General features: G+C 34.5%; 4 protein-coding genes across 5 annotated transcripts; 2 read left to right on the top strand and 2 right to left on the bottom strand.

Annotated features, from left to right (window-relative positions):
• The first annotated feature begins 9,055 nt into the window (after positions 1 to 9,055).
• On the top strand, positions 9,056 to 16,757 carry LOC142644730 (phototropic-responsive NPH3 family protein NPY2-like). 2 transcript variants are annotated; one of them, XM_075819308.1, is made up of 5 exons: positions 9,056 to 9,563; positions 11,041 to 11,976; positions 13,789 to 13,858; positions 14,588 to 15,766; positions 15,983 to 16,757. In XM_075819308.1, the coding sequence occupies exons 2-5, from the start codon at positions 11,915 to 11,917 to the stop codon at positions 16,553 to 16,555; spliced, it is 1,884 nt and encodes a 627-aa protein (XP_075675423.1). In that variant the 5' UTR covers positions 9,056 to 9,563; positions 11,041 to 11,914; the 3' UTR covers positions 16,556 to 16,757. The 2 variants fall into 2 exon arrangements, with proteins under 2 accessions (XP_075675423.1, XP_075675424.1); XM_075819309.1 differs by lacking the exons at positions 9,056 to 9,563; positions 11,041 to 11,976 and adding an exon at positions 13,611 to 13,643.
• A 524-nt stretch (positions 16,758 to 17,281) lies between these two features.
• LOC142644597 (putative N-acetyltransferase HLS1) lies at positions 17,282 to 19,274 on the bottom strand. Its single transcript, XM_075819177.1, has 3 exons — positions 19,019 to 19,274; positions 18,679 to 18,878; positions 17,282 to 18,441 (listed from the first exon to the last, which is right to left on the bottom strand). The coding sequence occupies exons 1-3, from the start codon at positions 19,193 to 19,195 to the stop codon at positions 17,577 to 17,579; spliced, it is 1,242 nt and encodes a 413-aa protein (XP_075675292.1). The 5' UTR covers positions 19,196 to 19,274; the 3' UTR covers positions 17,282 to 17,576.
• Positions 19,275 to 34,832: 15,558 nt separating this feature from the next.
• Positions 34,833 to 35,898, top strand: LOC142643514 (LOB domain-containing protein 38-like). Its single transcript, XM_075818169.1, has 2 exons — positions 34,833 to 35,159; positions 35,299 to 35,898. The coding sequence occupies exons 1-2, from the start codon at positions 34,976 to 34,978 to the stop codon at positions 35,772 to 35,774; spliced, it is 660 nt and encodes a 219-aa protein (XP_075674284.1). The 5' UTR covers positions 34,833 to 34,975; the 3' UTR covers positions 35,775 to 35,898.
• Positions 35,899 to 41,018: 5,120 nt separating this feature from the next.
• LOC142643651 (QWRF motif-containing protein 2) lies at positions 41,019 to 59,118 on the bottom strand. Its single transcript, XM_075818349.1, has 6 exons — positions 57,139 to 59,118; positions 54,688 to 54,807; positions 45,494 to 45,610; positions 45,294 to 45,383; positions 41,653 to 41,760; positions 41,019 to 41,427 (listed from the first exon to the last, which is right to left on the bottom strand). The coding sequence occupies exons 1-6, from the start codon at positions 58,678 to 58,680 to the stop codon at positions 41,344 to 41,346; spliced, it is 2,061 nt and encodes a 686-aa protein (XP_075674464.1). The 5' UTR covers positions 58,681 to 59,118; the 3' UTR covers positions 41,019 to 41,343.
• Positions 59,119 to 72,089: the final 12,971 nt, after the last annotated feature.

Below are 72,089 nucleotides of genomic sequence, written 5' to 3'. Positions count from 1 at the left end.
ATAGAATTAGACTCTATTTAAAGTCTTGAACTTGTAGAGGCGCCTAATGACATTAAGCCTATTGTTCTTAAATAGGTCTACAAGAAAAGTGAGATTGATAGAATTGAAGGTGCAAACCTTCAAAGTCAAGACTAGTGGCGAAAAGATTTATTCAGAAAGAAATGGTTCGACTATAAAAAGATTTTTTCACCAATAGTCAAGTTTGACTCTATCTAGATTCTCTTATCCATTATATTTCATTTGGATGAAATATGGCAATGGATATCAAGAAAGCTTCTTTTAGTAGCAATCTTGTGAAAGACATCTATATGATGTAACTAGACTTGTACATAGCAAAGAAACAGTAGTGTTTAGTATGCAAGTTGCTTAAATTTCATTTATGGACTAAAGCAAGCATATGAATCATAAAATATCATCTTTGATCAAGAAATCAAATTGTTTGATTTTGATCAAGTATTAAAAGGCCTTATGTGTGTAAAGCTATATAGAATAATAAATTTCTTAATGTATGTTGATGAAATTCTAATCATTTAGAATGATGTGGAGTTATTGTCATCAATAGAGTTTTTGGTTGTCTAGTCTAGCTTGATATAAAGTACTTTGGAAACACTGGTCACATCTTAAGAATTAAACTTTGTTAAAATTCAAAATTTAGGATGTTTAGTCTATCTCAAACTGCTTAAATAGATTAGATTCTAACTCAAGTATAGCATGTAATACTTCAAGAAATGATTCTTTCCTTTTAAGTTTGAAGTTCCTTTATATAGGATTATGGTCCTAAGACATATAAAAGGAAAAGCATATTAAGACTGTTCCTTATAATAATCGATAGGAAGTCTTTATGATATGCTAAATACTAGGCTAAATATCTATTTTGTGGTGGGCATAGTAAGCAAATATCACTTGATTTAGTTGGAGTAAATCATATACTCAAATTTCTTAGGAGATTGAGGGATTATATGCTTGTCCACATATTTGAAGTTTTGATAGTTACTGTATGTACAAATATTGACTTGTAGTTTGATTGTGATTCATGAAGTTGGACTTCAAGATATGTGTTCATCCTAGGTGGTGAAGATACACATTATGAAATTAAAATTCAAGATATGTGTTCACTCTAGGTAGTGAAGATACACATTAAGTGTAAATAGTATCATCTCATTAGAGAGATATGAGTACATGAGAAATAGTAGTAGAAAAGATCATTTATGTAATAAATCTGACTGAAACTTGTTTCCAAACCTTTCCTTAGAGTGATTATGAATTACTCTAAAGGGAGATAAGTGTCGGATATATTATAAATTGTCTTTGAGGGCAAGTGGGAGATTGTTGAGGTTTATGCCCTAAAATCCAATTTAATTGCATGTCATAAATAATTAAATTGTTTAATTATATGAGACTATCGATAAATGAACTAATGGGACATTATCTTAGTCCATGTCACAGAAGATATAAATCACAAGTTCTTTGTAAACTCAAAATTTTAGTTCGTAGTCAGTGTTGAAATTGGGCATTTTATCTGCGAAGACTATAACATATCAACTAAGATGATTTGTCTTGGTCATGAAAATGGAGACTTCTAGTTGATATGTTTTAAGAGTTAAGACATATTGAATTGGACCGCTGTGAGGTTTATTATTCTCCTAATGACTGTCAAATAAATAACAAAATCTCACGACTTCTATTTACATCAACTCTAAATCTTGAGAGAATAATGCACCTGATCATGAGATGTAGGTTGCTTTGATATATCAGGAGTGAGATCTATTAGTTACGGTCAAAACCTCAGTATGTTGGGCAGCCGCATTTAGTGTTGATGGAACATATATTTTCAAGATGGAATTCATAATCTCTTAATGGAGATATAAAATATTCCTTTGAGATAAGTTTAATGAGTTTTATTATTCAAAGAGTTGGGCTCAACCACTTTAGTAAAGAGTTACTAAAGTATATATTTATGAAATTGGATTTCATAAATATATGATGAATAACATAAATGATTAAACCGGGTACTCAAGGATTAAGATGTAGTAATCTTCAAAGTGGCAATCTATATTCATGACTTTGTATTACTACGAATATTTTAATGAAAGTGTTGCATGTATAATAAAGTCTTGGGATATAATTTATAGATAAGGCCTAAAGTGCAACTATATTTATATAGTGGTATTAAATATAGTTAATGGTAACTTTGAACTTGTCAAGAGTTGACAGAAAAACCCAAGTTCCATTGGAGCTAGTGTCTTATTGGTTCCTTTTGGTCCCACTCCAAGCCACATGCTAGAGCCCAATTGGAATAGCCCTAAATATTATCCCAATTAGATAATCAGTTATATATAAAGAGAGAAACATACAGAATTTCATAAGTCCTTTTGATAAGACTTTTCATGAGGGTTTTCATGAAAAATCATACAAGAAATGAAATGGTTTGTATGTGAGTGTTGGACACTCTCTTATTCTCTCCTTAGAAACTGATTGAGAGACCACGCATCTTGGGCATCAAGTGGAATTGAAGTGAAGATTAAAAGTGTTCCCAAGTACTTATATTCAAATTGTTTTGAATTTCACCATACCATGGTACGCTTTCTTGTTCTCAAATTCTGAAACTTAAATAGCACATGTTATCAATTGCGAATGAAGTAGATCCGTTTATTTTCCGCTGCGTATGTTTAGTATGCAATACAAACATGTATTTTTTCAACACTAAATCACTAGGCAATTCAAGAAGTTCATGAAGAATGCCAATGGGAAAGGCTTCAACAAGGACCGTAGGCAATCTAGTTCTTCTCAATTCAAGGGTCAAGACAAAGGGAAGAAGGATGCTAGGGTGTCAAGGCTTCAGACACATGAAACAGGAGTGCCCAACATATCTCAAGACGATTGGGAAAAGCAAGGCACTTGCTGTTACGCTAAGCGATACCGAGCCTGAAGATGATTCCGACAATGAGGATAACGGAATCTTGAATGCCTTTATTGCCATAGTTAATCCTACTAACGGGATTGTTAAAGATATGGATAAAGAAAAGGAATTGGTAGAAACCAAGTTTGAGAAGATGGATGATCAAAATGACATTCACACAGTCTATGCTAAGTTATACAAGGTCTCAGAAAAGCATGAGAAGTTATATAGGTTGACTACCAAGAAGCTTAGTGATGTGGAGCTTGAACGTGAAGAGCTTTCCACAAAGTTTGATGAAGCAAATCAAACTATTGGAGCACAGAGGTTTGAAAATAACTTCTTGGCTGAGAAGACTAAGAAGCTTGAGGCAGAACTATTCCACGTCAGAGCTTAGCTGAAAAGGACTTCAAGCGCTAAGCTCGATGAGATGCTCAGTCTTCAGAAATTTGCTTCAGATCGAACAAGTTTAGGGTATGATTTCTCTTCCTTAAATATTACTTCTTCTAGTACTACTGTTTTTGTTCCTCCTAGCAATAATGTTGAAATTGAGATAACTAATGATAAAACTGAATTAGCTAGTGAGAACATAGATAAGGGTAAATCTATCTTAGGAGCACCCCCTAAGCAGGATAAGAAGGAAGTTAAAAGCCCTAGAGCTAAGAATGCTAACTCTCAAAGGCCTAAACAAAAGAAGTAGCATCTCTGTCATCATTGTGGAGCAGCTGGTCATACTCGACCAAATTGCTATAACTGGTTAGTCACTCAAAATAGCAAAAGCATATTGGCATCGGGAAACTAGAATCAGTTTCCGTGCTCGTTTGCTCCTCTCGGAGATCTTCTCAAAGCCCTCATGTTCCTTTCGAACTTGAACAATATCAATTCTTCCCCCTTACCGCCAGTTCAAGGGTTTGCGAAAAGGAAAGGTTCTTCCAAGGTGTGGAAGGAAAAGGGTTCCAAGTGAGCTAATCACTTTTTCTCTCTCTCTCCATCTGTTTTTGTTTTTGCATTACTTTTGTGTTTTGCATTTTTGTTTTGAGTCAGTCTAGTTTTATGCATTGCTTTGTTTTGTCTTGCATATTTTTGGTTATTAGTTTTTCAGTTTTAGTTATTTTGTTTTGTTTCAAAATTAATAAAAAATAAAAAAAATTCAAAAAAATACAAAAACAGTGTGTGTTTGTGTACATCGGTTCTTATGAACCTTAAAATGGCCATTGAAATAAAGTTTTCTAAACTTTGTATCTCTTGTAACTTAGATAAGCATTCTTATGCACAACTAAGCAAGTGAGCTTTGTGGCTCTTTGTTTGTGATGAGTAAGGTTAAGTGATCTCTTGTACTTAACACTCGTATCACTCTTTTTGATGAGAAAGACTAGAAAATCCTAAGAGAAAGTAATAAATAACCATCTCACCACTGTTACTCGCCAATCATGATATGACATCTATATGCTTCGGCATAGCAAAAGTGCAATGTCAATGACATCCGTATGATTCGGCATAGCAAAAGTACAATGTCAAAAAGCTTAACATAATTGGGTATTTCTTTTCTCTCTCTTGTATACCCATGCATGGTTTGCTTAATAAAAGAAAATATGCAAAGAAAATAAAAGCAAAAAGAACAAAATGCTTTACATATGATTGCAAGCGTGTTTTCTAGGAGATGTGGGAGTTATAAGATGTACCTCAAATGTGATAATCCCCATCAAACAATTATAATTGTGTGTGAGTTAAAGTGATTTTCTTATATCTCAAATTGTCATAACATTGAGACACTTATGTAATCTTGCAATGTTTTTCACACACAACACGCAATATTCTTTGCTACTCTTGATACATGTGCAAATACAATGTGATTTGGCCATCACAAGGTTAACATGTGTTGATGTATGCTCACTAAACTTTCTTAACTTGTTTTTGAAATATAAAATTGGTTAGACTTGTTTAGTATGTGTGTGTGTGTGTTTTTGGAGCTATATGCTTAAACTCTTGGTTGTTTGAGAGATGATTTTGAGAGGTTAAAATGTTGGTTGGATTTTTCGCTGTGTTGCATGTTTGATTGCTTTCATATCTGTATTTTTTTTCTTCTTGAAAAACTGTTTTTAAGCTATCTCGATACCTTCTCGACACCTCTCGATACCTGGCTTATCTGTCGAGCTCTTCAGTTGCATCTTATCGCAATCTTGACACCTCTCGATAGCTGGTGGATCAATCGAGAAACCTCTTGACCTCTTGATAGCTTCTGGATCGATCGAGAAACCTCCTGACCTCTCGATAGCTTCTCGACAGCTAGTGGATCGATCGAGCTTCTTTTGTGTGTCTGATGTTTTGTTCCTCAACACCTTCTCAAAGCTTCATCTATCGACACATATATTCTCGACACATATCTCAACACCTGTCTCGACACCTCTCGACACCTTTATCTGTCGAGATTTACTGAGGTTCTATAAATCATTTTTGTGCAATTCGGGCTTCATTTCTCTCGATCTCTCTCTCGATAGCTTTGTCTCCTCACCTCCCTTTTTCACTTTCTTTCACTCAGATACTCTCCTCAAGGTTTCTACAAGCTTTTTCAAGTTTTTCTTCCCTTGGTAAGCTTCCTATCTTTCATTCTACATGCATTTCATGTTTTGAAACCTAGGTTTTTGAGTTTTGGAAAATTTTTGGGGTTTTTCAAAAGAGTTGAGTTTTTGTGAAAATTTAGGATGGGTTTTTGCCTAAATGAGTTTCAAATCTCATACATTGCATCTCATTAGCATAATAACTGTATTATCATGCATTTAGATGTGTGCAATTTGACTGTGTGCTGGTAGGATTGGATTGGGCCGAGCCCATGATGTTTTTTTTTGTCATGTCACATATTCATGCTTTTTTCATGCATACGTTCTTTCCTTTCAATATACTTGCTATATTTGAACTGTGTTGAAACTTTTCTGAGTGTTTCTTTCTTCCTCCTCTCTCTCTAGTTTACGTTAGTGCGTCAATGGCACCATAACGTAAGTCTGCTCCGGTCTAGAACCCTCTGAGTTCTAAAGCCTCTTCATCTTCTGATCCTACTCCCTCCTCTGTTAGGTTCCGTGATGAGAAAGCCCAAAAGGACTTCTCGGAGAACGTCTTTAAATGAGTTGTTCATTCGAAACGCCAAGTTGTTTTGTCAGACTTCACCGACACTGACCTTCCCGATGTCATTCACAAACGGGAATGGGAGTCACTGTGTGACGTCTTGGTCACATGTCTTTTCGTGCTAATTTAGGAGTTCTACTCCAACATGCATGGAACTGATACTTCAATACCTCTCTTTCATACTCACGTTCGAGGTACGCGCATAGTAGTCACACCGGAGTTGGTATCCGATGTGCTTCATGTTCCGCGGGTTGCACATCCTGACTACCCCGATTGTGAGCGTCAACGGACTATGTCCAAAGACGAGATGATCTCTGCTTTTTGTGAGTGCCTAGTTGATTGGGGTGAGCATATTAGTCTACATCATGTCAACCTTTTGCTAAAGGTCCTAGATTCTTGAACATAGTGATGACGTTTGTGTTGTACCCTCTCTTTCACTACAACTCTATCACAGAGCCTCGTGCTCGGTTTTTGTTGTCCCTTCTTGAGGATCTTTCCATTGATTTTCCTTCACATTTTATCATTTCTATCATAGATGTTTATAGGGATACAGCTATCCGTGATAAGCTCATCTTTCCTTTTGCTATCACGTAGATCTTATGCCACTTCTCTGTTCCTTTTCCCTCTTTTGACCACTTCTCCTTTATGTGTGCCATTGACTACGCTACCGTTAAACGGAGCAAGGCGCAGTTTCGTTCGAGGTGGTCCGGTTCGACAGCTCCTCCCATTCCTTCGGCTTCTTCTACCTCCGCTCCCTCTTCTTCAGTAGGAGGTGTGACTTTGGATGCAATCATGGCACAGCTTCAGTGCATGGATGCTCGCCTTGATACACTTTCTTCTGAGTTGAATCAGGTGAACACTTGTGTTGGCCGTATTGCTAGACGGCAGGCTCGCCTTGGTGGCTTTGTGGAGTCTCTCTCTCCTCCTCCTCCCGAGGCATCCGAGACACCTGATGGTTCCGACAATGATGATGATGAGGATGGAGATGCTAGCTCTTCCAGTTATGACGAGATGTTTACTTGACACTCTTACTCTTTGTCACTCGTGACAAAAAGGGGAAGTAGTTTTGGATATAAGAGTAGTCATTCTTATGGGGAGAGTTAGGAGATTTTTGTTAGAGAGAGAGTTTGTTTTTGAGGGATGCAGTAAGGAGCATTAGCATAGCATGTATAAAGTCTTGCAAAATAGAAAAAGTTACTCATTTTACACATTTTGACCAAAAAAAACCCACATCAGTGGGTGTAAAATTGTGCATTTATGCACAATTGCTACAGTAACCATGCATATATGCGCAGTTACTGTAACTCTTCTATCTATTATTTTAATATTATCTTCATATACTATTAAAAAAAAATCTATTTCACTCTTTTTTTCCTCTCTCCTCTCACCTGAGCAACACCAACGCCTCTTAATACTCTCTCCTTGTTTCATTCCTGACCTTTTCCTCTCATTTTCTCTCTTCGTCTGCCTCTCGATAGCTCTTGCTCTTGCTCATTCTCATCACCATGGGAAATAATGTGATCGGTTTTGAGGGTTTTGCAACCCTGTGAGGAGGGTGGATCAACTTGGAGGTATCTCTACTGACAGACTTTAGGGCAAATTTCTCTAAAAAGGTATGGGTTTTTCTCATTGAGATTTTAGGGTTTTTTTTTTTGGTTTCGAGCAAAATTCTTGGGAGTTTCTCTAAACTAATTTTTTAGGGTTTAGCTGGTTGTTGAGGCTAAACTGATTTTTAAGCAATTAGTTGTGCTTGGTCAATGGTCTGCTTTGTTGCTTACTTAACCAGCCAGTTGTAGTTAATGGTTTCATTAATGAAATCTTTTCATTCATCCAAAAAACAATAAAAGTCAATTGTGATGTGGTGCACATTGTAATTGCTACTGTCATGAGCCTATATGCTGATGATGAGATGTGAAAAGGTTTATATCACCATAAATCAAATTTAAAGCTAGAGCTGAATGCTACATTTTTATTACTTGACCGTTGGGTTACTTGACACCAATCAGACGGCGGGCATTGAAGCCACTATTCTAGCGGTTCAGTCACCAATCCGGCAGCGCTCGTCAGAGCCACTATTTCAGCGGTTCGGCCATCGGACCTCCACCACAAGCGGCTCCATTGTTCGAGCCACTGGTGTTGGTAGTTTGCTTAAAATATAAGTTTAAATTAAAAAAAAGTATGACCATTAGAGAAAATAATGAAAAAAATTGATGAAGAATGAATATTTTATTGAAATATCTTGTAAAATAGATAAACTGATGTGAGTGTTTTGAAAAAATGATAGTGTAAAATACAAAAAGTAGGTTTTTGTGTAAAATAGACGGAATCTTTTAAAATAGCTGATGCGGTTGCTCTAACCCCACCTCTCATTATGTGTGTGTTGTTGACTTGTTTCAAATTCCATGGTGAGTTGGTGATTCAAATTTTTTGCTGAGGACTCATATCTTCAAATCAAAATGAGTGAGATTGAAGGTAGGAGAGAGAGAAGAAAGTTTTGTAGAAGGATTTCCTATGTGTGTGTGTTTGGATTACTTTACCTTTCTCTCAAAGAAAGTTCTCAAGAACATGAGGGAGAGGTAGTAGAGCTGCCACTGGTGTCCGGCGTGGTGCAAGATCGAGACAAGCTGGCAAAGTGTAAGGCGGCGTGGCGAGTCCAACAACACAATGATTTTGTAATTGCATTCTTAATTTGTACAAATTACAATGTTCACTTACCAATTATTTGTTTAATATAAACTTTTTTTACGAGACTAAATAAAAAAGGATGAGAGACATTGACTCAACTTTTTTGTGAGCCCCAATAAAACTTCCACATTTCCCATGAATATTTAAGAATAAATAAATAATAAAATCTAGAAGAGTGGAGGCAACTGGAACCTGAGAGCATTGGTGACCACTCATTTGAAATGTAATAGAACAAAATTAAAGTCCAAGAAAATGTTATGTGGTTCACAGTTAATCAAATGCTCGTGAAAATGTTATGTGGGTTTAAATAATAGTTTTCATTATTTAAACATATTTATCAAACAGTCCTTTAACGTCTATAGCTCACATTAGAACATTTAGCAAACCAGAGAGAGAAGAAAATAGTAAGAAACAATAGAATGTAGAAAGAACGCGAGAGAGAAGAGGAAGAAGAAGATTAAGAAGAAATAGTAGAAACAACGAAAAAGGGAGAGAGACAAAGAAGAAAAAGTGGTTGAAGTTTCTACTTAAGCCAGTTTTTGGAATTAAAAAACCTCTTTAGTGAACGGTTCACAGTTACCCTGGTTGGACCTTACAATCCCATAGTAATAACTTTGTAAAGCCCACATAGTTTTTTGACTTGTACTATTTGATCATCACCCTCTTTTAAGTTTTCTGGTGTCACTACCAATAAGTTGATGTAGCAGCAGAGAGAGAGAGAGAGAGAGAGAGAGAGAAAGATACTGGGTTGATTGGGAATCAAGAAAAGGGTCATTTAATGAAGGAGGCCGCGTTATTGGGGCAACAACAACAAGAAAGCTGGAGTGTCAGTTTAGCGTGCATGACTGAGCAAGTGTAAATGGTGAGTGCTAATGCTCTTAAAATTGAACGAGTACCATCTTACTTTCTAGGGAAAATTATTGAGGAAAGAAAGTAGGGTGAGTTTAAACAGGAAAAAATATATATTGTGCTCAAAAAGAAAGTGGTAGATAGTGTTGGCACTAACAAAAAAGAAAGAAAAGAGTAGTACTGATGAAACATTTCGTAACAGCTTGGCTTTTACTTTTAATCTGAGTCTGTAGTTTCTACTTGGGGTTTGTATGTGAAAACTGTGAGAACCAGCTCATTTTCTGATAGGCTCTTTTGGGTTTATTTGGTTTCTTTTGTTTTTGGTTTTACTTGTGTGGTGGGGGTTACTCCTCAAAAGGTCACTCCGGACTTTAAAGTAGTTTACTTCTCATGCATATAGGCCACAAAGGTTGTGTCACTGTTCCACTGAACTCTTTCTGATGCAAAAATGGCCCACAACTATTGTTTAGCAAAAAAATTAGGAATTTGTTTAGAAAATAGAGAGGAATCTACCACTTTTTAAAAACTCGAGTTTGAGAAACTCGAGTTTACTTTGAAACTTGATTTCTAAAAACTCAAGTTCTTTGAAAAAAATGTACTTTGATAAATTTTGAAAAATTTTTATGGTACGGTCAAAATTTTTTCATGGTACTCAAGATCTATAAACTCAAGTACCATTTTAAACTTGATTTCACCAAATTTGAGTATCCAAAAAATGATAGATCTCTACGTATTCTCGAGATAGTAGTAAATTGCAACATAATTTGCAAAAATATGTTATTTGGCTATTTTCGCCGATCCTTGACACAAAAAAATTGGAACTCTAGCCAGTGTTAGATTTGGGCAACCTTTCTTTACAACTCTCTCTCTCTCTCTCTCTCTCTCTCTCGGCCTTTCCCCCTCATTCTTTTAACTTTCTTTGATTGGTTTTTGCATATACCAACTAAAAAAAAAAAAAAAGAAGAAGAAGAAAGGAAAAGACTCAAACTTGGCATGAGTTAAGCTTGATTAGGCATTATTGCATGTAATTGGTTGCTAGTACTCTATACATACAGCTTTGTGGATTTGATATATGGGTCTTGGGTTTTGTTGGGGTTTACACGGAGAGTGGCTTTTGGGGATTTGTCTTTGTGTTTCCGTCTTGATATTAGGCATATTTTTCTTCATTGTGGGGTTTTAGAGTCTTACCATTATTGACACCATAAACATGATCTTCAGCTTCAATATTTTACTAGATTTTCTGTGATATATTCTGATGGATTCCGCAGATTTTTCAGTTAAATTTTGTAGGTGATTTTGTTGCTGGTAGTTAATGTTTAGTTGTTCATTACAATAATCAACTTTGTTTTTATTTTTAATTTTTTCTCTGATCTCTCACTCTCTCTCACACATATTTATTCCCATTCTGTGCAAAAATAAAGAGAGATGCTTGTTGTCTACCGTATTGGTGGTTTCTTTAACTGATACCGAGATGCTGTTTTCTGTTGCAGGTTTTTTGTTTTTCAAACTTCAACGGTTAAATAATTCATACACAAAAGTTGATTTGTATATTGTTGTGTTTGGAACTTGAAGCTTTAAAGGTCACAAAAGGGTCTAGTGGTATGAATCCTTTAAAAAATGGGAAAACAAATGTAACAAAGTGATCAGCAAGTGAAGGGAAAATTTTATATATATATATATATATATATATATATATATATATATATATATATATATATATATATCATATAAAAGAGAAAGAGTGAGGTGGAGTCAGATTTGTGCTTGTGGGTGTTACTGATTTGAGAAATATTATAGTCTTGATAGTCTGTTGGTTATGTCTCCTTGGCTAACTGGGTGCGCCCGGGCTCCATGGGCTTTGCCGCCGACCAAGGAAACAGCCTCTTATTTGGCTCTCTTGGCATTGAAGAGAACCTTTAGTTAAAAAATTGTACAAACCCCATCTTGTGTTTCCCTTTATCTCTTTCTCTCTCTTACTCAGACTCACTTCTTTCTTTTGCCTCGGTTGTTGTCAAAGATTCTTCACTCTCATAGTCATACTCATACCCCCCACAAGCATATATCCTCACCCCTCTTTGAGATCCTTCTTTGGAGACCAGGAAACTTACTTGGGTTGGGTTGCATTCACAAATCTGGTCCCCACACCCTGGGAGTATTCCTTTCTATTTCTGGGACTTTTTCTCGATTGGGGGGGGGGGGGGGGGGGTGTTACTTTTGTTCACTTATTAGGATGTGTGGTGGTGACTCTGAGGTATCTGATTTAGGCATTTAGTACTACAAGTTTAGTGTTGAAGAAGGTTAGTTTTAAAGGTATAAGGGGGCCGGGGGTGAAGCAAGCTGATCTTTTCTTTTTAGCTTTCAAAGATGAAGTTTATGAAGCTTGGATCAAAGCCAGATTCCTTTCAGACTGATGAGAACAATGTCAGGTGAGAGATCATTTGGAGCTTTATTTCTTTTCTTTTGAAAAACATGGTTGCTGATGCTGCTCTTTTTATGTTTGATGCATTTCAGTTTGTCTTGCAAAAGCCGGTTATGGATGATTTTGGCTCTTTCAATTGTCTCTCTCTTCAATAAGATTTCTCTTAATATTTTTTTTTTTTTTTTTTTTGAGAAGCTCTTTATATTATGTATTAGATTTACCATTATTCTTTAGTAGATTTGCAGCTGAGCACATACTCACCGTACTATAGCAGTTTAATGGAAAATTTTAAATTTTGAGTTATATTCACAGATGCATATTACTATTTAGATACACTCAGCCCAGGTAAATAGTTGTTTTGAGTTTTATATCCTGCTCCCAGTGGAGGGACTGCTAACATATTCATTGTCAAATTGAAATTAGGGCTCATTTAAAAATAAATGTTGTTGGGTTTGAAAGTTCCTGTTAGTTTATTTTTGTTCTTTTTAGCCCATTTTACGGCCCACATTTGTACTCATTTCCCGTACTTTTGATATTGACGTTGAATTTTGATGATTTATGGTTTGAAGAATGATGCTTTATTTTCTTATTTCTAACTTCTAACTACAGTAGGACATAAGAAAATTCACTGCTTTTTAAAATTTTAAATTTTTATAGTTGTGCTAAATTTTCTTCGGAAGATCTTGATTTCACATTTTGGATTGTTTGCTGCAGTTATTGTAGTATTAATTTTCCAGTACCTCCTCAGTTGGCATTATTGACAATTGATTGTGATGGGATTTTCTTAAAATATTGCTGTATTAATCCAGTGAATAAAAAGTTTTTGATTAATTCATCAAATAAAAACTTTCTCTAATCCAGTGAATAAAAACTTTCTTTAAATGAATTATTAACAAATGCCCTAAGGGCATTCGTTAGCATTTCCCTATATGTGTGTGTGTGTTTGGAACTTTGGGTTTATCAATCAAACAAAAAGTTGAGGAGTAAGGATCTGATCCTTGGTATAATTATTAGCAAATTGGTGTCACGTATACATATATTAGGAACAGCTATCCAACTTGAGTTAAGATAGTATGATTGAAGTCTTTCCCTTCTCAGGACTGCAAACCTCATATTCTTTTAATAGACCACAGATGGTAACTATCTTTTTTTTTTTGATAAGTAACCAAAGATGGTAACTATGAGGTTAAACTAGGTACTTTAATTTAACTTTCATACAGATAACTTGAGCTTGGTGCATTTGAAACCACATAAGTCTAGTAATATCACTTTTTGGAAAGTATTTGAAGTTTCACTCTGAATTCCTAATCACTTTATGATTATAGTCTTGCACTATCTCAGTATAGGGTCTGTTTTGGAATGTTTCCTCTGGTGAAGTGGATTCCTTGTATTAGTTTAATGCTTGTCCAGTTTGCTGGTCAAGTGAGAGGTACCCCCGTTTAGTATAATATCTTCAATTGAAATTGCAGGGTATTTGACTTTCATGCAAGATTTAAAATAGATGAATTTCTTCTAGTAGTTATCCATTCATTGCTGGACTAACATGTTTGATAATATAGTTGATGTTAAAGCAATGATATGGTTGGCAAGAACAAGACCTTGAGAGTTTTTACATGGAAATGCGAAAAAGTTTGAATAAGTTGTTATTCCTTGCTTATTAGTGAACTTTCCCATGTAGGTAACATATAAAGATAGTGTAGGAAGGTCTGTTGATGAGTTCAAATGTTCTTCATCCTTTAGAACAATACCTTTGTTCATGTTTAAAGTTTTTTTTTTTTTTAAGTTCTCAGTTCATTACAAGGAGCATAACTATGTGCAGGTATGTGGCAAGTGAGCTGGCAACGGACATCATTCTTATTGTAGGGGATGTAAAATTTTATCTTCACAAGGTACAATATTCTTTGGCTGAGTAATTTGATATGTAATGAAGATAATTTTTTTCAATTTTTTTTATTTAATTTCTTGCTCTTGCACCTGTATCACCTTCCTTGATTTGTAGAATTTTTTATGGTTAATAAAGGGACCCTAGCTACTTATGCAACATGAGTAATCTATTTACACTGGTTGATCCTTATACAAGAATCTGCTACAATTGTTTCTATTTTTAAATTTTTGATCCAGTTCCCTTTCCTTCTCTGAAAAAAGTACATGTTTGGTTGCTTAAATATAAAAGGCTCTAAACTAATTCCAGCATCAGAGTTCTCACATGCTTGTGGAGCAGGGCTTAAATTTTAAGTGTGATAAACTGGTTTGTTTAATGAAAATACTAGTATCTAATTTATTACTGGATAAAGATTGTTAAAATAGTACTAGAATCCACTTAGTTGATAACTTCCTGATCGTTTTATTATAGTAATCAAATTGTAGACATGGTTATCAAGGCACAGAATCAAAAAGTTTGTTAAGAGGCACTGGTGGAACTAGTGACTCTCTTTAACTTATAATTTTAGAACTTGGCCACTTTGGTCTCTAACTTACAGCTTCAATGATAAAACTGAGCAGATGAGCAAACATTACATGGCTCAACTCAGTTCAATTGCACTCATAATAATGCATGTGAATATGTTGTGCAAAATGTTTATTGTCTGATTCCAAATTACGAATTATCTGTTGTGTAGTTTCCTCTACTGTCAAAGAGTTCCCGATTGCAGAAGTTGGTTGCTACGACTAATGAAGAGAACACAGATGAAGTTCAAATTTCTGACATTCCTGGTGGTCCTGCAGCCTTAGAGATATGTGTGAAGTTTTGTTATGGCATGACTGTTACCCTCAATGCTTACAATGTTGTTGCAGCTCGATGTGCAGCTGAGTACCTAGAAATGCATGAGGCCATTGAGAAAGGGAACCTCATTTACAAGATTGATGTCTTTCTTACTTCTAGCATTTTCCGCAGCTGGAAAGATTCAATCATTGTTCTTCAGACTACAAAGTCTCTCTTACCATTATCTGAGGATTTGAAGGTGGTTAGCAATTGCGTTGATTCTATAGCTACCAAGGCCTGTGTTGATGTTTCCAAGGTTGACTGGTCCTATACCTATAACCGAAAGAAGCTCCCAGAGGAAAATGGGAATGATCCAAACTGGAATGGCGTTAGAAACCGTCTAGTGCCTAAGGACTGGTGGGTTGCGGATTTGTGTGAACTTGAAATTGATCTTTATAAACACGTTCTAATGATTATTAAAGCAAAAAGGATAGTTTCTAATGATGTGATTGGAGCAGCCTTAAAAGCGTATGCTTGCAGAAGGTTGCCAGGTTTCAGCAAGGGTATGATTAAGTCTGGAGATATGATAAAGCATGAGTCAATAGTGGATACAATAGTGTGGCTATTGCCTGCAGAGAAAGGTTGTGTTTCTTGTAGCTTCCTCCTAAAGTTGTTGAAAGCCACCATTTTGATGGATTCAGGAGAGATGGCTAAGGATGAGCTGGTAAGGAGAATAGGACAGCAACTGGAAGAGGCTTCTGTAAATGATCTTTTGATACAAGCATCAGAAGAGGAAACAACAATGTATGACGTCAGTACAGTGCAGAAAATAGTTCAAGAGTTTCTAATGCAAGATCAGAATGCTGAGATTGAATCATTAGAAGATAGCAATGAACTTCAGGAAACAAGGAAGCCAGGGATTTTATCGGATGCTTCCAAGCTGATGGTGGCAAAACTGATTGATGGATACCTTGCTGAAATTTCTAAGGATGCCAACCTACCTTTGTCAAATTTTGTTGATCTTGCTGAGATGGTGTCTGATATCTCCCGGCCGGCTCATGACGGGCTTTACCGCGCCATTGACATGTATCTAAAGGTAAGCGTAAATTTCAACAGTGAACATACATTAAGTGGAAAATTTCATGTTGTAAAACATGCTGTGCATTTTAGTGTATTAATGTTTCACACTAGAAATTTGCTATATAGTAAAGCACTACTCAATTCTCACTGATGTTGAATTGATGCGTAACCCAGATGTTTTTGTTACAAAAATACTAAATAAAGTTGTATTCTTCACTGTGCTTTAATGCAGGAGCACCCTGGGATCAGCAAGAGTGAGAGGAAGAGGATATGCAAGCTGATGGACTGCAAGAAGCTCTCAGTTGATGCATGCATGCATGCTGTGCAAAACGAGAGACTCCCATTGCGTGTAGTTGTGCAAGTACTCTTTTTTGAGCAGGTTAGGGCGGCTGCATCATCAGGCAGCAGCACCCCTGACCTACCCAAAGGCATTAAGGAACTTAATAGTGGCTCTCACGGGAGCTCAAGGTCAGCTACAACTAACATAGAAGAAGACTGGGATGCAGTGGCCACAGCTGAGGAGCTCAAGGCCCTTAAAGGGGAGCTAGCTTCTTTAAGGTTGGCCAATGGAGTGGGAGGTAGTGAAAGAAATGGAATTGGAGATGGTAAAAGTAATGTGGACAAAGCTGCTATAAGTAAAATGAAAGGGCTACTCAAGTCAAAGAAGATCTTTACAAAGCTTTGGTCTAGCAAAGGGGGGCAGGGTGAGAATAGTGGCTCAGATTCATCAGACAGTCTTGGTTCTGCCAACCCTGAAGAAGTTAAATCAACCCCTTCCAGAAATAGGAGGCATTCTGTGTCTTAGTATCGAACTGCATAAATAGTGTTGGTGGGTTCTTTCGGCCTTTTTGCTTTCCTTAATGACATTAGAAACTTCACTAGTAGTGCTTATCGTTTTAATTTAGCAAAAATGAAGCGCATATAGTTTTTGGACTAAGAGTTTAGAGTTGTTTTGCTGAGAATCTTGTCACTTGATGGAATAAAAAGAGAAGGGTAATTGTATATAAGACAAATGCCCAAAGTGGCAGAGCTCTTGCCATTCATGGTCTGTCCATCAGTCTTAATAGGATACATGCTATTACATGAGAAAAAAATCCTCTTTTATAGCTTATGTTTTTTCAGTATTTTGAATATGGGTTGTTTGGAAGAGACCGTACCTAGAAAAAATTAACATTAAAAAAAATTTTATTTTGAAAAAGTGTAATTTGAAAAGGGGATACTAAATAGGTCTCTGTTTTTGCCATTTAAATTTTGTGAAGAAAAGAAAATGAAAATTTGTTAGATTGTGATTGGTGGAATATAGAATTGACCGCACACATTGCTCTAAAGATTTTATTATTTTTTTTTTTTTCTATGACACGTCAAGGGCACTGTCTCTTAAAGCTACATGAGCACTTTGGTGACATATACTATACATTCATGACATTCTAACTTTTGAACACTAAATGAGCTTTGAAGAGGGATTGCAAACCAATAAAAACATCACGTGGATCAAATGAAAAGATGCGGGTCCAATTTAAAATAACCCGTATACATAAAAAGGAAAAGGGAGAAGGATCCATCTACATTGAAAGGCAAAAACACTTTACCAAAAAAAAAAAAAAAGCCCATACAAGTTACAATTCAAGTAACTTTAGGAACATACCCAAATTCGCGATATGCTAAAGTATCACCTTGTACTTGATATATTTAAATATTTTTTTAGCAAGTACCCGTCATGTTCCAAAATCTAAGTATAAGCTGATATTCAAGCATTTTGTGAAATTGGGTTTAGGGTGAACTCAGCCACTTCGGATAGTGTGAGTTTTAGTTGGGTCACTCAAGTTTTAGAACTCTCTAGGGTCCACAAAAATGGAAAGGCCAGGTTGGGATTTGGTCCAATCACCAACAGGCCCATCAGTATAATGCCCCGCAAGTCTTTTGATGCACCATACATCTTCGTCGCAAGATAGCCTCTTCCAGTGTGGTATTGCTAACTTCAACGGGTCCCCACTTGCCACCTCAGTCACCAGCACCCCACAACAATTAGCTTTTGCCAAGTTATGCGCGTGGCCACACAATGCCTTCATCAAACTCCCCGCACGTGGACCTTCACCTCCTAACCCATACATAAAATGCAACCCAAATGGCCTAAACACATCAGGAACCGAAGGCACTTCCAACCATGGTAACGCCTTGTCCACCACGCGTGTAGCCTTGGCTGCCAAGCGCCGTGCATGCGACGCACCTTTTATTTCTAACGTAAAAACCTCCTTACAATTCCAGACGCTCATAATTGCCCATGACTCGGGCGGGTCACATAAGAACTCATTCCAACCCGGCCATGACTCAGCCGAGAACAACCCTCTTGGGATAGCTAGGTAAGTACCAAGATTGAGTTTATTATTGAGAATCCTATCAATGTCTCTGGGGAAGAACTCGATGGTGGAGAATCGGTGGCGATAAAGCCTCTCTGAGTCAGATGGGGTGAGTTTGATTATTGTAACTCGGCTAGGGAGCTTGACTCGGTGAGCAAACACAGGTTGGACCAAAATTGATGGGGTTCGAAACTTAGTGTAATCACATTTTTGCGTGAAAAGATTAAGGGAGGGTTTGTTGTCATTATCAGTGGCTATGTATGAGTACTCAACTCCATTTATTATGAACCACTGCTCCATTTCCTTAACCAGCTTCAACCCAATACCTTTTCTCCTATGACATGAACAAAGATATCGAAAAAATTAATAATATGATGCAAAGAATTATAAAATAAAAAATAAAAACCAAACCTAGATTGAAAAAAGTGGTAATAAACCCAATTTGTTACACTAATTTTTTTTGTTATTTTTTTTTCAAACATATGAAAGAAATATTTTAATTTCTTTCCTAGAAATCTATGCATAAAAGAGCGAAGGAAAGTGTGAGTGCAATTTGGTATTACGGAAGTACCTGTGAGAAGGAGAAACTCGGAGACCTAGAATGTAAGCGAGTTTGGTGCAAATGGGGCTGAGTTTTGGAGTGTCTAAATTGTTGTTTTTATACTTATTGCCATTTCTGGTGAGCTTTTTGGAACAAGTGACGGTTTTGATGCAACCCCTAATCATTCCAACAATCTCTTTCTCCGAATTATCACCCACCATCTCAGCTACCTGATGATCATATAGTTATTTGAAGATAGATATAGAAGAAAAAGAGGAAAAAAAAAAATGGAAAGTATAGGTAATGGGAGAGACAGAAGAAATGGAGAGAAAATCAAGGGGTATAACACAAAATATATATATATATATACCAGCATGAGGAAAGAAGGTGAGTGGCGGATTCTGGAAATAGGGTCACCTAAAAGATTGGTGAAGAGAGACATTTGGCCTGTTGGACCAACCTCACACCTTCTCTCTATGTCTTCAACACTTGGAATGTCCTTCTTTGCGTTGAACTCTCTCACTTCTATTACTTTATTCTCCTCCATTCACTATTCAAAGACAAAAATCACTCACAAGAAACAAAAGCTATTGAAGTGCTAGAATTATAGAAACAAATTTTTTTTAGTTTGTTTAGTACTGAATACTAGGTGAACAAATAGGATCGGTTTTATAGCTAGTGTGCGAGTACTCATGGACTCCCAAAGACATTGAACCGTTGCGGCTACTAAATTAATGCTGATCGATTCCACTTCTTCTCTGTTATAATTTCTGGGTACGGATGTTAATGATTGGTGAGAGACAAAGAAAGGGTTTTATTAATTGTGCCTACCTCTTTTTTTGTTTTTTTTTTTTTATAAAATAGAATTCTACTCTAATCTAATCTAAATGTATATGTGCGAAACTCCCTGAACTCGGACCCTTACCCCTTACACTTCACAAGTACTTATACTTGTAGAATGACTATTGCACCAAAGATGTACGGTGATATTGCGCCTAGTTTTAATATACATATTTCTAGCTCATAACCTTTAACACACATATTTGATTATTCCAAAACAAACACACGCACACATAATATGAACCAATTTATTTACTCAAAACGATATGGTCGTGGTATAAAAAAGCATATTCCTAACTAATGAAATACAAAGCTATCCTTTATTACTAGTTGAGCATTATTGTGTAAAATAGACTAAGGGTAATCTCTCTCAACCTTAAGATAGTTTAATAGTGGAACCAAGCATGCCACTTTTGGGCATAATAATCTTGTCCAGGAGAATTATCAGTTAAGAAGCTAATAATTTAGAGACAAGTGTCGAGAGAGAGAGTGTGAGTGGCGATGGCGGCTGTGGCTGCGTAAACCTTTCCCATTTTAATTAATTTCTTGAGGAAGATGCGTAGCAATCATTCTCTCCCACACCCACACTAGGGAATCAATATTAAGCTTTTATGACTTTCTTTCCTTCTTCTTGATTTGTGTAACGTGTAACTCTCCCTCCCCTTCAAATACTTATTGCTATTTCTCTCTCATCATACTTATTCTCCTGCGTAAGGTCCTAGTTTTTCTCTTCCTTTATTTTGGGTTTGATTTTATTTTTCTCATACATCAATGGCGCCTTTCCAGATTCTAGCTGCTACTGCTCATTCTCGCACTACTTATTTTATCCATTTATCAAACATTTGCATCTATATTTTAAACTCATTCGTACCATTTTTTAAGCTATAAATTTTTTTTGAAGTATTTCAATTATTAAATAAAATTTTAAACTTAGGATTTCATTAAGATCTCAGATTTAGAACCTGGGATCTTGTAGACTAGCTCCCAATCATTTTAGAGTCCTGTTAATGGGTGTTTTTAGGATAATTGTTAATAAATTAGTTTAAGAAAATTTTGACACAACTTTCATAGGAAATAAAAAAAATTTGTCAAAAAAATTAATTTTTTTTTTCTTTTCCAAAAAAAGATTTCTAAAAATATTTTTTAAACCAATGCCCTTAGGGCAAATGTTAACTTCCCTCATCTTTTTATCATCGATCTTTAAAATTATTAGATTTTTAATATTTTATTTTATTTATTTAGGTACACACGTATAAAATGTTTTTTTTTCTATAATTCAATATAATTAGGAGAACAGAGATTAGAACCATGAATGTAATATTCAAGAAGTGACAACCAATTGAGTTACAAGACTCTCTTAACCACATGTGTAAAGAAATTCAAAGTATGAATACTACTTAAATCCTCTAAATTTATTTTAAGCATAAATCAAGGACCCCAACCTTCTTGGGAAAGGTGTTTCTATGTTTTCTTTCAAGACACCCATCATTTTAAGTATTTTAAGAATATTAGTCTTAAATTAAGGAAATAATAATAATAATAATAATAATAATAATAATCTATAGGTAGACTTAGATTCCTACATTACTATTAATTATATTTAGTAGTTTTGTAATGTTACGATCTTCGATTTGATGATTCGATGTTACAATAAGAGCATTCACATTAGCTCGTGTAAGAATATTTTTTTTGTTTATTTTAACATAAGAACTTACGTTTCTATTTTGCATAACTACTTTTCAAAAATTCTTACATTAGACTGTCTATTTTAATGAGTTCTAGTTAGTTCAATTGGTAAAATCTCTGATAGTTGAATAAAAGATTTAGGGTTTAATCATTGCCTACACTAAAAACTGATTGGTGTCTTGGTCTGATAATAAAAAGCTATCATCAAGAGCAGATGTCATAAGTTGAAACTCTCTAAAATAAAAATAAATAAAATACAATCTATTTTACATTACATTTCATTAAAATGTTATTTCTTTATCAAAATTTATTACTCTCAAATCATCTATCTCTCTCTTTGTATATATCAAATTTTTCATTGGAAAGTACATATGTAGCTTCAAAATAGACACAATTTTTATCCAATTTAGACTTGGAATGAGTGAATGCCTAGTTGAAGTTGACACAAAAATGTTGAATATGAGAAGTGCGAAATTTCGATTATTTTTCGATCTACTCTTAATTGATTGAGAATTGGACAAACGAGATTATGTGTTTTAATTGAATTAAGTTGCTTTGTTTCAAAGTCATATTCGAAGTCTAATACATAAAGGCTTATTTTCTCATGACTTTCTAGAGGGGCTAGAGAAGAAGACACAGAGAGCAAAACAAAGAGAAAATCACATCCTCCATCCTATAGTGAACCTGCAAGTTCAAAAAGAGATATTCCTTCGATCGGATCGTATCAGCTGGTGTGATCAAATTTGAAACTAGAGAGCCAAAAAACCTACTGTTAATGCAGTATTCAAATCTTCAATTAAGGGTCCATGAATAGGGTAAAGAATCTAGTCGTGATCAAGAAAGAAGATTCATGAAAGGGGTTCATGTACAAGGTGTTCTGAAGTTCTAGAGCTGGTGTGTGGTCAAGTATTTCTTCCTATAGTGAATTGTTTTATCGGGTAGAGGTACCTCGTAGTGGTTTTTCTTTTGGAGTCGTTATTCATCGATTTTTCATTTCATTACTCTATCACGGTGTCTCATGTTTTTATTACTTTTATAATTTTGCTTTATATTTTGTAACTCATTGTTTTGTGGCTGTTGATATTTTATATTTGGGAAAAGTTAACAAACGCTCTAATGACATTGGTTTAAAAAATATTTTTAGATGTATCAAAAAATATATATATTTTTAGAAACTTTTTATGGGAAGAGAAAAAAATAATTAATTTTTTATATTTTTCATAAAAGTGAAATAAAAACTTTTTAAAAATAGTCCATTAACAAATACCTAAAAGTACCTGTTAACAAGACTCTTGATACTTTTGATCACATAATTGACTAATTGAACTTTTTTTTTATTTAAGGAATCGGCTTTTTGAACTTAATTATTAAATCTACTGCATAATTATCTTTCGGCTCTAAACAAGATTCTTTTCACAAGTCTTTTGGCAATCCACTTATTAAGACAAGGATTGAGCATATGTTGACCTTTGCTAAACACGTATGTAATGAGGGATACATAATTGCAATTAATATAATCAAATGACAATAGGATGTATCCACTTATTTACCAAACCCAATAAGCTATAACCTCTAAAGCTAAACCTTAAACTCTTAACACTAAACCCTAATCCCTAAACCCTCAAACCTCTAAATTTCTAACCCCAAGACCCTAAACCCCCTTTAAAAGCCCAAATCTCTAAAAGTTCAAACGGAAAAGATAATGGAAGATCTAAGAAAATTAGTTTAGGAAAAATCTATAGAAACTTTTTATGGAGAAAGAAAAAAGTAATTAATTTTTTCACAACTTTTTATATTTCTCATAAAATTTGTATCAAAATTTTTCTAAATTGGTCCATTAACCCGTTAACCGGACCCAAGTTCTAATATAAAAAATAAAATAAAAAATTACAAAATCCTAAAGTCTAAAATCTAAAACCCAAAAAACTTAAGCCCTTAACACAATTTTTTTTTCCACATTAAGATGTGGAATTTTTGTGTTCCTATTGGAGCTCAATAATCTGTGTAGACAATATTCCATGATTAATGAGATTTTGGCTAAGTTTGATAAATGATTACTGGAGCATGAAAAAGGTGCGGATAAAATTAGATATTGCAATTACCTATCCTGTGGTAGAGAATACATGCAAATTAGGTTTACGTGTTGTACTTGTCATAATTTCTTTCATTTGAGATAAACCGAATATAAATGGGAGTCACGGATACCTCAATGCGAAAGCTTTATTGCACATCATCTGATCATAACGTTCAAAGTTGATGTATTGGGATGTAATACTTAAAAGACATATGATGCGTTAAAATTTGAAATTTGAGGGTATTTACAGTGGGGCATACTAAAAAGGAGGAAAGTGATCTAATGTTGAGGTTGATCTGTTTAATAAACACCTAAACCAATTAGTGGTGTTTATTACACACAACCGTACACACAAGCACAATTTACACTAAAATTATGACTTCAAGTATACCGTTGTGTGCAAGAGTGTGTCCAACAACGATTACCCGAAACCAATATCTCAAACCTTGACAATTGACATTAACTATTCCTGTTAGTCACTTAAGTGAGCCACTTAGCTATATCTAAACCTTCTAAAACCACTGCTTCCAAATATTTCCTAATGCCACTGTGGGCTTTGGCCACGTGGTTAGCTTAGTCTTATCATTTATGTTGGGTTTGAAAGGCATTTGGGCCCTCATTAATTGGAGTAACACAAATGTTTGTTAGGTTGTCCTGCAATAACCACTCAGTAGTGAGGGGTGAACATCGTTGGGATCACACTTGTACTAAATACTTAAAAGAGCCAAAGTCAAGGAACACAAGTTATATATTTGTCTGGTTTTCTAATCTAATGGTCCCCAGTACCCACTCAGTGGTGGGAGTGAATGCTGCTAGTCTCACACTTGCCTCAGCTGCACTTTTAAACTTGAAGTAGCATTGGCTTTGGTATTAAGTGGGTTGCACCTAAGTTAGGGTTGACTGAGTTGGTATTACTGGCTCAAGGCTCCCTTCCAAAAAAAAAAAAATGGTGATAATTCAAAGCTTTCGGCCGCTACCTTCAATTCAACCACTAGAAAATGAATCATGTAAAGCCTTTAGGCCTGGCTTGAGGAATTGGAACATCTAACCATGGGTCATATGGTATGTTGGGGGCCAAAGCTTGGACCACTATAAATGATATTGAGTCATTGAGTGTTCGTAGCCATCCAGAAGTTGGAGTTGGGTCTTGTTTAATTAGCTGCAGCTCATAAACCAGCTCCACAGAGGAATACTTGCTATATATGCTTCGGAAAACAGACCTATATAAGTATATATAGTGTGGTCGAGGGTGACCATGTGACACACCAAGAATCAGCTTTGCTAGATTCAAGGTTTAAAACGTTTTGTTTCTTTCTCTTTCACCTACAAATTGTGGCCTATATATATGGCAATATTACTTTTGTGTGACTGTGTCTGTCTGACTGAGTACTTTAATGGATGCCACTTTCTAGGATGGAAGAAAATTCATGGTGTTCACTGATTCAATATTTATATAAAAACCTGTTGGGGTCACAACGCCAATCAGGACTGCAGGTCTATTTTCCCTACAATTTCACCGTCCAAGGGGGGAAGAAGAAAGTGAATTAATATGACAACTAGAGTTAAACTCACTTACGACAAAAGTTATTTTAATTTGGAATTTTTCTAATAGAATTTTCGGTTAAAAAGGCCACTGAGTGAGAGGAAATAAACTTATCTATTTCATTTTGCTTTGACAATAAAGTTTTTTGAAAAATAAGTTATTTTTCAATAAAAAAATTCTTTTAAAATATCTTTTTTTATATATATATATTTAGTGGCAACCTTGAAAATGAGCTTGAGATAAAGTTATTTTCCTAAAAAATTTAATAGAAAACCTCTCCTGAAAAATAAGTCATGAGTTTTTTATTGACCAAAAATAATTTTCATTTAACCCATCCGGTACCAACCACAAGAAAATGCAAAAATAAAAAATAAAATAGTAAATAGTAAATTTCACTAACTACCCTTGAGGTTTGACCAAATACCAATGAGGTCCAAAAGATTTCAAAATTGACCATTTCAGTCCTTAAGTTCAAACAGACTCTAACGCCATTATTTATTTTAGTTTCTCTCTCTCAACCTCCAACCTTTCTTTTCTCTCCTCACTCTTTCTTCTCACTCTCTTTTTGGCTCCCTCATCCCTTTTTCCACTCTCAGGCCACTCTTTCTCTGGCTCATGGTGTGGATAAGTGGTGTTCATGGGTTTCGGTGTGGATCTATGTTGGCTCTTGTGGTCTTTGCAGCAGCGCCGTACTATGGGTTAGCAATGGTTCGTGGGTTTTGATGTGGATCAGCGTTGGAAGGTTTGGGTTATTTGTGGGTTGGCGGAGGTTTGTGGATTTTGGTTTGGATTGATTGTCGGTTGGCAATGCAATGGAAGCTTGTGGATTTTGGTTTAGAGCGGTTATGGATTGGCATTGGAGGCTTTTGAATTTTGGTTTAGATCGGCGGTGGAGATTTGTGGATTTTGGTTTGGATCGGTGGTGGTGGGTTTGCTTTGGGGTTTTTTTTTTTTTTTTTTTTTGAGCAATGAGTTTGAGTTGGTTTGAGCAAAGGTTTTGTGGATTCTTATGAATGGTTATGTTAAGTGTAATATGGGTTCTGAGGCTTTGAGGGATATGTTGATGAGTGGAGTTGAGCCTGATGAATTTTGTGTAAATTGTGCTTACTACTTGTGCTCAAACTGGGGCAGTTTTGCAAAGGAAATAGATTCATGAGTATGTTAGGAAAATGAGTGGGATGGAGACAGATATGTTTGTGAGGACCGTGCTTGTTGATATGCATGCTAAGTGTGGGTGTATAGCATGGCTGAAGAAGTCTTTGAGGGGATGCCTAAAAGGAATGTGTTTTCATGGGTAGCCATGATTGAAGGATTGGCAATACATGGGTACGCACAGAAGGCAATTCATTGTTTGGATAGGATGCTGTAGATGATGGGATAGAATTTTTTTTTTTTTCAAAATAACATTCATTTTCAAAAAATTTCGTTAGTTAGCATCATTTCCAAACTATTTAGGAAACTAACATCTCGATTATCTTAGACTTGAAATCAATATAGCAACTCAAGTTTGAAAGAGTCGATATTTATGAGGTGGCGTGGAACTCGAGTCTCTAAGACTTAAGTTCTTGCTCTACACAAATAAAATAAAATAAAATAAAATAAGAGAAACAGAGGAACAAAGCCCAGAAATCAAGAAAAAGAAGAAATAAGATAGGTCAAACCCAAACAGAAAACCACGAAAACAGAAACCAAGAAGAATAAACCTAAACCACGAAAACAAAAACAACAAACCAGAGAGATCAAACCTAGTCAATTGTAATTGAACCTAGGTGGCGAAGGCTCCAAGCAAAGGTTTTCCCTCTAATTCCTTCATTTTCTTCTCTGGGTCTTTCGGTTTGTTGATGTCTCGTTAGGGTTTGTTGATGTTTCTTTCTAGGTCTTTGGGTGGATTTCTTGATACTTGTTGCTTTTCTCTCTAGGTCTTTGGGTTTCTTAATTCTTGATTTTTGTTTGTGTTTTTGTTTTTATTGTTTCTTTGGGTTGTTTGTAGAAACTCGTGGATTTTTTTTCAAATGGAGAAAAGGAAAAGAACAAAAGAAGAAGAAGAAGAAGAAGAGACTCGCATTTATTGATTTTTGGTTTTCTTTGTGGAACTCAAGTCTTATGGTCTGTTTGGATGGAGGGGGGAAGGAGGAAGAGTGGAGGGGAATAGAGTAGAGTAAAGTTGACTAAAAATAAGCTAATTTTGTACTAAATCTACTTTACTCTACTTCCCCTCCCTCCCTTTCAATCCAAACAGACCATTAGAGTCTCAAGCTCCAGGTGAATTTTCATATAAATCGAGACTTTAATACTTGAGTTGCTACAGTGAGCTCGAGTCTATGAGACTCGAGATGTTAGTTTCTTAAATAGTTTGAAAATGATGCTAATTAACAAAATTGTTTGAAAAGTGATGTTATTTTGAAGAAAAAAAAATCCTAATGAGATAAGGCTTGATGGTGATGGGGTTGTCCTTCTAGTGGCTTGTACACATGCAGGAATCTAAGAGGAAGGCCAATTATTGTTGGATGACATGAAAAATCAATATGATATTAGACCAAAACATGAGCATTATAACTGAGGTTAACGGTGTTAGAATTTGTTTGGACTAAAGGACTGAAATGACTAGTTTAGAAATGTTTTGGACCTCCTTGGTATTTGGTCAAACCTTAGGGGTAGTTAGTGAAATTTACCCTAAATAAAAAATAAAAACATCTTCATACAAAATTTTTCATTAAAATAAATTGAGCATAAGATAATTGACAAGATTGAAGGAAAAAAATCAAAAGAAAAAGAATAGAGAAAACAAATCACCAAAAACAAATATATTTACAATTTGTTCGATTATAAAAGAAAATTACAGGAAATATAAAGAAAACAAGATATTAATAAATTTTTCATTTAAACATTTGTTTGTGTTCACATCTTAGAGTCCTTCTAAAGATACCACAAATTCACAATATTTTTTTTAATTACAGATTATGGTGGGTTTATGTGTAAGTTAGTGGACTAATTTAAGAATGTTGTGAAAAAAATTATTTTCAAAAGAAAAAATTCGTAGATATGAGAGATAAGTATTGCTATAGTTTATTCATACTTCCTTTTTTTTTTCTTTTCTTTAGAGGTACACCAAACTTATTAAGGCTAATGCATTTCTTTTCCTCCATAATTAAAGCCATAAGGGATTGGCTGTTCATGATGCAAAAATCGGTTGTCATTTGAAAATAATTTTTCTTCCAGAAATCACAAGCAAGTGAACCCAATAATGACTCAAAGCCACTTCTGTCCAAAAAAATCAAGTCCTCAAGCCACATTAATGACTCAAAGCTAAAAGTTACAAGAGAAATTGTTTTTATTAAAAAGACTCTATTTGAACTCAATAACTAATCCTTAGAATCACTCTTCCTTCCTTTCTTTCTTAACTTTTTTTAAGAGGGTCATTTAACTTTAAGCCACTGTTTTTTGGGTAATCATTGGGATAACCAGTTAATTAGTTTTTTAGGGGGTCAGATCCTTTTTTGTTGGGGTCTCATATATATATATATATATATATATATATTATAAAAATTTCCCACTTGCAAATATTTTAAAGCCACAAAAAACCGTATCTCAATAATTAAAGAACCACATTAGGTAAGCTTAGCAAAAATAAAAGTTGGATATTTAGAATTTAGGATTTTAAAGATTCTAACACATTACCTATAAAAATATTAACTTGAAATGATTCGTAATCACCACTACTTAGTACTCAAATTTAACATCAAAATTGAATACAAGGATGTTTTTCCGCTCAATTGTTTTAAGTTTCTCCTTTTTAAGTTTCTCCTTGAACCTAGACTGTATACGAGCTAAATCTAGCTAAATATTAAACTATAAGATTATTCCTTTAATTTTATTTTAAACATGAGACAAGCTCAAGTTTTCATCGAATTAGATTACATATTTAAGTTTAATTCATTTTTTATCAAACAAATTTGAACTTGTTGACAAGCTACTTGATTAACTTGTCCTTACTCTATTTATCAAAACCATCACGAGTAGTATTTTTAAACAAATCTATGCTAATTGTTAATAATTTAATCACCAGTGAAATAATATTATTTGAGTTAATTAGATTGAATGATTGTCATCTATAAACTTATAAAAATTAGATTAACTAACCTTGTAATATTAAAAATTATCTATAAATTTTGCTAAGATCTTTGCAACTTAATTGATTGACACCTTCTAGTATTTTTAACAGAAACATCCAACTACATATACTAGTTACCCTTTATTATTAGAGTAAGACACGAATTGATTTTTGTGTAGATTGGTTTAAATCTCAAATCTCTTGTTTAATGACAAAAGAGTAAATTGAAACCCATAACCCCAATTGTTGATATACAACTTACAGCCCTACTTAAGCTAAGCTTGATATAAAAGCTGAACAGTAAAACATTTAGCCATTTGGATAATCAGGGCCGGCCCAAGATAGTTTGAGGCCTAAGACAAAAAATTTAAAGATGCTTTTTTATATCTAAATATCATGTAAGTAATATTTACTTTATTTTTTTATTATATATTTTTTATTTCAAAACTATTATTAATTATTACCTATTAATATGACTAATTCAACCAAAGGGAGTTAATGATATTTATTATATAAGTTTTATGAACTCGCATATCACCAATAAATAAATAAACGTTATTCAAACATTCATTTATTATATTGTTTAAGTGACACAGATCATATTCTTGTCACATTCGTTTTTAATTTTTTTTGTTGCAAATTTTTTATTAACTTCAGCATTTTTCATTCACTTAATGGTGATTGAGTTGTATTTTTTTTTTTTTTTTTAAGAAATGTTAAACTTACTACAAGTTTTATTATAAAAATTTACAAATTGATGTTACAATAAGGTAGCACTTCAACAAAAGATTAATGAGTATTGAATTACTCGCAAATCTATTTATAGGATCTGTGTAATAAAACTTGTAATATACTAGCATAACTTTAATATTTTAGGCCTCTTTAAGAGTGGGAAAAAAAATGTTAACCTCACTAATATTTTTTCCTTAATTTAAAATTTAAAAAAAAAAAAAAAAAAAACAAAACAAAACAAAACATTTTTCTTTGAACCCCAGTACATTCAAAACAAACCTTGGTAGCACAAAACCTTTTTCTTTGGAAAGTTGTGTTTGTGGCTTGTGGAGCCACGGGTTGGGCTTTAGGATTCTAGATGAGGTAGGCTGGAGCTTTTAGGATTCTAGATGATTTGGGCCAAGGTTCTGTTTTGAGGACTGTGGGAGGTTTTTTTTTTTCGTTGCTGGTTTTGTTTGTGGTGGTGGAGAGGGTTGAGGATGATCAATGTTGGAGGATGAGAACCAAAAGAAAAGAGGAAATGCCAAGGGCAGGCCGTCGGAATGGGGTTTTCCTCGGACCTTGGGGGCCTCTCAAAATGATTTGATGATTGTTTTTCTTGTTTTTAATGAATAGGAGAAAAATAGATATTTATATAAGATTCTCTTAGGAATTAACACTGAATAAGAATAAATGACTACTCACACCACTTTATTTCCACCCATGACCAATCAAATTAAAGGGAATTTCATGGTCTTAAATATGGCACCAAAATTAATTTAATCACATGGTTAGATTTCAATTAAAGCTTAATTAAATTTAGCCAACAACATAAAAATTGATGAAAAAAATGTTGGGTCTAACTATTAAAACTGTGAAATTATTTATTTTTAGGCTAAAACTTCTATCAAAGTTTAGAGTCGAAAAAAATAAAAATAAAAAAACTTAAGGAAATTTAGGAAGATTGGTTTGAAGAACAAAAGAGAGATCCTTCATATATCATTGGGCTCGAGGAAAAGGATTGCAAATGGGTTCAGACTTCAAAGTACTTGCAAAACTCATGAGTCCAGTATAATGAGTTATGCAAACAAGCCAAGAGCACACAGAAAACTCACTCAAAGGCAATTTGACATGCACAAATCTTAGCCAAAAAAAAAAAGTAGCTCATCATAAATTCTTGCCCATGACTATTAATGCTAACTGGCATAATGATTCAAATTTAGTAGCTTCCGAGCGTGTCAATCCCTTCAAGGAAACAAACCAAGTATCATTTGGCTGACTAGTACTTATCCCAATCAACATAAAACCAAACTGTTAAAATCTGTGATTCTCTTAAGGCATTAATTGGAAATGAGAGTCATTAACCCAAGTTTCTACCTACTAAGATCCCCCTCCCCCCACACCCAAACAAAAGCAAGAGCAAGTATGTGTGTCACTCTAGGAAGCACGAACACTTTACTCGTGTTGCCTTATTGTACTCGTACCTGTAATTGTGTCTGTGCTTCCGCTTGGTAGCTTGGTAGGTGTCATTTATAGCATATGCTAGCTTAAGTTTTCGCTTGGTAGCACAAGCATAACTCTCACTCTCGCTCTCTTATCCCATCACTCCAAAGTCCAAATTTACCTTCTTCATGACTATTAATGTAAATTGCAGTTGACTTTAAAAAGAAAGTAAGTACATTGCAATTGATGGGATTGACTTTACTCTTTTATTTTTGCAGCTTCTAAGACATGTTATGTGTTGACTGCTCGGCTTCTTAAACCTCGAATTCAAGAGCTAATCCCATAAGGGCACAACACATGGCGAGGGGAGGAAAGCGACCCTATCAGCTGTTAACTTCAATTAGTTGTAAAAATTGATAGGTGCGTTGTTCCGTTTTACACATTGTTTATGCGAAAGGGATTGATCATGATTTTAGAGCTATTTGAAATGAGCTCCTGAAGATAAAGACAGACCCAGAAAGCTGTACATTTATTTCGAGCGTTTATTATAATGGGCAGGCCAGAATTTACAGTTACAAGATACAAAGTTTTTTCAAAGAAAAGAGATTCATCAAGTCCCAAAAGTTTGATCGGAATTCTAATAAATAAAGAGGAAATGACAAAGAGATCCATGGTTTTTTTGTTCTTTTTTGAAAAACAAACACACTCACGAGAAAAATGAAATATGATTCTAACATACAGTCATACGGTAAACTTTAATCAAAAGTTATAATAACTTTTAAAGAAAAGTATGGCAAATTATATTATGCAGTATGCACAAAATTGATAAATTATTTTTGTATGTTATGTACATATATATATATATATATATATATATATATATATATATATATATATATATATATTAACATTAAGAGACCATCCCAAAGAACAAAAAATAAGATAAGATCTACACCATTGGTTCTGTAAGATCTACATCATCCCGATATAGCAGTTATTTCTTATTATCTTATTTCTTAGTAAGTAATCTTTGCGTCCAAAAATAATCTTAACATAAAATAAGAGGAATAAAAGGAGAAAATGATCTATCTAACTTAAAATGGACCTTTTATTTCTTGATCTACATCGATTAAATATTTTTAAAGCTATGTCTAGTGTTAGTCGTTGAAAATTGTAAATGGGGTTGCACTTTATATGCTATTACATATATTTAGGAAATAAGTGAAATAAATTTTTTCTACTAAAATGAAATTGAGAAGATGTTTCAAGAAGGAAAAAAAAAAAGTTCAAGCTTCTTCAAAGTTTATATTGTGCAATTCTTTGAGAAATTAATTAGTATTGATGTTGCATAAATTTTAGATAATTTGATAGTTATAGTGGGAGTGTGAAATTTAAACTCTAAATATCTTTATTGAATAAAAAAAATGCTCATTAAACTATGAGAGTTTGGGTAGATGTGGTGTAGGTATATAATTGAAACCAAAGTTGATAATTTGATAGTTATAATATTATAACTATCAAATTATCAACTTTAGAGTTTAAATCTAACTCCCATTAATGGGAGTTAGATTTAAACTCTAAATATCTTTATTGAAAATATCAAGAAATACTCCTTAATCTATAAGAGTTTGGGTAGATGTGGGTAGGAATATAAGTGAAACCAAAAGCGGATGATACTATAGTGGCCTTCCCATTTCCCAAACTCAAATTTGTCTTTCTAATCCATGGAAGAGACACTTGAGAAGTTTGATTTGTGTTGCAGAAGAGAGAAAGCCAAAAGTGTCCTTCTTGAGCTTAATGTGTACGGCCAAACCAACTTATTGGGAGGTCCCCATTGATATATAATTCTATATACCTTTAGAAGATATGCCAATTTGACAAAAAATATATGGATGCATGAAGCCAAAAGTGAGCTGTGAAAGTTAACCTCATGCCAATGTTCATGAATCAGAATCCCATTCTCCACAAACTTAAGTTTTTGTTGGAACCTACACTAATACATTATTAAATTAGTTTGTGGATGCATGCATATATATTGTGGTGGTCCATATCCAGGATAAAGATGCCACGTCCTCGAGTTGCGACCATAACATCTCATCAATGGCTCCGCCTCATCACCATCGTCATAGTTGTCCTCATCATCATGCTGTCATAATTTTAGTCTTTTCTTCTTCTTTTTTTGCACTTTGCAAGTGTAGCCACTTACTCTAGTAAAGGTTGAATTTTTTTTTTTATAACAAGATATTACAACGGAATAAGGATTTTAATCTTGAATGTTACTGTTGGAAATACTAGAATATCTCAATTGCATTATAAAATTGTTGGCATGATTTTTTTTTTTTTTTTTTTTTTTTTTGAACACTATACATAAATTTTTGCTAACAATTTTTTTTTTTTTTTTGAGATATGTTAACAAGTGTTCTAAAGATGTAGGATAACTTCTATATCTTCTCATCTAAAAAAAAAAAGTAGAATAAGGTATGTATATGCTGTAGAAGATATATATATATATATATATATATATACACATACATAAATATCAAGAATAGAACAGGGAACATAATAAATTGTGCGTGTAACTCAGTCATATCATAAACCCATATATATCATCTAACATTCCTTCCACAGAAAGACACAGTGCACTGTGCATATCACAAAGTTTATACTACAAGATGGTATAACCATAAGGGGAAAAATTTTAATTTAATTATTTTTACGCACGCCAGAGAAGAATTAAATTAATGCATAATTAAAGAGAACTGAACACGTGGTAATTTGAAAATGGATGAGGATGAGGCAATCAATTAATTTTGAGCCTTTTTCCATTATTCTGCCTAGCTGGGCTATTAATTAAACACATATGCCAGCCTGAGACACTTTTTAAAAGAATAATTATACTCCCGAAATATCATAAATGTGTATTTTTCCTCTCTCACATAACTGTGAATCCTACTAATTAAATTTATGATAAGACCAAAATTCATGTGAAAATAAAAAGTACACATTTATGATATTCCCGGAATATTCAATAATTTTTCACGAGCTAAAATCAAATTTGTATTTAGTTTAACATTCGAGTTACAACCAGACCTATATGTGATCTAATTTTATATATATATATATATATATATATATATATATATATATATATATATATATATATGTAGCATTTTTGTTCACTTTATGGCATGCTTTGATTATTGAGTTCCTCCAATTGGTTCAACAATTTGAGCTACAGATTGAGATGTGATAAAAAAAATGGATAACAAAAAAAAGTAGGTATAACCTTATTACCCAAAAGAAATCATGCACGTTTCTACCAATTTATTTATAGCCTTATTATACGTTAATGACAGGCTGACCCACGCTTTCATATGCTCCAACAATGGAGTTTAATCATTAAAAAAATATGAAGATTATAGCTTTATATATAGGAATAACCAAGATTATTGAAGAGTGTTTCAAAAAATCCACAGCCAAAAACAAAAGAGAAGGAAAAAAGAAAAAGATATGGCCGTAGTGTACACATTCATGCACTAAAAATTAATCCAGCGGTGGAGCAATCTTCACAGTTTGTGGAGACACGGAGCCGCCTCTTACCCACTTCTTTGGAACCCTACCCTTGTCTTTGTAACCCTAACCCCACCAAAATTAACCGTGGTTAGCTAAAACTAACCATGGTTAAGCTAACCATTTTGTCCAATAATCAATTCCTCCACTTTACTCCCTTCCACATGCATATATGTATGTATGTATTATGACTCTCTTCTCACATTTTATTTTAATATAATTATATTCCTCAAAAACCCAAGTTTTCCTCTACCATCACCAACATCTCTATTTAGCTAGCTATATCCTTTTTCTCTTGAACTTGATTCTCAACTCTAGTTAAAGCTAAATAAAAGTGAATGTCCTAAAGATGAGTTGCAATGGCTGCAGGGTTCTTCGAAAGGGTTGCAGTGATAATTGCATGCTTCGACAATGCCTAAAATGGATAGACAACCCACAAGCTCAAGCTCATGCCACCCTCTTCGTCGCCAAGTTCTTCGGCCGCGCCTGCCTCATGTCCTTCATTTCCACCGTCCCCGAACCCCATCGACCCGGTGCATATATACAAACTTATATAAGTTTCGAGTTGTGTGTGTGTGTGTGTGTTTTTTTATCAGTGTACGTAATTCAATGAGCTTTAAATCTTACATGTTACCTTTTGTCTAAATTTATCTTCTGTGTCTTTTTGGTTAGCTTTGTTTCAGTCTTTGTTATTTGAAGCGGTGGGAAGGACGGTGAATCCGGTGAATGGAGTGGTGGGGCTTCTTTGGACTGGAAATTGGAACGTTTGTCGGGCGGCTGTGGAGACGGTGCTCCGAGGCGGTGTGTTACAAGCCCAGCCGGAGTTTCTTGGGGGACAAGTTAGTATGCTAGAGTTAGCTAACCCTTCAAAAGCAAAAGCTGGAAACAATAATTGTGTTAGTTCTTGCTTACTGGGGTCTAATAAGAAGGGGGCTTCTGACAAAGTGGAAAACTTGCAACAACTGGATCTTGATCTTTGCTTGACAGCAGGCAGCTTGCAAAGGAGAACGGAAATAGACGGCGGAAGGAGGAGGAAAAGAGCCGCAACGCCGTCTACAGAGGAGTCTGAAATGACTTCATTGGGTAGTAGTAATTCTTGTGGTACAGAGGGAGGTGATCAAAGAAAAATTCTTAGATTATTTGTTTGAGAAGAGTTACGTACAAGCAAAAAAGGCTTTTTAAGGCTTTTTAATGCACTCTTCGTCTGATTTTCTCTAAAGCTTTACAATTCTGGCAGTATGTGCTGAAAAATTGGGAATTTGACCACTAAAATTTTATTTTATTTTGAGATGCACAAGCCACTAAAATTTTAAAAAATATTTGCCATCACAATTGATAAGGTATGAATATTGAAGTGGAAAATCGCACCGGGTATAGCCTTTTTCAATAGAAGTTAATAATTTTTTATTAGATTAATATTTTGAAAACCTCATGGTTAAATTATACACATTTTAACACAAAATTTATTATAATAGTGTGTTTGTCAAAAACAAATTAAATAAAAGGATATTAAATTGTGTATCATTGAAAAAAGTAATACAAAGTATAGTTTGAATTCAACCACATAATATGTATAATTTGTTGTAAAAAAATAGACTAGGTTTGCATCTTTGAATTAATTTGTTCCTTCATTGAATGACAAATAATAAGTTTTTTATTTTGCAAAGATCCTTGTAGTTTTATTGACATCTCTAGATATTTTCAATGGATATATTCAAGATTTAAATCTATTTTTCAATTATAACATTGAATTATAAATTAATAATAATAATATCCTTGTAGTTTTATTGACATCTCTAGGTATTTTCAATGGATATATTCAAGATTTAAATCTGTTTTCCAATTGTAACATTGAATTATAAATTATTAATAATAATATCCTTATAGTTTTATTGACATCTCTAGGTATTTTCAATGGATATATTCAAGATTTAAATCTGTTTTCCAATTGTAACATTGAATTATAAATTAATAATAATAATAATAATATTAAGTGACTTGATTTTCTTAGGCTTAAATTTGTTCCCAAACCTCTAAGTATCAAGTATTCAAATGTACCGCCACCGCGCACCCTTGGTGCGGTGATCACTCCATAAGTATAAGTACTTGTGGGGTGTGAGGGGTAAGGGTCGGGGTTCAAGTCTTCAGGAGGGAATTTCACACACATATACACTTAGATTAGGCTAGAATAGAAATTCTATATCATATATAAAATAAAAATAAAAATAAAAAGTATTCAAATGTACTCGTGGCATGACCTAATTAGCGTAAAAGATGAGAAGCATTAAAATGTCTTTTAGTATTTTAGCATCTTGAAATCAGTTAAAGTGGCACTCATGAAATGATAAGTGTTCAGCTGGTATAGCTTATATTTTATTAAGATAAGAATAAGATGGCTTTGACTAATCTATATCTGTGAAGCTTAAAACAATATATCTAATAACGTTAAGTCAATTTAATTTATAATTTTAACCGTAACTATGATATTTAAAAATTCAATATATCACCTTCAGTAAATTATCACTAGCTAGGATAGAAAAGGCACTTAAAGTTATATACATAAAATAAAAAAGTGTGCATGCACTGATGCCCATAATTGTGACAGATACATAAAAAATTTCAAGAAATATATAGAATCAGCAATAACTAATAAATATGCTAAATAAATAATTGTTAATTAAAAAAAAAAAAAAAGCTAGTTAATATAGTAGTAGTAATTTTTATTTGATGGAAAAGTTTCTAATTTTTGTTGTAGTGAACGATAATGAATTAAAATCAGACAGGATATTGGAAATTTGGAAGGTCACTGGCTTCTGAGTGCTTTGAAGGGGCATTCACCCCATTTAAAAGAAAAACTAAAAGCTAATACATATCTGCACTAAAAAATAAAAATAAATTAAAAAAAAAAAAGATAAAGAAGAAACTTAAAGAAAAACAATATAGCTCACCCTATTATGAAAATGATAGAACAAAAATTCGACTGAATTGCAAACAAACATAGATCTAATGCGTTCTGTGTGGCATGTCATCATAAAATAAATTAAGTCTGCATGTATCCATAACCAATGGGCTCCCATTCTTTGCTTTCAATTGGAGACTGGGGTCCTAGTCCATCATCCATGCATGTTATGCTTTTTGCATATTGCAAAGTAATTGCTCTATCGCGGCCATAGTTGATAATGGACCCCAAGCACCCAGCTCTTGAAGTTTTTTTTTTTTTTAAGTTATAGTAAAATTTCTATTTATAATGTCAGTTCCATGATAATTATTACTTTTAATCATTAAATTAAAACACCAGTTGCCTCTCGGTGTAAATGAGAATCCCATCCTTAAATCTCTTATTTTGACAATAAAAAAATTTATCAATTAAGCAAATAAGAACACATGCAAGTATGCAACCCCGCTCCCGAAGCTTTTTGGTTGATTTCTATATCATTCCCTCTATGTTAGGCTTTTCTCATAAATTGATTAATACTGGTCGCGTTTTAAGTACGGGTCAAGTCCACTGTTGTTGAGTGCTATCATAATAGGCGCGTGGCTAGATTATATTGTCTCTAGCAGAGGGGAAAAAAATAAAGGCCTAGATAGTATTAAGGAGACAAAGATCCTATGATACACGTTAAGAGATTTGCATGGCCGGGTTTGAACTTCCAAGTTCATTCAATAATGATTAATTACTCATCGAGGCGTGTTATCGAGTCTAGTACACATCAAGCAATCCTTAATCATTATATGTCCTATCTTGCATGTTTTTAAATTTCTATCCAAAGTTCAAACTTAATCACTGTGATGATTAAAATTCATATTAATACAATTTGTGCTAAATTAATAAGACATTTTTAAACGGGGGATCAAAATCCTTTGTTTAGTATCCCAGAAAAATGTTTTAAAAAATTACTAAAAATTTAATTATAAAAAGTTTAGAAATCGATGTAGCAATGAATGTGATCAATGTCAATATAACGCCAGCAAAATAAATAAATGAATTACTATTTTGTAATCCATTACGCATCGATTTATAAGTCTTACATAGGAAAAAAAAAAAAAAAAAAACTCTTTTGTTAACCAGTCATCCTTGTGTACTCGTTAATTAGCAGGCTTCAAAAGGGTCGCACCTACATTGAGAATAAACAAAACCTAATAAACAAATTTTCTTTAAACTAAAAATTGCTCAATTCCCTGTAAAAGTACATTGAGAATAAACAAAACCTAATAAACAAATGTCCTTTAAATTAAAAATCATTTAAAATAACAGTTGCTCAAATCCTTACAAAAGTACATTGAGAATAAACAAATGCCGTTTAAATTAATAATTGCTCAATTCCCTGTAATAAAGTCAATTTACTGTATTATAAAGGCTAATGGTAACAAACTTGTTGAAACCTACAATAAAATTTGTAATATTCATGGTTCAAGTATAAGATCTAACCACATACCCTTAATCAAAATAAGAAATGTCTTGTTTATATCATGCATGGAACATTAGCACCAAATCAAAAATTGAAACAAAGGTTGGAACCAATAAACATGCATGTCCTATGCAGTGTAAAAAAAAAAAAAAAAAATAGGCGACCGACAAGTAGTGTGTTTAAGAAAATGAAAATGTAAGTGAGTCTCAAAAAAAGATAGAGAGGACGGTTTAATGTCCCCAATAGCGAATGTTAGTGGTGGGCTCCTTTGATCCATACCTCCGCATGCGCCGAAATTCTAACGTGAGCTGTCGCTGACCAAAATAGTCAAACTCGTCAAATCTACATCTCTTCACCATCCCTCGGCTCTAATAGCATTTTCATTAACAATCGTAAAAATTTCAACATTTATAATTTCAAAACACTAATTTTTTTTAGTAAAAAAAAAAAACTACTAATTTTACAATTTTAACACCTCATTTTACAATATACCAAACATCAAAAAATTTTTTTTTTTTTACAATTTCATTTAAATATTCTTTCTTTAATATTTTTATTAATTTTTTAACAACTTCATTCAATTTTATTCTTTCTTTAAAAGTTCTTTAAAAGTAAGCAGATCCTACCTAAATAAAAAAATAATTTAAATTTTACAATTTGTAAACAGTGCGGTCTCAAATTTGAGATTGCATTGTTCATCAATGCCAAATATTTATAGCATTTAAAACACTTGACGAAAGTGGTTTTTTAGAGTTTGGTGTGTTAAATGCCAAATATTTGGCATTTGACACACTTGATGGAAATGATCTAAAGTTCTTTCTTTATTTCTTTTTTCTTTTTTTAAAAGTTTTGTATTAATATTCAGATCAGAATCTATCTGATATCTCCATAACACATTTTTCTTGTAGCCTAAATTGGAACATACATTTTTTATTTATATAAATGCTAGTTTATGCAGAATGAAAGAGCTTAGTGGGATTTTGAGGGACATGGCCCCTGGCTACTTTAGTTCACATCTGTACTAGTAGAGATTTTGGTATCTTATAGAAATTTGGGATCAGATCTTGTTCATACTAGAGAGATTTAGAGGGAGAGTATTACTCTTTTGTATAGTCCACCATTCACAATCAATCACTTCAGCAATTATGGAATTTGTTGTTAACAAAATTGCCAATATATAGCTGATTCTAAAATCACAAAATTGATGCCCAGTCTTATAGTTTAATTGCAAGATCGACTCTCTTTGTGGCCTGCCACCAAGGATTCGATTGGAATCATCTGTTTGTGCGGTGTTAGTATTACTGTGTGAGGATGCTCTCATTATCAGAAAGAGAACATTAATGATGATAACAATGATAAAGAAGCTTGAGCTTAGACCACTTGCTTTGCTATGTATGTGCAGTTTAAGATATGATTTTACAAACGTAGGACTAAACAGCAAATGATGATACAACTCTTAGCAAGAAAACAAAAAATAACGCTACAGCATAATTCTCCAAAAAAATAAAAATAAAATGAAGAAGCTACAGTTCATTGATAATGGATTTCTGAAACTTGGGGTCAAAAATAGACAACATACATACATACATTTTAACTGCAACTCTTCAACTGTCGATTAACTGCTAATAGAAAAATCACCCACAACATTCATCTAAAGAAGAAGAAAAAAACGACCATCCGCTGATGTTTACCGTGACATATTAACGCAACTTTTTGCATCCATGCCAGAAAACACCCCTTGAGAAAATTTTATGGATACTTAACTACTCAAGGCCGAGTTATTGTTTTTAATTCAATTATTTGGAAATTGTGCATTACTAAAAGCCAATTTCAAATCGTAATCCTTGGCATTTTTGTTATGCAATATAAAATTTTGGCACTAGCAATCTCCTTGAATAACTGTATCAATTTTAACATCAAAATAACGGCAGCGTCATTGAAACGATCACAAATAATCAAACAGAAGATCACATTCACATGACAAATGAAGAATATAAAGATGAACTATTTAACAGCGATAGGAACATTACATATATACATATCTATTTCCTTTTGACTTGAAGGGTGGATGAATAATTGTGTACAGCTAATTAGTAAGAAGAGTGATTTTCTGTAATCTTCACATACAAAGATACACAAGATAGATGGCACAGAAGACCAAAATAAGGTTCCAAAAATGCAAAATGAGAAGCCAAAACTAGCTAATCAATCCATTCTTATTACCTCCAGTGCTGCCTCCACCCGGTAGATAAGGGAAAGGTTGCGTGTAAAGTTAGCATTAAAAGTGAATCGTCAAATAAGATCAGTTCTACACACGTGTAGTCAGGCTGCTGGTAGTTGTTGGTACTCGGTTAAGTTGTAATATATGTGTTCTCAAGCTACAGTCCTTGACCTGTTAAAAGATTTATGATGATAATGCTCATAAAACTATAAAATGAAAGTAGAATGGGGAAAACTAATCGTCCGTTTGGATTGAAAGGGAGGGAGGGAGGGAGGGGGAGTAGAGTAGAGTAGATTTAGCTCAAAATTAGCCTATGTTTAGCTAACTCTACTCTACTCCCCTCTACTGCCTCCCCTTCCCCCCTCCATCCAAACGGGCCATAAGAGCCAAATTTACCTGCATGGCCCCCAAAGTTGACAAAAAATCTTTGCATTGCTCAAGCAAAATCCGTTCTTTTGCGGTCACCTTCACAAGTTCAGTCACCAAGGAGTTCGTTTCCTCCACCTGTGAATGGAAAAGGTTTTAGAAACATTATTAGATTTGCCAATATAAGGTGAAGTATATGCAAATGGCTTTTAGTCAATCTATTTGAAAGAACATTTCTGCACTGTCTACTTTTCCCAGTATTTACCCAAGGCTCAATAGATTTGAGTAGCTTAGAGGCTGTTTGGTTTTTTGTTTTCCATCACCCATAACTCTGTTTCTATCACCCATAACTCAAAATAAGTGGGACCCACGAAAAAAATGTCTATTTGGATTTGTTTCCTGTTTTTGTTTCCATCACTCAATTCTCTGATTTTTGAGTGATGAGTTATGAAAACTGAAAACACATTTCGGGTGTTTTCAGTTTCCAAAACTCTGTTTTCAATGGCATTTTCGTAAATAAACTCACAACTCTCTCACTGTTCAGCCGCAATGTTTGACTTCTGGAATTTTTTTTTTTTTTGAAACAAATCCCAGCCGCATATCTCTCACTGTTCAGCCGCATATGTTGACTTTTCTTCTTTTTTTTTTCTTTTTTTTTTTTGAAACAAAAAGTAATGGCAGAACTGAGTGATGAGTGCTGTTTGGGTGGGTTTGGGAAAATTGGGGTATTTTAAGTGAGGAATGATGAGTGACGAGTGATGAGTGACGAAAATTGAATGAGGAGTGACAAGTGATGATAAAAAAAAATCCAAACAGGGCCTTATATTCCAATATTACTGTGGAAAACTGTAGCAAAGATCTAAAGACAAAGTCCTTGACAGTTAATGAAAGTAAACGACACGCAAGCACCATTATGCAGTCAGTGATTTAGGTTCAGGTTTGCGGCAAAATTCCAACTGACTAAAACCACTGACTTTGCACATCTAAACAAGTACCAACCTCATTAACCAAACTTTAAAAAATGTCGTAACCATTGCACAAAACTCCTTTTGCAAGGTCCAAGAGAGGTGATTGGCAAGCAGTCATACCCCTAACTTTTTTCAAGACGCTGGTTCCCAAACTCAAATCCGCAACCTGTCGTTTTTGGTGAAGGCACTCGCTATCACACCAAGATCCGACCTCTATTCACCAAACTTTAAAAATGAAATAGAAACTGGGACCAAACATCTTGGAACAACTCAGACTAATAAGGGGTTAAACTTAAAATGTAAAAAACATGCCTGTGCTAGAGAATTTTGTATTTGGTATTTTAAGGCACAGGGGATCCATCCCATTAACAGATGAGACAATGAAACAAACCCATCTTTAGGTGAGATTAATTAGAAATATATGATTCAGAGCCTAGAGGCTAGAGCCAAATAATCACCCTCACTACATCTCAGCTGAGGAAGCAATGATGTCAATTCTGACAAGTCTAACTTAAATGCTTCAACTCACAAACTTGTTCATTGATTTTAGTCATTAAAGTTTTGTTTGCTTACAATAAGTGGGGAGGAATTTCAACCTAGACTTTCTCCATGGGAGAGACCAGGGGGCAGGGCCAATGAGCCACAGCAATATCATAGATTATATATATATATATATATATATATATATATATAAACCCAATCTCAGCTAGAATTCTTCAAATTCCTTAAGTATAATACATATCTTTAGCGAACCACATATGCTAAGCACACAGGCACTAGATGAGTGTATTTCTTATAAAGCAGAGAAAATAAACATAAATGGTTAAGGGTAGGAATGGAACTATATAAAATTTGAAATGGCTAGAAATGGAAAATAAATCCCCAAAGCATCACGGTTTCACATGGGGGTGTTCATGGTCAGGTTCAGTTGGTTTATGTAGAACTCACCACTCAACCCGATCACCTCAGATTCAAACATCAGCACCCAATGCCGACTGACGACAATCAGGTTATCAATCAAACGGTGCATTATCAGTCAGATCCGGTAGGTTTCGTTGGCTTAGCGAGTTGACAACAACAGCAAGCAGCCAAACAACAAGGGAAAGGGTGTTGGCTGCCGACAGATACTCAGCCTTGCTGATGTTGGATTGGCCTCCGACAGCCACAATCAAGATCATCTCACATATAAACAAGGGTTGCCATAGGAGGAGAGAGAGAGAGAGAGAGAGAGAGAGAGAGAGAGAGAGATTGGCCAGTTAGATTTATTGGTCGAACTCCCCTCCATCCAATATCCAATTGAAAAGGAATGGGTTTGCCATAATGAATCTGGTGTCGACCAAAATGGTCAACAAAATCAATAGAAAGGCTTGGGTTAGTACTTAGATTAGGTTGGGCAAGTGGGATGGGTTTGCATGGGTTTTTCACAACCCTAGTTTCACCTGAATTCAAAAGAATTGGTGTATAAATCATGGTTTTAAAAACAAACCATTAAAAGATACGAAACTGGACAGGTTCAAGATTTTAAAATCAGAGCGAGGTTTGACCTTAGATCGAACCATGATGACATACTAATTAATCTAACAACTAATTATTAATTACTATGGAAATAAATAAAATAAATGTGTAAAATATTAGCAATCTATTCTTGACTAAAAAAATATCTAAAGAGGTTCAAGTATATCTTAACTAGAGTTAAGGTGATGCTTTTCACAATTTATTACAATGATTAGGTACATATTTTCTTATCATTTCAAATATTACAATATCCTAGAAAGTCCAATCTACTCATGCAATAAAAGAAAAATGGTACTTTAGACACATTCACTTAAAAAAACAAACAAACAAACAAAACAAAAAGGCCTATAGTTTCATACAGTCATTGTAATAACTCATAACCAAGGCTTACTTTTTTTTTTTTTTTTGGATAGGTACCAAGGTTTATTTATATATATATTTTTTTTTAAATCAAACCTCTCTCTCTCTCTCTCTCTCTCCAACCAAAATCATGAATAAAAAATGAATAAAAATTTTGACGAATGGGATCAATGGATTGGGCTTCCGGCACCTTGTACTTTCAACAAACAACGTGATGCTTCCCACAGTGAACATGATCGACAGTTGGCAGCATTTTTTAGCAAAATTTTCCATGGTAGAAAACCAGATCTGACCAGAAAACTTGTGCCCAATTTAGCAAACTGGCCAATTTTACAGCAGTTTGAGCGGTTCCTAACAAAAAGCTGAGTTTTACGAATTTCGTGGGTCTCAAAAAACGGAATAGTGACCAGTTCCCAGTTAACCTGATCTGACTGGCCAGTCCGATCAGGTTATAAAACCATGATATAAATGATGACTAGCCAGCTAGCTTCTAGGTACTCATGCAGATGAGGTGACTCCACCATGCACTTTTGCACTCATAGATTCATACTCAATACATATTGACTAAGTTTTATGTTTGCTACAACCTACCTAAAACCTTCTCTTCTTTTGGCTTGAAACCAAATATGTAAAAAAAATTGGAACACTAAGCACCAACAAGGTGGAGGGCGTTACCCATAAAATTATAAAAGCCAGAACACAAGTTATATGTATTTTCTTATTTTAGTAAGAATTTATTTCTGCAAGTATAATGTCATTAACAGATGAACTGCAGCATAGTGCCTAAGAAATGGAGAAACAAATTCAAAAGAAAAAGAAAGAGATTACCTTTGAAACAAGAGAGTATATTGAGGATCCCATCACCTGCATCACATCAACTGCTGAACCCACAGCGTCCTTCAGATTTTGAATATCAGCCTGTAAAATTAAAGTTAAGCTCAGTAGCAACCTCAACAGCACCAATATCTGAGCCTTTGATAAGCTGATATTTATCTACAAAAATCAAGACGAAAGGAGAAGGTACATACTACTGCTTTTCCAACAACTGGAAGACGGAGCGTACTGGCCTTCAATGCTTCAGTTGCTCCTTGCAAAGAACTAGAGTGATCTCTATCTAAAAGGGCCCAATCTTCCAAATAATTCAACTACATTCAACAAGTAAAACAAACTTCTTTTATGATTTTTTTTAAAAAAAATTATAAAACAAACAGCAGAGATCAACTCCAAAATACTTTTGTCTGACAGGGAAATCATCAAGTGAAGCGCTTCCCTAAATTAATGATAACAAACATAACATTATTAAGTCAAAGAAAGTCAGCAACCAATATTCCAACATATTAATTCAGACCATTTTTAAGGCTTATTTTTTGGAATAAAATACAAAATAAAAACCAAGAGTTCATTGCAGGATAAGAATGACATACCAGGATCACCTCTCCTTTAAAAGGAGGGGAAAAAAATCAGAAAACTACCACTACTACTACACAACCAACCCACAGAGCAGCATGTGAAAACCTTATAATCAGAAAAACTAAACGAACAAACTCTAGGGGGGAAAAAATATTGGTAGTCAGAGTTGGTGGCTCTCCCAAGGATCCCATGTCTGGGATCCCTAGGAACAACTGTTATAGAAATAAAGTCAATTCTCAAATGAAGACATAAGAAACCTTAAAATAGATAAATCAATAAACAAGGTCATACTTAGCTTATCACACTCTTTATTTTGTGATAGCCATATTCCTAGAGCCTCAAGACCTCTCACCAGCTCAATGAGCTCATTTAATGACATGAGTGGAATTCAGTCCAAAAGATTAATTACAACTTTAAGTTCGGTCATCTGGATTCCTCTAAAGGTTTTTTTTTTTTATCCCCCCCAACCCCCTTTTTTTTCTTAGAGTGATCTAAGAAAACCAAGACAGGCATCACTTGAATTAAAAACTGTTTTAGTCCTAGATACAAATCACCAAACAATTAAAACCACGTGACTTTTACTTCAATTGGACTTCACATGTGGACCCAATAAAATAACTCCTAAATAGACGAATTTGCAAAGTTGTAACAAATTAATCTTCCATGTATATCACATGTTATGAGTAAGATTGTATGAGATATAAGGGTAGTCTTTGGTCAGATTACACTTTAAGCACAACCTTTAAATAATAATTGAGTATTAGTGTTAATAAATTCTTTAACCCCAAGCTTAAAATCATAGGAGAAGTGACAAAAGGAATGCACACTTAGGAAGAATTTTCAAGGGTAATTACACTTTAATTAAACTTTGCACCCTAAACGTTCAAAATGCACGGTTAACACCCTAAACTACAATCTGCGTTACACTTTGCACCTCGCTGTCAATTTTGGCATTGTTTTGGATGGAAAACAAAAATCTAAGGTGTAAAATGTAATTTAAAGTATAGTTTAGAATTGTAAAGTGTAATTTCTACTTTGTTTTTGAGGGATTGAGAAGAGGGGAAATTGGGTTTTTTTTCACATGGTGTTGTCTAAGATAACGGAAGAAGTGACGGCAAAGTGCAAAGTGTAACATTGGTTATAGTTTAGGATTAGTTGTGTATTCTGAAAGTTTAGGATTCAAAGTGTGATTTGGGGTATAGTTTTTTTTTTTTGATAAGTAATAAAGAAATTTTAAAAAAACACAGAGCCTAGTACATAGGAAATGTACAAAAAGGCAAAACATCAAGAAACCATATTACAATGATCTAACAACAAAGGAAGGGAAATACATGAAAAAGATGGTAAAACAAGACACCATTCGAGAAGAGTAAAAAATAAGAAAGACTTAAGCTCAATCATGGACCGTTCACGACCCTCAAAGCTTCTAGAATTCCGTTCCCGCCAAATACACCACATCAAACAGTGCGGCACAAGCCTCCAAATAACTACATTACGATGACGCCTGAATTTGCATGTCCAACAATCCAACAAATCCAATACCCTCTGAGGCATCACCCAACAAACACCAAACAAGCTAAAGATCATACTCCACATCTCAAAGGCTATAGGACAATGAAGGAGGAGATGATCTACAGACTCCCCACACCTTTTGCACATAAAACACCACTCAAGGACAACAAAATGCCTCTTCCGAAGGTTGTCTATAGTTAGAATCTTGCCTAAAGCCGCAGTCCAAGAGAAAAAAGCTACCCGAGGAGGAACCTTCGATTGCCACACCATTTTCCAAGGGAAAGAACTGCCAGTAGAAGGGGAAATAGAATGGTAATACCCACTTACCTTAAAACCTCGTCTGCTAACTGACATCCAACAAAGAACGTCAGAACCAACACCCCGCACCTTTGTGGAGTATATCAAAACCATAAACAAATTCAAAGAATGTGACTCTTGTTCATTCACTAACCGACGAAACTGGATGTCCCAAGAAACTCTCCCATTTACAAAGCACATAACCTCAGAGACCAAAGCATCTCTTGTCCTACTAATATTATAGTTTAGGGTAGTAAAATGTAATTTTTCCAAAATTTTATGGAAGAATGGGAAGAGTTCAGTAGGCAAGTCCAAAGCCTTATTGCTTGAAAGGTTATCTACCTTGGGAACCCAACAACAGAAAACTTTTTTTTTTTTTTATAATTAAAGGAAATTTTATTCAAGAACTTAATAATGAGTCACTTGAATATACAAGAAGTATACAGCAATGGACCAACATAATCAAATACATAAATTACAAGCATCCATCAAATCATAGACCGAAAAAATAGAATTACTTCCTATGATAGACATCCAGTTCGATAGAGTTTTAAAGAATAAAAGTTTTAAATCAGTTATAGCCCTTTCAAAATCTTCAAAATACCGGGTGTTTCTCTCCCGCCAAATGCACCACATCAAACAATGAGGGACATCCATCCAAATAACACCATTTCGATGATGACCAAAATTTCCTTGCCAACAAGCAAGGAACTCAACTACAATCTTTGGCATCGCCCAGTGGATACCAAACAAGGTGAACACCATAGATCACAACTAGTAAACAATAGGACAATGTAGTAAAAGATGGTCTACTGATTCTCCATTACTTTTGCACATATAACACCAATCTAGAATCAACACCTTCTTCTTACGTAAATTATCAATAGTCAGGATAGTTCCCAAAATTGCAATCCAAACAAAAAATGCAACTCTAGAAGGAACCTTTTGCTTCCAAATACTTCTCCAAGGGAAGGATTGAGTACATACACCCAACAAAGCCTGATAGTAATTGCTTACCTCAAAGCCCCTTGCTCTTAGCAAGTGTCCAACACATCTTATCCTCACCAATACCTCTCAATGAGACTCCATATATAACATTCCAAAAAACAGACAAAGAATCTGATTCTCTATCATGAATTTCTCGCAGGAATTCTAAGTCCCAAAAAAGAATCCTATTAGGAAACTGCATGAGATCAGCCACATAAGCCTCCTTATCATTACTGATTCTAAATAAATATGGATAACACGTACTCAAAGGATTATCCCCACACCAGACATCATGCCAAAATTTCACTCTAGTCACATCTCCAATCTAAAAGTGAATGTAGCGAGAAAAAGTAGACCAACCACTACTAATAGTTTTCCATAAAACTCACCCCATAGGAGACTAGAACAGAATTAGAGCACCAATCTCCCTCCTAAACTCCATATTTAGCACTTATAACCCTTCTCCATAACACTTCTCTCTCATACCGAAATCTCCACAACCATTTTCCCAATAGTGCTTCATTAAAGTATCTCAAATTTCGAATTGTTAGACCCCCAGACTGGATAGGAGAGCATACCTTGGACCAATTCACCAAGTGACGTTTAGAATCATCTCCCAGACCACCCCAAAGAAAATTTCGTTGAAGTTGTTCTATACGGTATGCTATATCTACAAGAATTGGAAAAAGGGAAAGGAGATAAGTAGGTAATTTGGATAAAGTACTTTTTATGAGAGTAAGTCTTCCCCCTTTGGATAGATACAATCTTTTCCATCCTGCTAACCTCCTTTCCACCTTCTCAATGATGGGATTCCAAGCTGCTATCTTTCCATTTTGCACCCAATGGAAGGCCTAAATATTTCATAGGAAGTGAGCCCTGCTTACAACCCAATGCATCTACTAGCATCTCAAAATTTGGAACCACTCCCACAAGAACTAGTTCAGACTTATCCAAATTAATTTTCAATCCCAATACAATCTTAAACCATGACAAAATCAGGCACAAAAACATCTTTTCAATATTAGCATCACACGTAACCAACGTATCATCTGCAAAGAGAAGATGAGTTACCTGTAAGTGATAGCCTGTGGAGGTACTCACACTAAATCCAAACAATTGACCTTCCGTCACTGCCTTATCCATCATTTGTTGCCTCCATAACAACAACAAATAATAATGAAGACAAAAAATCACCTTGTCATAAGCCTCTATAATTCTCAAAAAAACCACATGGAGCTCCATTAATCAGAACTAAGAATTTGACCGTGGATATACAGTAAAAAATTTATTTTCTCCATTTTTATGGGAACCCAAGCCGCTCAAGCGTATACATTAGGAAACTCCAATTCACATGATCATAAGCCTTCTCCACATCCAACTTGCATCCAACTTGCATAACACCCCCGAAATTCCTGATCTCAGCCTACTATCCAAACATTCAATTGCAATGAGACATGAGTCTAGAATCTGCCCTATTCTTTACAAAGGCATTTTGAGACTCTGAAATAACATCCCCAATCACCTCTACTGCATCTGACTTTTTGGGAATCAAGAAGATAAAGGTTGCATTTAAACTTTTCTCGAACTGGCCTCTTTCAAAAAAAACTTGAAAAATCTCCATGAGATCTGATTTGATAACATCCCAACAAGCTTGGAAAAAAGCCATAGGGAAGCCATCTGGGCCCAGAGCTTTATCCCCCTCAAAGTCTTTAACTACCCCAAAAACTTCTACATCATCAAAAGGCCTCACCAACCAGCCAGCCTAGTCATCAAAGATTTTAGGAAAATTCAGCACATCCGGATGTGGGCGATAGACTTTATGTTCCAAAAATAAATTTTCTAAAACTGAATAATGCAATCCTCTATACTTTTTTGTTCAAAAGTCAGGACCCCATCAACCTTGAGATTAGTAATTGCATTGTTTCTTCTATGTGAGTTAGCCATTTGATGAAAGAACTTTGTGTTGCTGTCCCCCTCCTTCAAGTAGAGCATTCTTGATTTTTGCCCCCAACTAATTTCTTCCAAAATGCTGATTTTTTAAAATTCTATTTGAATCCTTGCCTTCTCTAACTTCTCCTCTTCTGATAGAACTACCACTTCCTCTTTTGTGTCCAAAGCATTCAAATCACTCCATAGTTGTATTTTTTTTACAGCCACATTTCCAAACTCCAATTCATTCCACTTCTTCAAGTCTGCCTTCGGGGCTTTTATTTTCATGGCCATTCTGTAGGTAGGTGTACCTTGGAATTGATAAGAATCCCACCAATCTTTCACCTTCCCCACAAAACATTCCACTTGGAGCCACATATTCTCAAAACGAAAAGGTCTTCATCCCTTCCGAATTGCACCACGCCACCACCCTCCAGGATAATTGGAAAGTGATCAGATAAGACTCTAGCCAACCTCCTTTGTGACATATTGGGATAATGATCTCCCCAATCAAGAGAAAAAAAGGAAACAATCTATCCTGGATCCAAAGATGGAATTGGACCATGTATACCTACCACCTGCCATAGGGATATCCAACAAACCATGCACAGAAATGAAACCTGAGAAGTCATGCATTGCTTGAGTAAAATTAACAGCCCCTAATCGCTCCATTGGAACATTAACAACATTGAAATCCCCTGAGACACACCAAGGCACGTTCCACCAACTATGAAGACCCAACAATTCCTCCCACAAAAATCTACGCTCCCTGTCCACATTAGGACAATAAACACCAATGAATGCCCATTCAAACCACATTCTTGAATCTGCAAGAAACTGAGTCATGCCCCACAGCTTCTTCTAACTTCTCCACTACCCTACTATCCCACAACCAAAATCCCTCCTAAGGCGCCCAAAGAAACCAAGTACACCCAATCCACATAGTAACAACCCCATAAACTTCTAACAAATCCATAAACTTCTAACAAAGCCCCTAGTAATCAATTCCATCTTTGTCTCTTGTATACATATGATATCAGCTCGCCACATTCTGATAAGGTTCTTCATTTGAAGCCTTTTATCCCTTTCATACAAGCCTCTCATATTCCAAGATAAAATCTTCAAATTCATTTAGACATAATCAAAGCCCTCTCCCTACTAACACTACGAGGCCTAACTGAAGAAGAGTCATAATTAACAGAACTAAATAAGCTCCATAGTTCCCGTAAACCCCTCCCACCTCCCTTTATTTTCATTTTTAGAGCAAACTCAGACTCCCTCTGTTTCATCTTCGCTTCAACAGCCTGGAGAAGACTTGTTGCCACTTCTTCCAACCCCTCAACTAAAGTCTCCAAAAAATTATCAAACCCCTGGAATTTACTTTGAAACCATTGAGACATTTGTGGTGAAACATCTTCAACCCTGTCTGAATGATCCCTTGTAACTGGAGCCTCCATTGAACTTGACATAGCCAAAGGGGATACGCTCAGTGGCTCTAAAGAATCCTCATAGTGCTGACATACATCAACCAAATCACCAGCGTCCTCTAAAGAACAATCAGAATCAACATCCCCCACAAGCACCATATCCCATTTAGAATTACTTTGTATAATCTAAAGCCTATTCCCTAGATTAATAAGTTCCTTTTGTTCCACATCAACATCAGAAACCAAAGCACTATCTATCAATTGGCTTTTGATCTCAATTGAGTTCGAGAACCCATTTTTCTGATGTACCCCAAGTCTTCCTGGGTTCAATAGCATGCGACGACAGAATATGTTGTAACTTACTTTGAAGAACCGCAAATTCGCAGTCAGAATTGGTATCGGAAAGCACCAAGCAAGAACCATTTGAAACTAACTTGTCGGTACTTGGGCTTGCTGATACAGATGGTGAGACAAGAGACAGAGGTACAGGTTCCATGATAGTGGCATATCTTGAATCGAAATGCGCCGAATGTGGGCCTCCGCCGAAACTAGCTTGTTGGCTTCTGAGCTAGCCGATACTACTGATGAGAGAACCACCGCATCTTGCGATTTCGAACCTGAGTTTGAAGGCATGGTCGTAATGTGTGAGATCACCATGGTAGCTAACCCAGATTTTAAACAGTGACTGTGGGCGTTTACCAAAGTATGGCTTTGGCGTGGCCTCCAAACAGATTTGGGCTTGGCTATATTAAGTGGGTTAGAAGTAATAACATTATGAACAGTGGGCTTTAGAGATTGCACCACTTTTGGGCCCACTTCATTAACCTCAGGCCACACTATAGCCCATCTCCCATCGTTCCCACGCTCCATACGCATAAAAAGATCCAAGGTCAACTTTGATTTTATACCATTACTCTCAATTCCATTTATTGTTGACAAAATCTTTGCCCTAAGTTGCTCCCTCTGTCCTTGAATACTTTCCTTGCAAGTATCACGGTTATTACGGCTGAAATCTCTAGGATTTGAATTTTGAACATATGCAGTTTTATTCTTTCCTTTATCTCCTCCGCCACTGTTGTTTTTCCAGTTCCCTGCCACCACCCAACAACAGAAAACATACTGTACTGTTCTCATATTAGCACCAAGTACAGCTTAAACATCTAAACGATTCAAAAGGGACTACAAAGAACTTGGGGTGGAAGATTCTTTGAACATGATTTCTGTTGTTTCATGTCAAAAGGCCTGAATAAAGAATTGTAACAGCCTCGTAAAAAGCCAAAAATTGTTGCTTGACTGCTTCTTAATGACGGGAAACTCATGTTGGTAAAACTTCCAATGTGCTGCTAACAGTGGGATTTGAATTACAGAATGGGAGAGGTCTAGAATTTCAATGTTTTTGTTGCTATTCTGTCTTGTAGCTGTCCCTTTATTGTCCAAAATCTGAACACTCACTAGTAATCTAGGGTGGCCATTTCTAACAAGTTCTATATTTTAGTCATGTTTCAATGGCAGCAGACAGTATTAGGTTCGTGTTACTGAATTAATATTTATGGGTTTCACTTCATGATTTGTTAAGATTCCTAAAAGGGTGGTTTTTTTTCATGTGGACAGTAGCACATGGTCAGATACTTACCTTGGATAATCTGATGCTCCGGGGTCTCCCTTTGGCAAATCAGTGTTGTATGTGCTGCTGCAATGAGAAAACTGTGGATCATCTTCTCCTACACTTTCCTGTAGCTCACTCATTGTGGGTACGAATGTTATAGGTATTTGGGATCCAAAGGGCCATGCCAAGTTCTGTGGAGAGTTTGGTGTCTTGTTGGAGTTTTTGGCTGGGGAAATTTTCTTCGGATATTTGGAATATGGTTCCTGGTTATTTGATGTGGGTTGTTTGGATGGAAAGAAATCGACGCTCTTTTGAGGCTAAAAAGAAATTGAATGTTCAGTTACAAGCTCTATGCCACACTACTCTGTTTGATTGGTCTAGGAGCTAGGCTTCTTCGACTTGTTCTTCCATCATTGAGTTTCTTTCTTCCCTTAGTATTATCCCCTAAGCTGCTTTTTCTATCTTTGTTGTTGTTTGTTGCTTTTTCTTGTGTTCACCATCATGAACACCTTGTATTTGCTTTATTAATTCTTTTTTCATGATTAATACTATTCTTATTACTTATCAAAAACAAAAAAAAAGAATGTAACTGTAATTCATAAGTGCTAAATGGAAGAAAGAAATTCACTTGCAAGAAAGCCTCCCCAAAATTTGACACAGTGCTCAAGGCTGAGCAAAAAATAGTTCCCCAAAATTTTCTACATTAAATAGATGTGTATGATTGAATAGCTTTCCGGCTTTCCCACAGGCTACAGTTTATATAATTGGACAAGTGGATTTCCATGTACCGAATTCAAAGTCAATGGGTATTTACAAGCCAAGTGCTTAATTAAATATCAAAGTGATTTAAATATAGTAAATCCCCGAATCTAACTTGTCACTGGGTTTCTACATTATAATGTGAATGATTGATTACCTTTCCTAAAGTTTATAAAACTGGACAAGCAGATAATATTTCCAATTATATACCACATTCAAAGTCACTGGGAATTTAAGAGCCAAGTGGATAACAAACATGGAACTGATTTAAATAATGTAAAACTCTGAATCTTACTTGTCCCCTGAGGATGGAAGTTAGCTTCAACTTTTGCCTCAGCAATAGTAACTTGATTCTTTTAAGTGTGACAGAATGCCGTAGTTCTGAAATTGTTACCCATGCATTCCATAGATTTTTCTGATGCAAAGAAAAACATTCAGATAAGACCAGTGAACTAAATATTGCCGTAATCATTTTGAAAAGTTTCGCAGCTAACTGATTTATAGCTACATCAAATGCGGCCAGAGATGCTACCACAAATATTTTTTTACTAGGATGTGACAGCAAGTTCTGAAATTAAAAACAATGACCTAGCATAGTTAAAACACACTGACTGCAAAGAAAAAGCAAAACCAAACAGAAAGTATCAATGCATTAGTTGAAATTATCGCAACAATCAGAAAATCAAGATTCCTTAAATGGGTGTACTAGATTATAGATCTCAAACAATCTGATGAGTAATCTTATAAGGAATTGGGCAAATTATGATCAGGTTTGTTTGCAGCTAAACAGGAAATCTAATAACAATAACCAAATCCTGAGCTAATATAAATCTTGTGCAACATTATGAGGCAAGAAAGGAAAGGATTATTAGATGTCTGGAAAAAGGCACACTTTGGGTTACTGCATAAAATATGAACAAAAATTATTTAATAAACCTACTCATTTTTTACATTTTGACAAGTAGATGTAGATAAGGTTGGTATTAGAAACACTGACAAACTTAAAAGGAATTTAACACAACCCATTTTGCAATTAAACTGAAGTAATTATAGTAGGCCACAAGAATCTTCTCCTTTCCCAGCACCGATCTAAGTTTACAATATCTAAGTTCTTGAATCAACTGCCATTCTAGCAAAATAAATCTTGAATAGAAAAGTTTGCAAAGCAGTAACAAATTAAGTTTCCATGGCTACATCAACTACCCAATTGAAATTAGAATAATTGGAACTTAGAACAATCCTCCTTAACCTTACTCTCCACCTCTTTAAAACAAGTCTGCTTAATCCACAATCAGTATTTACTAGTGTAAAGACAAGGATGAAAGCTCTCTTTCGATTCATAGTAATGACAAGAAAGGGGTGCTGGATTAAAAGAGTCTCATTCATTTTCCACATGCCTACAAAGCCATGTGAAAGTATATAATAATTGTCTGCAATTACGGTTAAATACTTGCTCCAGTTGGCCGCACAATCCTCAACAGTTGCTTGTCTGACAGCACACTAATTCCATCCAACTTTCCTTAAATCGTAAAGACCACTTAGAATAGCCATGCAATGGGGTTCACAGTACCCAATCTTACAGAGTGATAAACCATTTAAAAATTCACCAACCCATAATATTAAAAAATTTCTTTTTTACTACTAGAAGCTCAAGAAATTGAGTTGCAATTAAGTTCACCACATAGAGGCTTAAATAAAGACATCAATAGAAATCATAAAGTCCTTCCAATTGAGAATGCAGCATCCTTCATCATCGTCTAGCCTGGCTCTATTTCTAGTGAGTAGTGACTGCTTAGGTCTGCATGTCACTTTAATACTTGAACATCCTAAAAGCACCATTGCAAATTGCTTAAGATCCTTCCCCCTAATATTCAGTCTACAATTCTCAAATGAACAGTTATATCCTTTTGTGTTATCACTACTTGCAATATGCCATTTCTATCAAACAATATGCATCTCGCCATACATTTACATTCAATGTATAGAATCTGAAAACTTGCCAAACTCTCAAACCCATCTTTGATGTTGAAGGTCAAACGAATTATCTAACGCCAAATATATACATATATATATACATATAACCAAATGCAATTGACTTTTGGTTGACCTAATAAAATTTTTCCACATAAGCTTTTGAATCCTCACAATTTATACGTTCATATTCTAATATATATTTTTTAATTGATATTAAATTCTATTACTATATATAATTTAGAATCTTTCCATATCATATTTTCTTTTTTCTTTTTTTGATAAATTGTCATGCTGTATTTTCTTTATATGGTAGAATAGAATAGATAGTTCTATATACTAACACAAATATGCAATCATAATAAATCCTATTAATAATTACAATAATTATTAAATTTCATATTTAGACAAAAATAAAAGAGAAAAAAAATTATATTTTGTTATACTTTACTATGCCTTGTATGAATTACCAACTAGTTAAATATTAAATTGAACAAAAAAATCCAGTGCTCTCTAAGAAAAGGAATCCAACAGGGAAGAGTTAATGTATTGAGGTGCCACTATGATTTCATTTTAACATTCAAAACATTGTAATTGTTGCTTTAAACTTGCTACTGTCATGTAGAAGAGTGTTCAAGATGACACTAAAAGACAAGTCCAAATCATCTCTGACTAATGGAAACCAAGTCTATACAAACATTAATTGAATTAGAAGAATAAAAAGAAGATACCACAATCAGTATATTACTATATTGAAATAGCCTGATAACCATACCTCAGAATTCAGTCTCTGCACCTTGAAGGTTGCATCTGCCCTTGCATTTACAAACCGCCATTGCAAGTACCGGTTATACAGAAGCCTCAACAAGTGTGCATCAACAATCCGTTCTTCCCCCATCTTCCCTCTCCGAATATCGACAGAGAAACTGAGAATCGAAGGTGTACTACTTGAATTACTACTTAACGAGCCAGTAACAGAATTCCTGACCCGAGAAGGACTAGCAATCCCCCTCGAAGGAGACGAAGCTGAAGATGTCCAAAGTTTATTTGGCGACGCAGGCCTCGATCCTCCCCTAATAGGTGAAGCCATTGTTCGAGGAGAAGAGATTGGGCTATCACTAACAAACTTTTTTGACTGACCAAACTTTCCTGGCACACTCATTCTAGAACCAGGACTTGTTGATAATGGCGACCCTGGTTCCTGCAGGCGCCGCAACCTGCTATTAGTCTCCTGCCAAAACCTAGCTGACACAACAATCCCTCGAGGTTTTCCCTTGGCAACAACCCCACCAACATCTTGCACTCCTGAAGTGCTACCAGAGGACACACTATCAGTATCAGATGCAGTGAGATCAGAAGGCACAGAAGACTCGTGTACAGAACTGGCATCTGGGTTTTGCTGAGAAACTTTCAATAACTCAGCATTGCCCAAATCCAAGCTCAATCTACCATCAAAAGAAGCCCTTCTACCCTCATCTACCATCAATGAATTATGCAATGCCTTAACAACCATCCCAGATCCCATTCCACCTATCCTCTTATCAACAACACTAACACCATTCCCACAATCCAAACTCCTAAACAAAGACGGATTCTTCGAGCTCAAATTAGCCGCAGCCCCCGAATTCGCTTGCCGGATCCTACCAGGCCACCTATGCTGCTCAAGTGGCTTAGAATTCTCTGCCTGATCTCCTCCTCTAACCGGTGTCCCCCTCCGCCGCTCCGGCGTGCCCTTCCTCCCATTGCTCAAGCTCGGAGTTGCCGGCGTCTGCGCTTTCGTCTTGCTAATCGGAAGCGAAAAGGCCTCACCTTGAAACGACACCGATAGACTCCGAGTAGAAGTGACCAAAAGCTTCGTAGCCGCCGATACTTCGGCCACATTGCTGTGTCTTGCGTCGGGGATCGCCGTCATGGGCCGAGGCGTAATGGGTCTCCGCCGGTCCGCCGATTGGGACCGCTTCGGAGCCGTGGAAGAAGGTAAAGGAGTAGATACATGTGCGGAATTTGAGGAGCGAGAAAGTAAAGGAGATTGGAATCTTCTAGAAGTAGAAGTAGTAGAAGAAGAGGAGGAAGAAGAAGAAGTAGTTGTAGTTGTAGTTGTAGTTGAAGTGGAAGTGGAAGTGGAAGTAGTAGAAGGAGAAGGAGACATGTACCTTGAAGAGACTTGACGGCCTCTGGGTCTTCGAGGATTTGGGTTTGCAAAGCCATTGTCTTTCTCAGAAGGAAGAAGAGGAGGCCTTTGAAGATGATGATGATGGGTTTCTCTTTCTTTGGGGTTTGTGGAAGTAGCTGCTGCTTCAGAAATAGCAGCCACCATTATAGATGGGTTTTGTGAACAGAAAAAAGTTTTCTTCTTTCTCTGTCTCTTTCACACACTCTCTCTCTCTCTCTCTCTTTCACATTGCCTCTGAACCCAACAAGGGTTTTCTGTTTCTGTTTCAAAGTTCTGAAGTTTCAACACAAAACCCAAGTGGGTTTCATAGTGCAAAAAGAGATCAAGAAATTATTGAAGAAACGAGAATGGAGAAGTGGGTTTGTGGAAGATTCTTCAGCATTCTCAGAAGAAGAAGAGTGTGTGTGTGTGATATTTTTCTGGGTTTTGAGAGAGAGAGAGAGAGAGAGAGAGAGAGAGAGTAGGTGAGTGGGTGAGGACTGAGGGTGAGATTTGAGAGTGGCCGCAGTGCAGGTGAGAGTTTTTTTTTTTTTTTTGGGTTTGCGTTTGGGGTTTTGCGAATCTTTGGAAGGACGTTATGTTAATGTTATGTTGTTGTTGTTAATAACTTAATATAATCATGTTTATTTCTTTGTTTTTCTCTTCTTTGGAAGGACTATTACATACCCACGGGTATCCAAAAGCTCCAAGTTCAACCTTCAAATTCAATGAATTCATGATTGTGGACAAAAAAAAGGTAAATATATGGCCATGAAAAAAAAAATTATATGTTTCCCACGACAAAATAAAAGAATTCCTTCAATTGAATTCTAAATCTCTCGCGTAGCTTTACTATGATTATGTAATATATTATAAACTCAGTTTAAAACACTACTATTGCTTTTTTTTTTTTTTTTGTTCTAATAAGTATTACTTTACTAAAAAAAAATCTCTCTCATTTTTAACATAATGTTGACGTTTATTTAATTTTTAAATGTCTAATATCTTACATCTAAATAAAAATAAGGGATAATAAGTGGATAACTTACACAGCAAATAAATTTGAGAGAATCTTATCTAGAAAATAGCCTACCTTAGGTTAAATTAAGGCTTGTATCATAATAGTAAGCTTTGTTAATTTTTTTTTTTTTTTAACTCCGCCTAGTGGTGGAGAATTTGCTAGCTTTTGATAAAGCTAAGGGCCCGTCTGGTTAAAATTTTCTAGCATCATTATTTAAGTGTTGTAAAAATGTATGTGGGTTAAAAAGTGTTGTGGAGTTTAAACACTAAAAGTTGTTGTTTAAACACCCCTACTAAACACCCTTTAAGCTATTTTGTAACATAATGATTTATGTTTAATCTATGCATTTACCCAAAAAAAGAGTAGTATCGATGTATTAATTTAATTTCCAATTTCTCATAAGGTTTAAGCCCACAAGGATACATTTTTCTCTTTTCCCCTAATAATATTATTGAAATTTTATGAATAACATAGACTATCAAAAACATTTATTACATTACATACCTTTGTTTGTTAGTTGTTACTGCTTAATTTATAAATAAAGTCAACTTATTTATTCAGTTACAGATTTTAAAGTCTTGTTTTTTTATATACAACTTAGTCAAATATAGTTTATTTTTATCTAATCAAATTAAGTTATAACTTTTTTATAAAAAAAAAATTTGTTATAATAATCGGAAGAAAAAGGATTCAAACCGTATTCTTCCTCATGAATGATATCAATCAATACCCTTGATCTATAAGACTTTGACAAATAATCTATAATGAACACGCATAATATATTTTTGAAGATTATTTTGTTAATGTGAAACTACTCGGTTTTATAGCTTCATAATTAGACACTGAAATTTTGTAAAACCAACCATATATTAAGATTGTTCCATGTATCACCACCGCACATCATTGGTGCGATGGTCATTCCACAAGTACTTATACTTGGTGGAGTGTGGGGAGCAATGACTGAGGTTTAAGTCTCCAAGAGGGAGTGACACACACACATACATTTAAATTAAGCTAGAGCAGAATTTCAATCTTGTATAAAAAATTAAAAAAAAAAAATTGTTCCTTGTATCATATTCATTTTTATTTTTCATAAGATTTGTTTTAGCAATTGCAGATCCCCTCCTCCATTGGTTTTAATATTCTCAACTTTATCTAGAAAACAAACTCTGAGGCACCAACATAGAAGATATACTTTGTGTATTCTGAAATTAATCAATTGCCTAAATGACTACTTTTCTCAAGAATTGGTTGTTTCCACTTACATCATATTTCCAACTCCTTTTGTTGGAGGAGGGAGGAGATGTTGAAAACTTCCCATTTGCTACAATCACACAATTTATTCAATGAAAAACTAGCATTTCAATTAGGGGTGTCAATGTTCGACCTAACCCGTGAACACGGCATGAATCCAACACGGGTTTTTGCGGGTTAAGATTGTGCCTTAATAGGTTTGGGTCATAAATAGGTTGACCCGAAAGCGACATGATAAGAAGCGTGTCATAAGCGGGTCAACTCGCATAACCTGCAATAGACACATTTGACACCAATTTATAAGTGTCAACCCGAAATGACCTATTTAATACAACCTGTTTAACTCGTGTAACAAATAAATATTCATTTTATTTTAGATTTGTCAAATACTTTTTATATCTAACATATATTTTAAATTTAAAAAGAAAAGTGAGTAATTAAAAAAAATTTACAAGTGATATAATTGGAAATTAAAACTTTACAAACCTTAAATCTCTAAACCATACAGACCCTAAATCTGTAAACATTCTTATAAATATTTAATTTTTTTTTATTTCAATCGTACTACTCAGTCTACTATCTTATAATCTCATGCCCAATTCTCAAACTCAAAATCTCAAACCGGTTATTGCTCTCTCTCTCTCTCTCTCTCTCTCTCTCTCTATGGATGATAATCGTAGTCATAGTCAGAATTAGTCTACTATTTGCTCCAATTCTTTCAATATTGATACTTAGCATTTGACGAGTTCAAAGAATATTATATTTTTGTTGAACTATGTTATTTTTGTTAAACTATGTTGTTTAGAATTTGGGTTGAAGTGTATGCACTTCTTTTAGAGTGTAAAGAACTTATTTTTAGATGAATATTATATTTTTGTTGAACTATATTATTTTGAATGTGGGTTGAATACTTGAAGTGTATGCACTGCTTTTAAGATGTAAAAAAAAATTATTTCTAGATGGATGTTATATTAAATATTATGCAGATTGAAATGCGTTGTATTACGTTCGTGTCAACCCAACACGACTCGTTTATTAAGCGTGTCAAATAGGTTGGGTTAGGTCAACTTGCCTTATTAACAGGTCGGGTTAGGGTTGAAAGATCATGACATGATTATTAAATGGGTCAGGTTAGAGTTGAGTTATTTAGTCGAATACCCTTACCTCAACACGACACAAACCTGACACGCTAACCCGAATTGACACCCCTAATTTCAATTGATGACATTGGAACATTCTTCCTTTTTTTTTTTTAGAAAGTCCATAAACACAAGAAATTTCACAATTGCTAATGTGACATATTGTTAGTGATAGATAAAAAGATATAATCACAGGTAAGCCCAGATAAGAACTAATAAAAATTTACCATGCTAATTCAACTGTTGTTAAATTTTTTGCACCGGTAGCATTGCTCTCTCTATTTATTTTTATTTTTTTGGCTGGTAAAAATTTCATTTTCCTTTAATTAGTACTTAATTTACTGATTAGCCTCTAAATACAGTTATCAGTACACACATAAAAATATATCTTTTTATAGATGGGGGTGGGGGAGTCACAATCTTGAGATAGAGAGAGAATTTACCACATCAGGAAAGACATCAGTAATCTCTCTGAAATTGAGCTCTCTGAAGCAAAATAGTGGTTGATGGGGTCAATGACAAATGTGACAGCCTTAACCAAAATTAATTAAAACGATAACATTGCCTTGTTGTTGTGATTTTTGCAAGCTAAGCTATAGTCTATTATTATTACTAATTAGATTAATATAAGATGCCCAGTCTCTTTCAATCTCTATCAATCTATGTATCCTTTGCTTTCAACGTAGTTTTACTTCATGGAAACAAACACTGCTCCAACTTTTCCCTTTTGTCTCAGCCTGGCTCAATCTGAATTCAACACCATTGCATTCTCAGCCTCTCTTGTTTGTACAGTTTGCGTAGCCCACAACCCACATGGAATTTAATTGTCAAACATACTCCAAGCAAGTCTTACCAGATTGCTTGAAATTCCCCGTTCTTTTTTGGAAAACCAGTCATCAATTATAGAAGAAGACAGTTTTAAATTCAGATAAAATTTCCAGCTTTTTTTTTTTTTTTTCTTTTGTCTTTTTAATAGTCATTTGCTTTTTTATTATTATTTTTATTGGCTGGACAATCCAATGTATATTCAATTTTTGAAGGCTTTTTTTTTTTATCGGAAAAAAATGAATAGGGGGAGGTGATTTGAGTTGGTATTTTTTATTTATTTTTTATACAGTATCTTTCATAACCATAATGACACTCTATTTGCTGGACTTGAGTTTACGAAAGCAGAGATATGTATGAGCAATAAAAGTACACCTAATCCAATTATTCAAATTTAACAAAGTTTTTGTATAAGTTATCCCGTAAAATTTGTTGTTGAATTGAATACATTTATTCTTAAAAAATAAAAAATCAATATAGTACCTTAATGTGAGTGTCAAATCATGGCAGAAACATAATGAAAGTTCATTGTCCAATAAAATCAAAGTTCTCTCGTGGAGAATTCTATTCAAAAACACTTTTAAAACCAATTGTATGACCGTCAAATTTGTTCCATTTTTTTTTTTTAATTTATAAATTGATCTAACTTTTTTACCTGTGATCAATGTGGCAAGGATTTTTTCATAGAAGAAAACTGTAACTTTTATTGAACAAAGAAAGCCAAGTCGACTAAAAATATATCACTAGTGTGGAGGGACATCCTAGCGCCTGAAATACCTTCTCATTTTTCTCTCATTGCCCAAATGTAGTCACACGATAAAATATATTTATTTTGTTAATTTTTAATATAGATGAGGTTAGTTTTAAATTATTTTAAGGTGCTGTAACTTGTAATCTTAAAATAAAAGATATGATGTGAAGTATATTATAAAATGGTAGGTTAAAATAGATAAAATAACTTTTTAATGTCTCATATGCTAGATTTCTAAAATGGCTAATGTTGGTGCCTTCATTATATATTTATTTTGAAAATTCTTTTTAAAAAATTAAAAACAAAGTCCTTTTGTAAAATTTAACAACCATAGAAAACAACTCCAACATAGTTGACTAATTGTGACTTTGCAAAAATCGAAACCGTGAAAGTCTAATATTATAGGTGATGGGGAGGTCTTGGTTGCAAACAGACTCGACGGAACAAATAGTATTAAAAGGGAAAAAAATTAGGGACATGTTAATTTAGTATTAGATTAGATTATTTATGGGTAAATTCTAGTAAACACCCCTGAGGTATTGGCTAATGTCAATTAGGTCCAACACATTTCAAAACCGTTACTTTTTTTTTCCTCTCCCTCATAAACCTGTGTCTTCTCTAAGTTCTCTCTTCTCTGTTCTACACAAATTTGATTTGATCTCACCTCAACAATATCCTTGGATTTCTCTCTCTTTGTTCCCATCCAAGAGACTCACAATAGCAGTGGCTCAGAGGTTTGTTTCTCACAACCAAAAGCTCCAAACCCCACTCTCCCTCTCCAACCGCGGATCTGCTGCTACCACCATCAGCAATAGAACCCAACCAAATCGTAGCAACAAAACCCAAATCTAAAAGACTTATAGCAAACCACTACCCCATCGGAACCCACAACCACTTTCACTACAACTCCACCCCATACCGAAACCCACCACCACTACTGAAAACCACCACCGGCCACAAAATTTTTAAAAAAAAAACCCCAAAAACCCACAACAAACCAACCACACATCAAAGCCCCCCACCACCAAAAAACCAATAACAAACCAAAACCAACCATCAAAAACCCACCACCACCGCAAAGCAACCACCCAAACCATAACTCACAACCATCAAACCCACGCACCACTCAGAAGAAGAGAGACATGGACGAGAGAGAGAAACAGCCCTAGGAGAGGGAGGAGAGTGGGTCAGGTTGGAGAGAGAGAGAGAGAGGAGAGAGAAATAGAGGGGATGAGAGGGAGGAAGAGAGGAAATGGAGAGACTGAAAGACATGATTGAGAAAAAAAGGAAAAAGAAAAGAGTAAAGGTTATAGGTGTTAAGGTTTAAATTAACTTTTGGACCAAATTGGTCACTTTTAAAATATCTTAGACCTAATTGTCACTAACTCAAAACTCAGGAGTGTTTACTAAAATTTACCCTTATTTTTTTGATGATTTTTTTTTTTTGATTAACAGTATTAGATTAGACTATTGTAATTCTTATATGTTCAAACAAAATTAATCCATCCCATCACATAATAATTCTCTATTATGTTGTGCTGGGAATTGAGAAACCAATGATGAACCTAGGGTTGTCCAAACCCATCCAAAGACCTGACCCACTTGAAACCGACTAGATCCAATCCAACATCGGCGGACTCAACTACTCCGGCGATCAGTAACGAGTCTTCTCCACCAGAAACCGACTCTGGCAAGACGGTTTCGGTTTCCCTCCCCCCAAAACCCGAAAAACCCAAACTATTCGACAAAAACCCAGATTTCAGCAAAAAATTTATAGATTCAAATGAAAATTTTCCAGATCTCTGCTAAAAAAACCCAGATTTCGGCATATTTCAAGTAGATCTGGTGAGATTTTGATCGGATCTGGTGAAATCTCATCAAATTCGACGAAAATCTCATAGATGCTAATGAGATTTTCGTCAGATTTGTGTTTTTCTCACCGTTTTTTCGCAGTTTCCTTGTTGATTTCTTGTCATTTCTTAGATTTATGACTCCGACCGACCCGTCCACCACCTGTTGAAGGCCTGATCTGCTCGACCCGTCTACTCCGATGGGGCGGCAGGTGAGATTTTCAGCCACCAGTTCCGTCGGGTCAGTTTTGAGTTAGGCGCAAACCTGACCCGGACTGACCCGTGGATAGCTCTAGATGAAGCAAAAAAAAAAATTTCAGACATCCCTATGTGACATGGACAGACATTTTTGTTTTATAATGTGTAATTTATAGTTTCATCTATTTTTTGAGACTTCCAAGTATCGATGAAAACACTTGCCAAGAAAATTCTATTGAAATTTTTTTAAAAAAAAACTATATTTTCTCTCCAAAAAAAAAAGTTAATGATTAAATTATGAACCTAATAATTAATATAGTTTCCTATAATAATTTTATGAGTGTATAGTATCAGATTTCGAATACATTATATATTGTATCTCTTTTTGAGAAGAAAAGGTAAGAGATTTTATTAAGTATGCTGAAAACAAATCACATCAAATCATGTATCAAAAGATAATTCAAATTGAAAGGAATATCTTCCATTCATACAATAAAGTTATCTATTTGAAGAGCTTGTTTAGCCAAAGCATGCACAACCACTCAAGGACGATATCTTGACATTTATAATGTGGGAGTCTTCGTTGAAAACATCAAGAAGTATAAAATTGTGTGAGTTAGATGTATACAACAAATTTGTTTTTCTCTCATGTTATCTATATTTATATTTAGGTTGTGAAAATAGTGTCTTATCCTAGGAGCAAGCACCATTATCAAATAATAATGAACACTCAATTTATTGGATGCTTACTCTTAGATGATAGAGGTAGCAAAAAATGTAGACAACCCTTTATCCTTGGCTCAAACTACCACTATTTGGTATGTTATGATAAATACCATTTTATTTCATTACCAAAAAGACAGTGAGTCGAATCTGTTTAGACTTTAGACTAACATCATTTAGTACTATTTATTTTATAACTCTAAAAACTAAAGTGAAATATTTATTAGAATGATGACGTGAACTTTTAAAAACTTATATGATAATGTTATTTTATTTCACTGTAAAAAAGACAGTGAGTCTAATCTGTTTAGACTAACATTATTATTTAATTAGTACTATCTGTAACTCGATCTAAAAACTAAAGTAAAATATTTATTAGAATGATGGCATGAACTTCTAAAAACTTACTATATGATAATGTTAAAAAAGTTAACAAAAAAGTAAAAACTCAAAACCTTAAATGAAAGAAATTGCCTTCGTATGCATCGTAACTTTCTAGTTATCGAACTACTATTTCCATAAAAGCAGTTCATAGTGCCACTGTGTTGGTTGTACTGCTTCACCTACCAAGTGAGGAAATGATTCTAATAATATCAATTGTCAATTGTAGCTTGATTCAGACTTGTACAGCCAAATGCATGGAGCTTGTGGTATATTCGAACTTGTAGTAGAAAAACTCATTTAATTAAAGAGTAATTGTACACACAATCCCTAATTTATTTTGAGCTGCTAAACTGTGTTAATTTAAAGTTTGAACCTTTTTTTTTTTTTTTTTATGAACGAAAAATTGTAGGGAGCGACTGGCAATCCTATCTGGGTGTGACCATAGTAGCAACTTACTCGTTGAGTTTGAGGCTCTGCTGTGGTGCAGGGGTACTACGGCATGCCATAGCTTCCCAGCCCCACGATGGACTTTAGTGAACTTTGAACTGCTGAGGGAGGCAATTCAAGTTTAAACTAATATTATTTTTGCACTAGTCTGACCACAAATATTTTTTTTGCCCATCAACCACAATAACTAAAATGTAAAATAGTGTAAAAAAGAGGTTAGATTTTTATTATTGAATAAAACATGTGGTATGCACATGCAGTGTTATCATCTCCCAAATTTGTCTTAAAGAAATAGAACTTTTGGATTAATCCTCCTATTTCTGAATCAATTAGAAGGAGGAGTGCAATATTTTTTAAAGAATATATATAAAGAGGGTTGAGGAAGGGTCACGTTTATCCTATCTAAACATGATCAGAAGAATAATAGTTCTTTTACTGCCCAATGAGCCTAAAACAAGTATCGGGGCCATAATATATGCATTCTCTCAAGTGAGTTTAGCCACATAGGCTAATCTCAACCATGCATATCCAGAGCGCCAATAGCTCTTGTTATCACTTCCAAAAATTCAAACTTAAGGCCTACCTCGTCCTCGTGCCGAGACTAGCATGACTCTAGGTGACGCTTACACACTTGCATTTGAGATATCATGCAAAAGGGGGGAAATATTACTTTTATGAAATAATCTTTATTTGGAAATATATAGAAAAAAACAAAACAAAATAAAGCACCCTGCACCTACAGACAGAAGAAGATGATCAGTAGGTCTTTTGTTCAATTAAGATTGAAAGCCTAAGAATTAATGTCTTTATTGACATATCATGTTGATGGTAATCTTAATATAATCAATACTACTTGATAATGAGGTGCTCCTCATCATCCTACAATCTTATTATCCCTGCAGGGAGGGGAAGGGGGTTAATTATAATTTGCTCTATGTTTCAATACAGATGAAGATTTAGGGTCCATTTAGAAGGAGAGAATGAAATGAATTTTAAAAAGATATTCTACCAACTCACCTATTTGGGATTTGATATGAATGAATAAAATGATAACAGGAAATACTCATTTCATTTCATTCTCTCCTAAACAATCTTCCAAAAAGTGCAAAAAATACTCATTATGTTAATGAATTGGAGGTGAAATATCAATTTGATCCTTATTTTGAAAAGAAACAAATAAAAGATGAAAGATATAATAATACATCATATATTTATTTCCTTTGCATTCCTTCTTTTGTAACTCAAACTCACTAAAAAGATACACCATATTTTATTTTATTTCATTTCATTGTTTTACAATCTATTGATTCTATTCCATTTCATTTCGTTCTTTAAAAACTCATTAACATAATGCTAGTATTTTAAGAATATGAAAGTAAATATGGTATGACATTATTGAGATGGGTTCAAGTTACACCTAGTGTAACTCTTTAGAGTTACACATTTTCTAAACCATTGGATTTAAGTAGATTCAACGGTTAAAAAAAGATACTCATTAATACTAATATTCTTATTGATCTCATTTATTATCCCTTATTTATGTCATTCTATACTTATCTCTAAACCCAAAAAAAGGTATATGTATTCTCCTCCACTACAGTACGTTTCTCTCTCTCTCTCTCTCTCTCTCTCTCTCTCTCTCTCTCTCTCTCTCTCTCTCTCTCTCTCTCTCTCTCTCTCTCTCTCTCTCTCTCTCTCTCTAGGGTTCCATCTCTATGGATAGGTTGCTAGCTGCAAAAAAAGCCACAGCCGCTAGTTGCATTTCATTCTTCTCAGATCATTTTGCACTATTGACCTTTTTTGGTTTTGACATGTGTATTTTATCTTTGGATGAAAATACAATTTTGTTGATTGATTTCTATAAGCAAAAGAGTCCTGAATCAAGATAATAGGTAGGCTGCGAATGCATTATAAAACAACATGTTGACAATGTTTAATTGAAAGCCATCCTTGGAGACATTAACACGTTTTGGCAAACTTGTTAATAGACTTCCTCCAAAACATTTTCATCATTCTTCTAACAGATTGCATCTCCAATATAAAATTTTATCTAATTTCCATGCCATTTAAATATTGCAATTTGAATCACAAAATTTGAATAAATAAATAAAAGCACTTTAAAAATTGGTTCTAAAATGAGAATAATTATTATTTTGAATGGCAGTAGGTACGAGAGTATCGGACATCTTGCATTTTACATGGTGGGATAAATGTGTATATTTAAATTGTATAAGTCTAAGCATTTGAGTACAAGTAATAGGTACTTTATCACATGAAGTTTTACTAGTGAAAACCTCAATAAAGTTGAAGGAAAACCAGTCATGATTGGATATGATGTCCTTGTTATAAGAGCCAAAAAAAAACCATATACTTAAACCATATTTTAAGAGAGTATGCTTACTATTAAACCTTACAAGCATCGATTTCTTATAACTTAAGAGAGGTTATTTTGAGAGAGTGTGTTTATTGCTAAAGTTTTCAAGGCATTCGTACTGCTTGGATCTGTTAGGACTTAGGAGAGTTTATTTTGAGAGAATATGTTTACGGCTGAATCTTATCATCCATTCACACTTATTGGATTTGTTAGGACTTCTTGGCTAATCGGTAAAAGATTTTTTTTTTGCATTTTTTAAATAAAAATGTTACCACCAGACTTAGCATCTATTGTGTATCTCTGTTTTCGTTTATTTTTAACAAAAAAAAAAAAAAAAACTGCAAATTATCATTTAAATTTATGCATGATTGTCTCCAATTTGGATTGATTGGTAGAGTAGTGTTGCCTCTACTCATCTTTCCATATACAATCATCACATCAGCATATCACTTGGTAGAGTATACGTATTTTGCTATCGACAATTTGGCCTTGGACGTGGAACCCTAGAGAGAGAGAGAGAGAAAGAGAGAGAGAAATACATATACCTTTTTTTTGGGTTTAGAGATAAGTATGGAATGACATAAATAAGAGATAATAAATGAGATTAATAAGAATATTAGCATTAATGAGTATCTTTTTTTAACCGTTGGATTTACTTAAATTTAATGGTTTAGAAAATGTGTAACTTTTTAGAGTTACACTAGGTATAACTTGAACTCATCTCTTAAAATTAATTATTATTTCTTAATTAACAATATGAGATTTTAAACAATGTAGCATCATGTATATCATTAGACACAATGAAAACGAAAACTCCACCATAAAGTGAACTTTCTCAATATCAAAGCAAATTAAAAAGATAATCTTTTTAATATGTTGGTATCTTTTGGGAAGGAATAAGTGGTAAAATCAACAGCATAGATAATACTAAATAGATAAGATGAAACCCCTCACTTCAGAAATGCAATCCAACCAAGGCTTTGATGTCATCCAAGGACAATGGCAATGCTTGTGTCTGCACTTTAATTATTCAGAACTAAATACTAATTACAAGAATCCAGAAAAAAGCCACTTGAAAGATTAAAAGGGGCCACTGTTCAACTAAATAGTTTAACAGTACCAGTCATAACTCATGAGTGAGATTGCTGTTAAGTCTATAACCAAACGTATCTAATCAAAATAAATGATTATATTACTAAACGACAATCATGAACCTGTTAAGAAACTCCATCCAAGTTGGGTCACCTCTTAAATTCACCTAGTTGATTTTTCTAATGAGGGGAGAATCATATAGTAATGTTTCTTTTTTTGTTGATTAATGAATCAGAATAATGTAAATTTAACTATTTCTGGGTGTATTATATATGAGATGATTTTTGGTTTTGAATATTTGGAGCCATGTGACTTAAGGTACACTCTACAGAATAATTGGTTTAAAAGTAACACACCCACTAATTAAGCGATGTTTGTTTAATATGAAATATTGGTTAGTTTGCTTTGAACATGATTATAAACTTGGAGAATGATTTTGTCTGCACCCTGTAGCTTTCCTATACATTGCTTCTCCTTTCCACTTCATCCCCACATAAAGAAAGAATGTGACTATTAATGTAGTGCTTACGTTGGCAGTTATGCATGCTCTTAAATGTGGATTTTATACTCAATATTTGTTGGAGTTATATTTTCCACATTTTCTTAGAATCAAAGTTTCAGAGCTAGTTTAAAAAGATTTTTTTTGAAAGAGCTTTAGAGAACTATAAGACCACCACCCTTTTCGACTATGAAATTTGTGATGGGTGACTTGCAAGTTTTGATATATGCTTTTATTTAACTTTTTAATAACCTTCAAATACACCATATGCAAGATTAAAAACATTCAACAGTTACCTCTAAAATAGTATACTCATGAGCTAGTAAAATTTTAAAATGAGAAGTTGACTCGAGGTAAAGATGCATTGGATATAATAATATAATTCTGGCTCCTCTCCAAATTCTTGGACAAAATAAGATTAAATCTTTTTGATTGACAAGATATTAAAAAAAAGAGTGTAATAATGGATATTGGGTTGAATTGCATGTCAGCTAGCACCAATCAAATGGGAAAAGAAAAAAAAAATATTTATCCCTCATTTATGGTGCAACTATTTCTTTCACATTATTTATCCCTCATTTTTGTTTATCTAATATATCCTTTTTTCTTATGCTATAACATCTTCGATTTTAACCACTGCATTTAATTATACCCCAAAATTGACAAATCCGGATGGCACATTTCTTGAATGATCCTGCAGAGAAAGATTGTTCACTTTGATTTTTTAAAAAGAAATCTATAGAGGGGAAAAAAAAGGCTTTAAAAAAGTAAGGAGAAATATTTAAGTCAAGGAGGTTGGTGAAATAGATAGTTTCAGGTATCTGAGTGGCTTGTGTCGTTTGTGCTTTTGTTATATTTTGTAGGTGATTTCCCCTGAAAATGTGAGCTTATTCTAGGCAATAGGCATATGTCACTAGCTATGTCAGTTGTTTGATTTGTTAGGCAGCATCATAGCAGATGGGACTTATGCAATGGCAGTTGGCAATAGTATTAAGCTTTATAACGCTAACTGATCAG

This window comes from Castanea sativa, chromosome 7 (assembly GCF_040712315.1).
Source record: "Castanea sativa cultivar Marrone di Chiusa Pesio chromosome 7, ASM4071231v1".
Classification (NCBI taxonomy): domain Eukaryota; kingdom Viridiplantae; phylum Streptophyta; class Magnoliopsida; order Fagales; family Fagaceae; genus Castanea; species Castanea sativa.
The sequence above is the reverse complement of the archived record's forward strand: the minus strand, read 5'-3'. Positions and strand labels throughout refer to the sequence as shown.

What these genes read in the sequence shown, in the direction of transcription:
- LOC142644730 (XM_075819308.1), top strand. Translation starts at nt 11,915, where the DNA reads ATGAAGTTTATGAAGCTTGGATCAAAGCCAGATTCCTTTCAGACTGAT. An exon ending in TAAAATTTTATCTTCACAAG is followed by an intron (nt 13,859 to 14,587) that starts GTACAATATTCT and finishes TCTGTTGTGTAG; the next exon opens with TTTCCTCTACTGTCAAAGAG. An exon ending in CCATTGACATGTATCTAAAG is followed by an intron (nt 15,767 to 15,982) that starts GTAAGCGTAAAT and finishes GCTTTAATGCAG; the next exon opens with GAGCACCCTGGGATCAGCAA.
- LOC142643651 (XM_075818349.1), bottom strand. Translation starts at nt 58,680, where the DNA reads ATGGTGGCTGCTATTTCTGAAGCAGCAGCTACTTCCACAAACCCCAAA. An exon ending in CTTCCATCCTCAGGGGACAA is followed by an intron (nt 45,611 to 54,687) that starts GTAAGATTCAGA and finishes TGTTGAATGTAG; the next exon opens with TTGAATTATTTGGAAGATTG. An exon ending in CAACTTTGGGGGCCATGCAG is followed by an intron (nt 41,428 to 41,652) that starts GTAAATTTGGCT and finishes ATCTTTTAACAG; the next exon opens with GTCAAGGACTGTAGCTTGAG.
- LOC142643514 (XM_075818169.1), top strand. Translation starts at nt 34,976, where the DNA reads ATGAGTTGCAATGGCTGCAGGGTTCTTCGAAAGGGTTGCAGTGATAAT. An exon ending in CCCCGAACCCCATCGACCCG is followed by an intron (nt 35,160 to 35,298) that starts GTGCATATATAC and finishes CTTTTTGGTTAG; the next exon opens with CTTTGTTTCAGTCTTTGTTA.
- LOC142644597 (XM_075819177.1), bottom strand. Translation starts at nt 19,195, where the DNA reads ATGGAGGAGAATAAAGTAATAGAAGTGAGAGAGTTCAACGCAAAGAAG. An exon ending in CACCTTCTTTCCTCATGCTG is followed by an intron (nt 18,879 to 19,018) that starts GTATATATATAT and finishes TATGATCATCAG; the next exon opens with GTAGCTGAGATGGTGGGTGA. An exon ending in CGAGTTTCTCCTTCTCACAG is followed by an intron (nt 18,442 to 18,678) that starts GTACTTCCGTAA and finishes TTCATGTCATAG; the next exon opens with GAGAAAAGGTATTGGGTTGA.